General features: G+C 42.1%; 2 protein-coding genes across 2 annotated transcripts; one reads left to right on the forward strand and one right to left on the reverse strand.

Annotated features, from left to right (window-relative positions):
- Positions 1 to 17241: 17241 nt before the first annotated feature.
- Positions 17242 to 26002, forward strand: LOC307139719 (putative nuclease HARBI1; the record flags this gene model as incomplete). The annotated part of the gene is made up of 5 exons (XM_079838799.1): positions 17242 to 17419; positions 24607 to 25035; positions 25209 to 25324; positions 25437 to 25548; positions 25629 to 26002. The coding sequence occupies 5 exons, from the start codon at positions 17242 to 17244 to the stop codon at positions 26000 to 26002; spliced, it is 1209 nt and encodes a 402-aa protein (XP_079694925.1).
- Positions 26003 to 36299: 10297 nt separating this feature from the next.
- On the reverse strand, positions 36300 to 55838 carry crispld2 (cysteine-rich secretory protein LCCL domain containing 2). Its single transcript, XM_079843596.1, has 15 exons — positions 55710 to 55838; positions 52624 to 52970; positions 49308 to 49426; positions 48733 to 48865; positions 45687 to 45802; positions 45224 to 45324; positions 44308 to 44475; positions 44092 to 44152; positions 43936 to 44002; positions 43706 to 43836; positions 43553 to 43596; positions 42747 to 42819; positions 42564 to 42639; positions 39654 to 39784; positions 36300 to 38206 (listed from the first exon to the last, which is right to left on the reverse strand). The coding sequence occupies exons 2-15, from the start codon at positions 52876 to 52878 to the stop codon at positions 38155 to 38157; spliced, it is 1527 nt and encodes a 508-aa protein (XP_079699722.1). The 5' UTR covers positions 52879 to 52970; positions 55710 to 55838; the 3' UTR covers positions 36300 to 38154.
- Positions 55839 to 61682: the final 5844 nt, after the last annotated feature.

Consider the following 61682-nt stretch of genomic DNA (forward strand, 5'->3'; position numbering starts at 1 on the left):
TGGCTCCATAAAGGAGATGGAAGATAGCGCAGCAAAAAGAGAATCTGTTATGTGTGTGATTTGAAAGTAACACCGATTCAGTTACCCGGACGAGCTGACTTATATTTGGCACGATTTACCAATAAGAATCAAGTATTTCAGAGAGCCGAGATCAGTGGTAATAAATGATGTAAACGTATCCACCTTATTTTTCACATGATGAAGTTTATTTACCAAAGTTCGGGAGGAGCACGTTCAGGTAATCCAACCAATCAGCGCAAAAGGAAGCCGGTATACATAGCCGTCCCTCACCACTGTCCCGCAACAGTTTCACAGCATCCCTCCACCACCCCATCGCCTCTCTCTTGGCTGGTTCCTATCCCAGTTGAGGGGGAGTAGTCTGGGTTCAGAGCCCTCCCCCAGACAGCATGTGCCAAGTGTGCGACCGCACAAGGCCTCGCACCTCACCAGGGCTTCCCGCAAAAGTAAAGTGACAGCTGGCTTGATGATGTAAAGCCAATAGTTAAAGTTCATGTTTTTGTCCTTCAAAATACTATAATAGCTAAAAATGTGTATTGTGATGCTGTATTATTCTGCTTGTTAAAAATGTATTATAAAGTAACTTACAATATTTCTCTGTGCGTGTGACAGATTCATGCGCATGCATGTCAGTCAGCGGGCATCGCACGTCAGGCTTGTAGAGCTTTACTCACCGTTCATTCAAATTCTGATTTTGGCCGCCTCTGAAATGGGTCAAACCATAGATGTTACCTAAGAAGTTCAAGTAGCCTAAATAGGCTACGCTAGAAATCCGAGCTCATTCAAGGAAGTGCATTTATGCATGGATGTAGAAAGCATGGATGCCTGCATTTCATCTGAAGGTATGCACAAAAGTTTTTTTATTTAACACTATTAAAGTTAAATAAGCATAGCCTAAGGCCGCGTGTCCACCAAAGCGTTTTTTTTCACGCGGATGGCTGGCGTATTCAATTGTTTTCAATGGGAGCACCGCGTTTTAAGAACGCCATGAGTGTAACGAGGCGCTGAGCGAGTATTTCACGCTCAATCATTGTCACCCTTTTCACCCAGCCGTCCAATCACAGTGGAGGAGGGGCGAGACAAATACAACTACGACCAACTGCCCCATTCTGCGTGTACAACGTCAACAGATGAAAACAAGCAGTATAATAACGGAACAAAATAATTTAAAACAAGAGCCAGAGCAAATATTTTTTTATAGAATCAATACAGAAACAAACTCTGTCAAATGAGATACTAGTAACACTTCCGCGGATATTCCGTATCATAACAAGCAAAGAGTCTCAACTGAAAAAAACGCTGCGCTACCAAAACCCTCTCAAGCGCCCACAGCGAGACATTTTCAGCAGAGTGCTGAAATAGCAAAGCTAAAAATGCTTTGGTGGACACGCTATTACTCCCAAACTATTAACCCAAACTATTACTCACCTTTCAGAGCATCAGTGAGAGCAATGGCACCGCAGAACGAGTAAAGCCTATTCTATCTCTAGACGTTTTACATGTTTTTAAATCTGAAAACTGCAAGAAGCAACGAAATTGTCAGACATCCATTTAGCGCATGTTCACAGAGGAAAACAACTAAAAAACAGCGCTGTTGTTCTCTCAATACTGTCTGGTTATTTTACTGACTGAAAAATCACTTCTGATGATTCAGTGAGAGAGCAGTCCAAACTCATTCAAGTTGATTCAGGCTGTTCTGCAAACGCGTTTGACCCATTCTTAATTTAGAACATAATTTAAGTGTCAAAATGTGCGCACAGCGCAGAACTTACTGCTGTTAAACTGAATATACGATTATTTTTCTTAAATATCCACGTAAACAACAAATTGTTAGTCACTATAGCAACAGTAGACCCCCGTTAATAGGCTATACCCCGGGCCTCGCACATCGACTTCGCACAGAGCCTCGCAACCCCCTTGCGACGGGCCCGTTTCTTACCATATTATTTGAATGTATTGTCTTAAATATAAATACACTGGCTTGTAGCGCACACAGTTTTACCGTTTACTGCACTTTGTTATTCTTCTCGTTATTTCCATATAGTGGCTAATGAATCAGGGGTCACAAATATTCACAGAAAACAGCTTGAAAAATAAGTTGAATAATAAGGTGGATAGAACTTTAATATAATTGTATGTATTTATTACATATACATATATACATATTTATTTATTTGTTTGTCTGTTAGAAGAACATACATTTCTTGAAACTTTGTAATCACAAAATTGATCATATTTATTATTATTATATATTATTTATTATATAAAAACTCCTGTTACTGTTAACCCTCATCTGTCCCTCACACTCTGTAACAAATCAGTCTCTCACGGGTCAAAATGAACCCAAACCCTACAATTCTACTCAAAATCCTTTTTCTATATATTTTTTTGGGGGTCCAGAAAGTCAGTCAATAAATAATATAATATACGCAAATTCAACTTAAATTCAAAATAACTCAAAATTTCATGCATAACCCTGTTAATTCAGCTCAGAATATCTCACATTGGGTGTCTCTGCCAAAAAATATATATATAAAATGATATTTCATTGACATATAGCTGGCCTTGCTACTCTATATGGAGCAAATGAGCTGTTCCGCTGGGCCCTAAAGTTAGTTATCACGTTTGTCTCTTCAGTATACATTCATGTACACATGTAGACATTATAAAATAATTTTTTGGTAAAGTTTAGTTTTAATTTTGAACATTTTGTAGGTTTTTTTATGAATACTGAAGCATTCCTCCCATTCCATTCATTCCTAAGGGGGTCAAATTGACCCATGAGGGTCAACTTTGTTACTTTTTTATTTATTTCAACCACATAAACTCCTCGGATACAGTCCAAAAAGTTGTTTGTGTATTCGTAGTTCCAGTGTGACAAAAGTCCTAAGGTCTTGGACCACTCCGATGGACCCCATTTTTTCCCAAAAAATTAATTTTGGGTCAAAATGACCCAAGGGACGGATGAGAGTTCATAAGACATTTTAAAGCAGCTACAGCAAAAACACACGAGGAATTATGGATTGATTTCAAATATTCTGTTGGACATTAAGGGCCTTCAAGTCATAAAAGTATAGAACCACTGGTTTAGAGGAAGAAATTCTCCAGTGTAGCCGTGTGGTTAAAACTCAATTTGTATGTAACTTTCTAAAGTACAGTTAATGGAAAGGAACCAATTTGTTCTTTATAAGTACCCTAATGTTTTGTAGCCTATACCCGAGTTGTGTACCATCATGAGTGTGTTGGTACTCATTCAAGGTTCAGACAAATACTTGCTGTTGTTGAGCAAGAAGAAAAATCTCACAGCACATTCTGAGACTAAACAAGAGTGACATCATCTGTCATCTAGCACAGCAGCTCTGTGTGTAGCTGTCAATATGAGTACAGAAGCTGTCGACCGATGATCCCTGTTCTGTAAATAACCATTAACAAATATACAACTCACAGCAGCCAACATTTAGTTATGTCTTCAATACAGTGCTGTGGTATTTATAAGCCAGAACCTAAAGTGACTAACAGTCAATGAGTGAGGCTTTCTGTAGCAATATGAGTCAATAGCTGTATGGTTCATTGTGTCTCAGTTAAGGGATTGCAAAAATGTGGCAGTATTTTTTGGAACTTGCCAAGAATGATTTTGATTTAAAAGAGGAAAAACGTGTCTTGTCTCTCCACAAGTGTACTTCTCTCTTAGAGAACGTGTTTACAACAGAACCTTGCCAGATGAGTCTGTACACACTGATGTGAAACCCAAAGTCCTTGAGACTTTTCTGAACAGGTACTGGCTCTTTTACCAATGGAGAAAAATGTACAGTATGTGAGAAGTATTTTATGTGTACTTGTGAAAAGTATCTCTTTTGCTTTTGTCAGACCACGCAATACAATTTTTAACTCCAAACATTCAGAATGTGAGAAATTACTCAAAGATTTCTAAATTACTCAAATATGTTTAAAACAAACAAACTGACGCTCAGTATACTGCATGGAAAAAAAGTAAAAGACAGTCAGGATGCTATAAGATGCTCTGTACAAGAGCCAGGAAAGAGGCTTGCAGGATTCTTCCAAGTAAAAGCCTCTCTTTAGAGGTCCAGAGGAGATAACCATGACTTACTGTTGGGGGAAAACAAGGCAGTCAGGGGAAATGTGTAAATCAAAACAATTCTGAGAAAACAAAATGGACAGGGTGATACAGATTTTCCCCTGTACTGTATCCTGAGCCATTGCTAACAGACGAAAGGTGGTGACGTTTCTGGGGGCCCCTGGCCCCACAATTTCAACGGGCTCACAGCAACAACCTGCTCCGGGCCCCAGATACCCCAGCTACGGCCCTGACTGTGGGTGAGAGCTTTCTTACCCCTTTCAAGCTAAAATCTTTATGGACGCACAAAACATGCCCCTGCTTTATTTGCTAATGCAGACAGAAGATCATTTTTATAGATATTATTCAAGTTATTGGTTAATGTCCACTGGCATTGGTTCTGAAATATAGTATCATCCAAATAATTATACATTTAAAAAAAGACAATTTCAATAAATTATGAATGAATACAAAATAATTAGAAAATCTGGTTGTGAATCATTTTTGTAAAAAAAAACAATTTATTTTAAATATGAAATATTTATAAATTAATAGCTGGACTTTAATTAAATTTTGTAATGGAATTAATGATTTTATAAATGTTTTTCGTATTTTTTTCTTGGAAATTAAATATGATGGTTCTCTGGGTTTAAATTAGTATTTCAGAGAGGCGATGTTAAATTCATTTTAAATACATGTGTGTATCGCCACGATTGGTTAAATAAGTAGCCAATTTAATTTGTCATTACAGCAAATAGGTAATTCTGATACATGCAATGACTATCCATTATGACATGTAGGCATTTTTATCTTTATATGCACAATAATAATCTTTTACAATGTAATCCTTTTATTTCTTAATATTTAAAAATGTTTGTGTGCTGCTGTGCATCCCTGTGTGTAATAAGTAGAGTGCATTTTGTGCACCTGCCTATATGGCGCATATTACTAACTCACCCTTTAAAAAACACAAAAATATACTGTGGTATGCAGTCGTTTGCAGTTGCCTCAAAATAGCAACATGCCAACAATGCACCTGAACACACCTGGTTTTCAGACCAGCACGCCCATGGGCGCACAAATGGGCGCAAATGCATTTGCTATTTAAACAACGTGGCGCTGGACGTGAAAATGATAACTGCGTCAGGATGAAACTAGCAAAAACACTTGCACTTGGTGTATGATAGGGCCCTATAAGTAAGAAGTAAAACTCTATTTTACTTATAATCTTTATAATCAGTGTAATCAGTTTATTTTCATCAAAATGAATGTCAACACATTAACACTGCTGGAATAATAGAATAGAATAGAATAGAATAGAATAGAATAGAATAGAATAGAATAGAATAGAATAGAATAGAATAGAATAGAATAGAATAGAATAGAATAGAATAGAATAGAATAGAATAGAAGCTTTTTTGGTCAAAAAGCAACAATATGTGATGGCACTCATAGACTGACTCATAATGTAGATGGCAGCATTCAGTATTTACATTTTGGGTGACAAACACTAAAGAAACCTCAGAGAAAAGTGACATCTATTGGAATGGATGCTGTGTCTGAACGAGTTAGAGAGGCGTGAGACTTCTGGAGAACTGTTTCTCTGTAAGTCGCTTCTTTGCAGCTGAAAATGTCTGTTCCAAGAATGGGGATTTTGGCTGGAACTGGAGATGCTGCCCCCTCCTCTTTCAGCATACGTCAGTGGCCGGCCTCAATGACTCGCTGCCCATGTCAGACTGGTGTTTTTCCTCCTGGGAAATAAAAATATGAATCAACAAAGTTAGGCCACTTGAACTCTTTAAAGAACCAGACCCCGCGACGACCAACATGTGTACACAGACGTCACGACAAACCAACTATATAGTTAATTTATAGTTCAGTGGAACAACAAACAGCTCAAGTTTTACCTCTTATAGTCATCTGTTTCTTGTAGTCTTCTAACTATAGGCTGTTGAACAAATAAAGCCATTCACATCCTACATGGTTAGAATAAGTAAATTACAGCTTAAGGGAATATAAAACCCTTTGACTACATTTGATTAAAAACATTCCACATATGGAGTTGAGTTAAACTGACACCGGGAGACAACTTCTTATTATAGTTTTTGTAAAAGCGTTGATGTTTTAGTCTCAGTTGGGGGAAAGCAAAGTGGAAACAAGCGGGTATCATGTCTTGGGCTCGTCTTTGATCCTTAATGCCAGCGCAGGCCTGTAGAGACTGAGCCTCTTGCGGGGCAAGTAAACTTGCCTCACTACCAGTCATGTCTTTTCAGTCTGGGAGAGAAACCTTTCCCAGAACCTTTCCCATCAGACTCAGAGGACACTGTATTACGCATGTGCTGAAGTACAACTCAACCGTACATTGCAAGCTTATCAAAAATATAACAGGGACTCATTATCTAAACCGACTGGCATTTGTGTTGGCAAGATCGGCCACCCTACAAAGGCTACGTCACAACTGCACAACTGTTGTGATATGAGAACATTTTCCCTATGATTCCAGTTTAATGACGATCATAACCGTTCTTGGAATACAGTCCCTCTAATGATAAGAGGGTATTTCCAATGAGTCACATATTGACGTGTACATGGAAGTGTTGTTGTAATGTTGTATATTAAGAGTGAGAAATATTACACAGTAGACATATTGTGGTTTCTGTGTCTGGGTTATGTATTAATCAAGTGTCTTACAATTTTTTGTTATGAAGAAAATGGGTTTTAATGTACTGTGCTGTGATAATGAGATGTTTAATCATTGGGAGGCTATCAAATAGGTAAATTCTATCATTGTTGTTAGTTGCCAGCTGCTGCTTGTGTTTTGTATAACCTTACCTGACATGACTTAGGGTAAGGTAAATTCTGTAAATACTATAAATACTTAAAATAAATTATAATTTTCAAAATATTGTGGCAAACATGTGCCTTGACCTTTCAATAAAGACTTCAAAAAGTCACAAAACTCCAGGTAAAGCATCAGTGTAAGTGTCAAGTACAAGTGTCAATTATCAATCAATCAATTGACCGTCTGGCCAATCAATCGACCAACCAATCAATCAATCGACTAACCAACCAACCAACCAACCAAGTTATCAAGCATCAGTGCAAGTGTGTAATCAATTGACCAATTAATCAACCAACCAATCGACCAAGCATCGACCAAGCATCAGTGCAATCAATCAATTAATCAATCAAATGATTGACCAACCAACCAATCAACCAACCAAGCATCAGTGCAAGTGTGCAATCAATCAATTGGCCAATCAATCAATCAATTAGCCAACCAATCGACCAAGCATCAGTGCAAGTGGGCAATCAATCAATCAAATTATCGACTGACCGACCAACCAACCAATCGACCGACCAACCAACTAATCAATCAGCCAACCAATTGACCAAGCATTAGGGCAAGCGTGCAATCAATCAATCAATCAATCAATTGACCAACTGACCAATCAATCGACCAAACATCAGTGCAAGTGTGCAATCAATCAATCAAATGATTGACTGACCGACCGACCAATCAATCAACTGATCAACCAATCAATCGACCAACCAACCAACCAATTGACCGGCCGGCCGACCAACCAATCAATCAGCCAACCAATCGACCAAGCATCAGTGCAAGTGTACAATTAATCAATCAATTGACCAACCAACCGACCAATCAATCGACCAAACATCAGTAAAAGTGTGCAAACAATCAATCAATTGACCAAACGACCAATCAATCGACCAAGTCAAGTCACTTTTATTTTTATAGCGCTCTTTACAATGCAGATTGTTTCAAAGCAGCTTCACAGTGATAAGTGGAAAATAATGCAACAGAGTTTGATTTGGCTGTACAAATGTATAGTGTATAGTGTCAATGCGGGTAGATCAGTAATATAGTTGAATATTTAGTGTCCCTAACTAAGCAAGCCAAAAACCAAAGTCAAAAGAGACGACGGTGGCAAGGAACTGAAACCAGGCTCAGTCGGGGTCCCAGTTCTCCTCTGGCCAATGAACAAACAGTGTATGATTTTGATTCAGGCAAACATTACAAGTCAGAAGTCAAATTAAACCGGAACATTCAGAATAGCTGTCCAGTTCTATCTGGTTGAAGATCAGAGTCATCACACTGGAGACGGGTTTGTTGAGGATCAGTGCCACTGGATGTCGATGTCAATGAAGCCTCCACAGGGGAGAGTCTAGTTGACATGGTCTCTGCAGACACTTCAGGGATGCGTTGTAGTTGTGTCTATGTGCAGGTCCACCATCTCATCTAGATATGGCCCGTATCAGGCTGACTACAGTAAACCTCGGGATAAACAGAGAGACTAACATTGGCGTAGATGCCATTCTTTTTATGATGTAACGAGTACATCAGGAGTTATGGGAAGTGTTCCCGGTTCTGGCTGACCTAGTTAATGCAGCCTAAAAAAATAATTCAATTGATTTGAATAATATGAATAAAAAAAAAATGTATGTGTATGCCATAGTAAAGAGATTGTCTGCTTCCCGAACAATGCTAGGAAGACTGTTCCAAAGATTATGTGCTAAATAGGAGAAGGATCTACCGTCTGCAGTGGTACATAACATCATTGTATGCTGTAAATAAAATGTCATATGCTTGGTATGATAAGAATAAATGCTGCTATAAATAACGGCCCAATTCAAATGTTTAAGTGCTTTTCTTCTTTTCATTTTTTGAGCGGGGATGAAATATATTGCTCTTGTAAATACTTGCCAGCGTTTAAAGAAATACAAGTCTAGAAATGCATCCAAATTACAGCGAAACCGCACGGTGCTCTGCAGTGATCAAAAAGGATATAATATAAATTAACAGTGAATTTTGAAGTGATACATTCTTGAAAACTCAGAGATGTGGATTCGGACAGCAATTCAATTACCACACAACCTTGGTGTTTGTCTAAAACAGTAGGTAATTCGGCCTGGGATTTTTATGCGGGTGGTGGGAGACGGACGGCAATAAAAGCACTGACTAGCCCCTGTAAATGATGACAATACCTTCCAACCCCACGAGAAACAATTACCGTCCGAATAGGGCTTTAGCCAACTCCTTCACCACTAACGGAGCAAGCTGGAAAGGCTTTAACTTCTGGATATTCAGCAGCGGTGCCACAACGGAATGAATGGTTTCGCTCGCATCTTTCTGTGCCGCCATTACTGAACTACAACTCAAACTAGCGCACGATATCAACGTTCTCCGTCACTCCCTCTGTTCGCTGATTGGACCGGTAAAAATTTGTTCGGAGAAAACCTAAGAATATACCGCAGTCCCAGGCGTATACTGACGGAGTACTGAAGGAATATGAAAATTGAGCGGAAGTACGTAGGAGGGCGGAGCCAGGCTATTATCAAGTGGCCAGAATTTTGAGACCGCAAAAGACGTGATAGAGTATAATGAGTTAAGAGCTCACTCAAGTACTGGGGAGCTAAACCATTTAGTGCTTTGTAAGTAATTAGCAAGATTTTAAAACGTTTACAATGTTTAATATGGAGCCAGTGCAGTGTTGACTGAACCAACAACCAACTATTCAATCAACCAAACAATCGAACAACCAACCAACCTACCAATCAATCAATCGATCAATCGGCAGACGGACCAATCAATCAATCAATCAATCAACCAACCAAACGATCAATCAATCAATCAAGCAATCAATCAATCAACCAACCAATCAATCAATCAATCAATCAATCAATCAATCAATCAATCAATCAATCAATCAATCAATCAATCAATCAATCAGTAAATGAATAAATGAATGAATTTTGATTAAACAATAAAAATAAAATAATTATAATAATAATGTTTGTCCCTTTATTTCATTAACTAATATTTTATCAAAAACTATTACTTTGAAAAAACAAAACGTGTTGAGACATTTTTCTCACCAGTTATTTTATCTTTAAATTTATATTTATCTGTCAGTTAAAATGTTTAAAAGACAATTATTTTATGGTATAATGCATTTGATTTTTTTAAATCAATTTAGTGGTGTGTGTTTTGAGATGTGTGTTCAATTTAGCTCAAACCAGGCTGTCTTTTACAACATTTTAACAGAAAACATAACACAAAACACAAAGTTAAAAACAAGTCCTGTTGGTACTAAGAAGCATCTCCATCAAACAGTTCCGTGTTATCTCATCTCAGGGACTTTCTGCAGAGTCATTCTGGGTTATGCAATATCCATTAAATTAAATTTGTAAGTATGTGATGCTCTCTGGAAGGACATTTATATTGTTTTCTCTGTTTGAACTTTAATGGATGAACTTCATTTTGTACACTGACAGCAACAGTACAAACACTGCAGTGGGCCTGAAAAGAGGCCATGCACTGGACAAAAGAGGTATCAGAGCCTTTCAGAGCCCATCCTGCAAATGCCAACATAATCTTCTGAGAATCTCATGAGCATATGGTGGCAATAAAAGACTTGACATCCATCAAACAGCACCTCACAATAAGCCACCACACCATCAATGGTCCAAAACATTGCTGAGATTCAGCTTGTTGTTTTAAAAAATCTCAGTAGTGTGTTTGGGACTCTGTGCATTAGCAACGTGGTAAAATGCTATACAGGAATAGAAATCTTAAACTGTAACATATGTCTTGTCTTCCCACCATGAATGTGTCATTTTGGGAAAAAATGAGCACATTAAACTGTAAACCAAAAAATAGCATTGTGGTTAAATTGGTCCTGAACCATGATTTGACTCACACTCCACATATCCATCAGTCTTTGCATCACAAACGGTGAATTCAGCATTAAATACTCCCTTGCACCTAACCCTGCCCTTAAACTTACCCATAACACCACACCTGTCCCTAACTTTACCTTTATCCCACCTCAATATCAGCAAAAGTGTTTTGCAATACAATATGAACACAATCAGTACATTGTACTTATTTTTTGATGTAAGTACATAGTAGTTAAGGCCACCTAATATAAAGTGGGACCAAGAAATTAGTTCAGAACATTGAATGTTGTGCCATTAAAACTATTACATGCCATTCTAAAGATTCCTCATTCTGTTTTGGAGGCTCCGTTGGGCTGTGATTATGGGGCGTGTTTCAACCGAAACAGGAAAAGACCTCAATTGGAAAGACCAAAAACCAATCAGAGCAAAGGAGCGACGCATAATAGGCTTGTTTGAGATGCGCCTCGCCTTGCCTGAAATTCAGCCGAGACTAGGCGGCTGCTGTGAGGGGAGGAGTGAAAAAAGTGCAGACAAGACGGACAATTCTCTCTTCTCGTAGTAGTTCAGATACCTGTGCTTTGTTGCTGATAAACTGGATGTAATTTAAGTTCTTTTGCTTTTATATGAAAATAAATATGATGAACAAGACACCCAAAGTTTGTTATTTATTTCCATTCGAAAGACGTGTTTATCGATCATTTTTACTTTAATTACATACTAGTTTTTATATATTTTTATATATATATATGACAACAATCACATAACCCACATAGAGATCGCACTGTCCGAGAGTTTGGGAATATTCAAACATCAAAACATGATATCAGAGTTTTAAAATCAAACATTTAAAAAAGAACCATACATCACGGTTTTTTAAACCAATAAGCATTAAGCTGTGTCGTCAGCAAGTCACATCCGCCTTTCGCTCGCGAGAGTTTTTTGACATACGTCAGCATGACATCAGAGCAAGGCGGACCGCCCTCGGACACATTTCTAACTGGCATCCATGTTTTTCCATGTCCGTGATTGGTTGATTGAAGCGACCCTTATGTGATATTTAGACCCAGGAACCCAGGCAACCCTGCCAAAAAAACACATATTTCACCCCCAAACGCCATTTTTTGCCCACGGAAAGCTATTGGGCTTGTTTTGGGCTTGTTTTGGGCTAGTTTTGAGTAGCAATTGGGCGGGTTTTGTTGTGAAAACTTTCGTGAATACATTTACGAAACAAGTTCTCCGTTTAGGATTAGAACAAATTCAACCCAAGCGCTCTTTGGTGACGTGGATGCTTACGTTACTGTTGATCATCTGTACATCATCATCTAAAGCCCGCCCTGACAATTTGATTGGTCCGAACAGCTTCTGTTCGGGCATAGTTGCTCCACAACGGATCAAGTCCAGACCGAACTTCCCAAACTAAAATGTTGTGGGCGGGGCTAAATTCGGCTGGCATCCAGGCTAGTGTTACTAACTAGATTTAGCAACTTTTCAGACTACCCTAGCAACTTTTTCTTTTCAAAGAGCACCTTGCTGTCAGAGATCAGCCAGGCTCAACTATCACCCAATCACAGTGTTCGATGTCACCGGAGTTCTAATCACACGCACTTGCACCTTATTACCTCATCAGCACAGACTCATATAAGCACACAACTCACACAATCACTTTTTCTGGTCCGGTTTTTGAGTAAGGACTCACTTAATCTCAACTCAACTTTTAGCAACTTTTGGAAAGTGACTCTAAACCAAACAACACAACAACAAGCTAGCTCTATAGATAAATTAGCATTTCAAAAAATATCTACATATTACATAATGCCGTAGTTTTGCTTTGCGATTACGTTATTATTATTTGTTGCTAAATGAGGTTGTGATGTCATTGCACATTGTCACAACGTCATTTAGCAACTTTTAGCAAATCGATCCGCCTTTAGCAACTGCCCCTGAAAATTTGTTGGCAACAGTGCTCCGGAGGCATCCTCTGTTGTTGATACACAATGATACAACTGTAACAATGGAGTTAGATTTACCATATCAATTCAAACCTGAGTCCTTTTGAAGTGCCTCCTAGGTGAATTTGCTCAGAAAAGCGCCGAAAACTGGGTCTTCTGGACATGTTGACAACACAAACCAAACTCTTCCAATCTCAGCACTAGTACAGCGTTTGGGGGTCAAAGTAGACATTGTTAGCAGGCGATTAAAAAAAGAAGACCATAGGCTGGCATTTTGGAAATGTGTTACAAACCTATAGGTTTGTGCAGAAAGTAAGACTGGACATACTGATGACTCATTTCAGGCAGTTCAGAATCGGTTAATTCTTTTGGGAGACAATAATTCCATTTATCATGCACTTTGATCTTTGAAACTTTGCAGACCGTTTACATTCACAAACAGCTACACACTACATGAAAGGTAATATCTGATAAAGCATTATAGGGACACTTTAAGAGGTCTGGTCTACTTGCCCACAAAATGCAGACATGTTTATATACTGATTATATAATGTGTCTGGAACATGTGGGCTTTTGTTTTGTTTGGGTTTTTTTTTTTGTTCAAATATGTGTATATTAGTGATGGTGTTCCCAGATCTCAGGTGATTTACTGCAGCTCTTCTACACCCCAGATACACACCATTTCCTTTGCTTCTGTTATAGGAGGGCCCTATGTGTCTAAGGCCCCTCACCTTTGACCGCTGTTATAGCATGATCCTTAAACAGATGTCTGTAAGACATGCAGAAACACAAGGATGTACCTTAACCTTACTGTCCTTTAGAAGTGGCATCTGGATATCATGATGGTTAAAAGACTGTTAATGAACACCAGGCCTAGGTAGTTTGTCTGCATCTACTTTTAAAGAAAAATGAGTGCAATTCTGTTAAACGCATTATGAAGAGCTGAAGGTACCACACATTTCCCTGTGGAAATCTGCTAGGCAGAGACAGAAATGTGTAAGACATTTTAAGGGGTTATTAACTGATTATATATATAACTGGCAAAAATTAGAAATAAATGCCATTTTCCTTATCTGGATTTTGGCCAAGACTTTAATGTAAATACCCACTGCTATGACTGGGTAACATATTTGCATATGAAATAAGTATTATATGTGGAACTCTTTTGAAAACATTTATGTTTTTACTATTACAACAGCCAAGATTCACTAAAACTGCTGGAAAAAAAAAAAAACTGAAAACTGTTGCCTATAGCATTATATTTTGATCTAATCCCCTTTCCATAAAAGTATAGGGCTGTAACGACTCATTTTCTCAATGCATTGATTACAAATCTTGACTATCATCACATGAGCAGATGACAGCTTTCACAATAGAGTCTCACTCTCAAGTTAAATGCTCACAAACCATATATTAAAGCTGCCAACTCATTGTGAGGCTACTACTACAAAGCTTTCATTGTTGGAAAAACGCACTGCTATATTTTCTATAAGATAAAATACCGGGTCCGTATTCACACAACATTTTATCTTACCACTAAGAGTTCTCCTAAATAACAGTAAAATTTCTCAGTTAAGAGTTTTCTCTTAACATATTCACAAAGCTGCTGAGATCAACTTTTACTGAGGATTAGAGAGAAGTCTTAAGTTAAGCATAAGGGTGGGGTTGACCTCGTTGCTATAGATGATGTAGTCACGCTTACTAACTCTACACAAAGTGATTGGCTGATGGGGGAGGAGTTTCTGTCAGTCAGTGATAGAAATATTGGCATATCTAAATAAAGATTTTAAAATAAAATGTTGCCATATTAAAATAAAGATTTTTTTTAAAAGTAAGCTAAGACAAGACCCACCCACTTAAGACCAACGATATTGGACCCACTCACTTTTACCGTCTATAATACTATTTACCTACCCCTAACCAATTAACACTTTATTATTAAACACACGTTAGACGCTTTAATTCCCCATTTCAAATATAAAATTTTTATTGGAAATAAATACCTTTCCGATCTGATCTGATATGTGATGGGAAAAGGAAGTAGAGCGAGTTCGACAAAAGGAGGGTTCAAACCTCAAGTCGATTTGCATCAACAGCTTCTGCCATGTGCCTTACCCCTACACTATTGCCATTGCAAATAATCTGGTGTCTTCTGTCATTTTGTCTGGCCACAACCAGACGTTTAGTAAACAATGTGGACTATCCATCCATCCATCTTCTTCCGCTTTATCCAGGGCCGGGTCGCGGGGGCAGCAGTCTAAGCAGAGATGCCCAGACTTCCCTCTCCCTAGACACTTCCTCTAGCTCTTCCGGGGGTACACCGAGGCGTTCCCAGGCCAGCCGGAAGACATAGTCCCTCCAGCGTGTCCTAGGTCTTCCCCGGGGCCTCCTCCCGGTTGGACATGCCCGAAACACCTTCCCGGGAAGGCGTTCAGGAGGCATCCGGAACATATGCCCGAGCCACCTCAGCTGACCCCTCTCGATGTGGAGGAGCAGCGGCTCTACTCCGAGTTCCTCCCGAGTGACTGAGCTCCTCACCCTATCTCTAAGGGAGCGCCCAGCCACCCTGCGGAGAAAACTCATTTCGGCCGCCTGTATCCGGGATCTTGTCCTTTCGGTCATGACCCAAAGCTCATGACCATAGGTGAGAGTAGGAACGTAGATTGACCGGTAAATCGAGAGCTTCGCCTTACGGCTTAGCTCTTTCTTCACCACAACAGACCGGTACATCGACCGCATTACTGCAGAAGCTGCACCGATCCGTCTGTCAATCTCCCGTTCCATCCTCCCCTCACTCGTGAACAAGACCCCTAGATACTTGAACTCCTCCACTTGAGGCAGGAACTCTCCACCAACCTGAAGAGGGCAAACCACCCTTTTCCGACTGAGGACCATGGCCTCGGATTTGGAGGTGCTGATCCCCATCCCAGCCGCTTCACACTCGGCTGCAAACCGTCCCAGTGCATGCTGAAGGTCCTGGTTAGAAGGGGCCAACACAACAACGTCATCCGCAAAGAGCAGAGACGAAACCGCGTGGTCCCCAATGTGGACTATTTGCACATAATGTAAATGGCATCTACTCCAGTAAAAAAAAATTAGCCCGTGAGGCTAAGTGTCACTAATTAAACAACAAGTATATGTTCAGCTTATTGTCAGAGAGAGATTGCTGAATTAAAGCGACAAATTACTTTTTATGAACAAAGTTCAGAAGGAGCACTATCTAATCAGTTCGAGAGGAGGCATATGTACAGCATACACAGCCGACTCACCTAGTTACCTCAACAGTTTTCTGCATCCCTCCGCCACCTTGACTCCTTACTCTCGGCCAAACCGGGGATAGGGGGAGAACTCTGGGTTTGGGATAACTTCAGAGCTCGGAGCCCTCGATCACCCCAGACAGCACGACAAATAGGCTTATTTTACTCTTTTGTCTGATCATTTGTAAGTGTGAGCTCGTGAAAACAACTATTATTTTTGCCTTTTTGTTATGAAAGGACAGTGAGTAGACAGGAAGCGAAGTGGAAGAGAGAAAGGGGAGAAAGGTCCGCAACAGCCATTTGGATAGATTGTGATTTGGTCTTAGTGACTTAGGAGTCCTCTTGACTACTCCTAACTTCTCACAGATTTAGCTACCCGACAGATTCCTCAGCCCTCAAGGACACCATACCAGTAACTACAAAATCCATTTCAAGGTGTTTTGGTCTGGCATCCAAGGTTTCGTACCTGCAGATTATGTCAGTACAATGTCCACGATTTCCAATGGTCCCTGCACTCTCAAGTCCGGTGGTCTCAGAGCTTCCAAGTCCTGTGGTCTCGCCACTTCAAGTAAGGTGATCTCAGAGCTTCCAAATCCAGTGGTTTTGCCACTTCAAGTCCGGTGGTCCAAAGTCTTGTTGTCCCAGGGCCTCCAAGTCCGGTGGTCCCAGTGCCTCTAAGTTCAGTGGTCCCAAGTCCTTTGGTCTCAGGGCCTCCAAGTATTTGGTCTCAGTGCCTCCAAGTCTGGTTGTCCCAGCGCTTCCAAGTGTGGTGGTCCCACGTCCAGTGGTCTCAGCGCCTCCAAATCTGGTGGCCACAATGCATCCATGTCCGATGGTCCCAGCACCTCCAAGTCCGGTGTTCCCAGCACCTCCAAGTCCGGTGATCCTAGCACCTTCAAGTCTGGTTGTCCCAAGTCTGGTGGTACCAGCACTTCCAAGTCCAGCTCCTCCAAGTCTGATTGTCTCAGCGCCTCCAAGTCTGGCGCTCCCACATTAAATGGTCCCAGCGCCTTCATGTCCAGTGGTCCCAGCAATTCCAAGTCCCGTGGTCCCAGCGCCTCAATGTCTGGTGGTCCCAAGTCCAGTGTTCTCAGTGCCTCCAAGTCCAGTGGTCCCAAATCTGGTGGTCCTGGAGGTCCTTCCACTGTCATCAGTGCTGCCTATGATGGCAACCACCACCTTGTGTGTTTGGGCCGCACACATGTCTGCAGCTCTCTCTGAACTCTCTGTCTGCCTAGTCATGGCCAAGGAGGCCATCTCTGAACCCTCTGCCTGTCCTATCATGGCTAAGGAGGCAGTTTCTCGAGCCTCTGTCTGCCTAGTCACAGCCAAGGAGACCATCTCTGAACCCTCTGTCTGCCCTGTCACTGCCAAGGAGGCCATCTTTAAACTCTCTGTGGTCCAGTTTTTAGTTCTTTGTATTTTTGTATTGTTCTAATAAGCCTTCTGCACTTTCCCTCACCTTTGAGTTCCCCATGTTACACTAGGGTATAGCTGATTTTTTTTTCTTTTCTTTATATAGACCTTGAGGAAACTGAATGTATCAGATAATATTTTTATATTAGTTTACTGACTCAGTGGTCCCATGAAAACCTGGAAATAAATTAAATCTTTTTTTAAAAGTTTGCTCAGCTCTAAAATATTTTATCAGCACATTGTACTCTTTGTTATTGTCACAATCAGAAAGAGCAGACAAAGTAAGTCAAAATAACAAGTCTTTATCGCAGAATGAAATTAAGCAGAGCGGGGATTCAAACAGGTGAGCCTTCATGCAGATGATAATTCACAGAAGGCTTATCCGGTCATAATATGATCTCCCTAGCTTACAGGAGATGATACAGGACTGAAGGCCAATTAATCCAATTTAATTCGCATTTATTTGTATGTCGCTTTCAAAGCAGCTTTACAGAAAATGCGTGCATCTACATTACAATTTCTAGTGTGATTTGTTATCAGAGGAGACTGTGTCCGAGTTATGGATTTCAAAAGTGTACATATACAAATCACACAGTTAGCTAACAATGTATTAATAAACAATATATTAATTTAAGGCAGAAACAATGAGCTCACTAAAATACAGAATACATGTTGTTAACAAATATATATATATATATGATATAGGTGTATAGGTCATCTGATATAGGGTCATCTGAAGGCTTCATAAGAGGCTAGATCCAGACTGATACACTCTCTAGTTACCTCAGGATGGGCATCCTGAGTTAAATTAATCATAAAAATAATAAGGAAAATAATTAGCGTAGCTGCTGTTCATAACATTAAGCAAAGATAATCATGTGCACTGGTATAACTGGAGTACAAGGTTATGAGATGCATCATGGGAATGATTGGCTAAAGAGATGCGTCTTTAATCTAGATTTAAACTGGGAGAGCAAGGCTGAGCCCCGAACTTTATCATGAAGGCTATTCCAGAGTTTATGAGCTAAATGTGAAAATTCTCTCCCTCTTTTAGTGGACTTACTACCAGAAGCCCAGAGTTTTGTGATCTTAAAGAGCATGATGGATTGTAGGGCAATAGAAAATCAGTTAAATATGCAGGAGCTAAACCATTTAGGCCCTTATAGCCTATTTTAGGTAGCCTGGCGTGGCCATACTCAATTCTAGTCAGAATTTGAGTCTGGTACCGCTCCATTGAGCTTTGATTATGGGGCGTGTTTCAACCGAGCCAGGAAAGACCTCAATTGGATAGACCCACAACCAATCAGAGCAACGGAGCGACGCGTAACGTTAGTTGTCAAATGTCAACAGAACTCAACTGCACTGTTACCAAGTCCGTGTTTTTCTCCATGTCCGCGGGTTGAAGCGACCCCAATTATGTGATTATATAAACCCAGGAATGCGAATTTTAGCAGGCAACCTTGCCAAAATAACATATTTTGCCAACCAAACGTTTTGAGTAGCAATTGTGCGCGACATTGCAAAAACACTTGGAAACCCTGTCTGCACGCACGCATGATTAAGTAACGTTACAAGAAAAACATGAGTGTAAACGATCTTTGGCAGTAATAAAATAATTTAAGGATACACAGAGTACTTACCAACACGATCATCGTTTCTGAGAGAAATAGTAAAGGTGAACGCATATACGAACAAGTTCTCCGTTTAGGATAAGAGCAAATTCAACCCAAGAGCCTTCGAGGACGTGGATGATTACGTTACTGTTGATCATCTGTCCATCATCGTCTAAAGCCCGCCCTGACAATTTCATTGGTCCGAACAGTTTCTGTTCGGGCATAATTCCTCCTCTATGGAGCGAGTCCAGCCCGAATTGCCCGAGCAAAACATTTTGTGGGCGGGGCTAAATTCGGTTGGCATCCAGGCTATATTTTAGGCCCTTTACCCAAACACTCGATTTCATGTATGCTTTCATCATGACTAACACTGTTACAAACTTAGTATTGATCAAGATTCACGTAGGCGAAGGAGAACTTGGAACTTTAATGACAAAGACACTCAGGAAACACTCAAACACCAGTATACATAGACATCTACCGACAAACACTGAGGGAGAACTAAAGACTAATACACAGGGCTAACAAGGTGATTGACTAGACACAGGTGAATGACATTACTAATCAACAAGACACCGCTGGGACAAATTAACTAATGAGGGTAACCATGGGAACACAGGAGTGGCGGGAAAATGAACATGTGACAGAATCAAAAACACAACTGAAGCCAGACAGACATGTAACAAACACGATGTAAATAAGAGATCTATTGTGGAGTGTAGACAGCATTGTTGATTACTTCCTTAGTTCAAGTAATTTTTTGTGACTTTCCGAATAGCATATTCAGTATTGAGCAATAATGACATGGCCTAATTTTACTAGAAGAATGATTCAGAAAGGAGGAAAGATTCTCAGTTTCCAGAAACGCTCCTCCAGTTGACTGGTCTCCAGCATCACCAGACCTTCTCCCCTCCTTTCTCTTATTCTTCAGAGTTCATTGTGTTCTAGTTAAATCTAGTGTCCTCCTCCATGACAGTCCTGTGCTATCCCACTTCTGCCAAATAAATAATCCATCGTATATTCGGTTTTGAAATTGAGGGAAGATTTTCATAATTTACACAAACCAAAACAAAGTCCAGACTTCTGAGATAAATGAATATGGGAAAGATATACTGCAGTTCCCTTCATAGTTTTGTAAGTATGCATTGACTTTGCTTATCCAATTCTCCCTTTCCAAGAATCCTCACAAATACCAATGCAAATCCTGCAATAATTCAATCTCTCTTGCATGCAGAACAACAAACCTCCATGGAGATTTTGAGGTGTATATTCTCTTCATGTCAAATGTCTGTCCTGAAATTAGTGACCCTATTTTATAGTGGCTGAGCTAAAAAATTAGAAGTTGAAAACGGTTTGTTCTATGATTCAGTCTGCCGTTTATACAGAAGATTGCAGACTGCTGCCTTTGGCTAGATTGTTTCCATCATACCCAGCAGTGGGTTTATAACCAAAACATGAAATAATGTCTCTGAGTCATCCCAAATGACATTTTCCAATGCTGAAGTGTCAAAAATTCAAGTCGCAAACTCAATCAAATAATCATATAAGTAGGGCATTGCAGCTGCAGGAAAACATTTGGAAAAATAAAGTGGGACTGTTAATATGATAACCTAACATGATCCTAAATATATGGATGTTGCATTCACCATTAAAGATGACGTGCATCACATGAATCACCATTTTTACATTAATTTTGAGGAAACAATACATTTCACCTACATATCAAAATCTGTCCTGTTTGGAATGACACGCCGCCCCGGACCCGACTTGTATAGTTACCAAATGTCATGTCCTAGATACGTTTTCTTGTGCTAAAACGCATGTTGAAGCACAAGCAACCATGAAATGCCAGGGTAAGAACAGCTCTCTTTAATCACAGCTGAAAGATTTATATGTTGTCCAAAGTGAAACATTCATATTCAGCTGAGGAATTTCAGACACTGATTAGGGCAGGTAATCATTAAAGTCATTCAAAACAACAATCCACAAGACATTACAGTAGATTAGCCCTGTAGACTCTGACAGAGCTTCATTTAGGACAAAGCTTTAAAATAAAGATAATATTTGTTGGAACAAAATAGAGAAGAAAAATGTAGCAAAAGTCTCAAATTGCTGTCTAGAAGGAGTTAAGCTTAGTAAGTAAGTAAGAGATCTCTTTTTTCTTTCCTATTAATGTCTTCCATTGCACATAAAATCATCACCACAACAGATATGAGGTTTCTACGCACAACAAGAAAAACGCTGTTCTTGCGCTTGCCGGTTATGTTCGAGAGAGTTTTACTTTACTTTCCACAACAGCTGTTCAATAAACACAGGTCTGAAGTGTCAGCATGTTTCAAACATTCAGAGATGCCATTATGGTAAACCTGGCAAATTCCTTTTTGTCTCCGTCATGACTCGTGAGGAAGACCAGATTAAAGGGCTGAACAGAAGGACAGGATACAAATACTGTATATTCAACATCATGTCGTAACTAATGAAAAACGCCTGTCTACCACAGTAAAAAGCAAATAAACATGTCCTAAAAACAATATTGCAGTTTAGTTTTTTTACAGATGAGGGCATTTTATGAGATTTTGATTCTCCTCCTTTTAAAAAGTTGCTAAGCCAGTTTATTTTTGCTAACTACCCTTGTGGAAAAAGAACTGTTCTTACTTGTATTGAGTGTGCCCTTTAATTCTAAGTAGACCTATGTTTGTTTGTTTGTTTTTTACTGTAACTGCAGCCACTGTTTCTTAACATAGTTAAGTACTCCTTTTAAGACGTATCAAATGGTTTGCTTTAAAGTACATCTTAAATCCTTATGTTTTAATAATCAAGAAAACCTTGTTTGGCTATCACCAGAACAAGCTCAATCTTTTATGATTGAACATTGGTATGGGGAGTCTGCTCTGTATTTTCTACCTCACAAGAGGCATGATCAACAGGCATAGTTTAAATGATTCTGTACGCGATTGGATAGTCCTTCAACCAATTAGACCAACGATCCATTGTTTACATATTTGAAAATTTGAGGAAAAAAAATAGTAACACAGTAGTTACTTTCCCTGGTAATTAGTTACTTTTATAATGATGTAACTCAGTTACTAACTCAGTTACTATTTGTAAGAAGTAACTAGTAACTACACTGTAAAAAAAAAATCAGGGCCCGTATTCATAAAGATTCTAAGAGTCCTCTCAGAAAACTCCTAATTTAGCTTAAAAACTTTTACGTAGGAGTCTTAGCTTAAGAGCTATTCGGGAACGATCTGAGAGCAACTCTGAGCAAGGAAAATACAAAAGCTTTTATCTTAGGGAAGAGGAGGGGCTGACCCCGTTGCTACGTATGACACAGTCTTTTGAAGACTGTGATTGGTTGGTTGTCCAAAAAGGGGGAAAAAGGAGCGCTTTTAAGTATAGGGTCTATTCTAAGCCTTCACTTTGAAATTACAAGCGCAAATTGTCCTATTTTACCGTTCTCTCTCACTCACACACACATTATATATTTGTATATAAATCCTTTTATTATTTACCATGCTGTTAATTTCCTATAAGGTATTTGATTGGCTTAGAATTATAAACATTGTTCCACTCTTTCCAATTGCTGGCATGTCTATTTAATTGGTGGTTTGAAAGTTGGGTTTAATGCAACAAACATGATCCCTGCACGATCTAATCTATAGTGTCTTATTAAGTCACTGTCATCCATTGTCTGCATCACATTTCTTCTCCCTCTTCGTCTTTCTGCCATTTTCTCCACTGCTAAAGAAACTCTTAAGCCTCTTAAAAGTCCTCGTCCGTGCTCCTAACAAATTTGACCTTAAGACCTCTTTTAAGGGTTAAGATGCTTTCCGAATTACTTTTTTCTTTACTAGGATTTTTTAGTTAATTTTAAGAGTAAACGCCCACATTTCAAAGAATTTTCTTAGAATTTTGTCACTAGGAGCTACTCTTTGCATTAAGATTCTTTTTGAATACGGGCCCTGGTCTCCAATTGAAAATTTTCTAGTGACCGATCACATCTAAATTTTTTATTTGGCCAAATTGAATTTCTTGAATTTTAATTGAATTAAATTGAATCAATTCACAGAAATTCAATTTGGCCAACTGAAAAATTTAGATGTGATCGGTCACTAGAAAATTTTCAATTGGAGACCTGAATATTTTTTATTCAGTGTATAACTAATTACTTTTTTAAAGTAACGTGCCCAACACTGGTCATGTTGGAACAGGAAGGGGCCATCGCCAAACTGTTCCCACAAAGTTGGGAGCATGAAATTGTCCAAAATGTCTTTGTATGCTGAAGCATTAAGAGTTCCTTTCACTGGAACTAAGGGGCCAAGCCCAACCCCTGAAAAACAGTTGTTGTTCCTAATTGCTTCCACATTGTTATAATACCACAACTGTGCGTTCACACCGCCACCGGCGAGAGCATCAAAGTGGCCGGAAGTCATTCATTTTCAATGGAAGCCCGGCAGCGAGCTCCGGCGAGAGCGTCAAAGTGGCCGGAATTCATTCATTCTCAATGGGAGCCCGGCGGCGAGCTCCGGCGAGAGCGGCGCGACGCGTCTTGGACGATTTGGGCGTCGAGGAGAGTTGAAATCAGGTCAACTTTATGGTAATGAGCTACGACGCGCTTCGGGAATGTAGAAGTGCTCCGCTTGAGATGATTCTAAAGAACGCAGTGCTGTAAACTTTGGTTCCGACCACATTAGTTCCCAAGCAAAATAGAGGAGAGGTTGATCACTGCTGGTGCGGCGGGTTTGATAAGAAGACGCGCAACATTATTTATACACCACACAAATGGCTTTTAATGGGTTTATTTCGTTAGCAAACATGTAACTATAGTTGTTAAGTTCTTTCCATCGATCTGCTTTTTTTAACTTTCACATTTAAATGATTTCATGAGGTTATCTTATACGGTTATACCCTACTTGTGGTCAGTCAGCACAAACGCCGATCAACATGAATGTTTGCTTTGCAGCCCCTTTAAATGCCGTTTCACAAAAGACCAAGCATTCGATCTACGTCAGAGCGGCAGCGCGTCCACGAATCTTCTACAGCGTCGATGGCAGGGCGGCCAGAGCGAAGTTTGACGCTCTCGCCGGCGGCGGTGTGAACACACAGTTGGACGTTTTGGGCGTCGAGGAGAGTTGAAATCAGGTCAACTTTATGGTAATGAGCTACAACGCGGTTCGGCGGCAGCCGGCGGCAACCAATGGGAATGTAGAAGTGCTCCGCTTGAGATGATTCTAAAGAGCGCAGTGCTGTAAACTTTGGTTCCGACCACATTAGTTCCAAAGCAAAATAGAGGAGAGGTTGATCACTGCTGGGGCCTATACCATGAAGCTGGTTTAGCTGGCTAGCCAGATATGTTTAAGCTTAGTTTGTGCCAATCCTGGGTTTTAGGTACTATGAAAGTAGCTCGGCTTTAATCGGTGTTAGTTGCCATGGTATCTTACGCTGCACGGCTAACCTGCTCCGGGGCAGGTTCTGTTCTGGATTCGAGATCTGAGATTTAAGTTTGACCAATCAGCTGTGAGCAAAAAAATATATATATAGATGACGTAACTAATTCCCAGCGTCTTTTGCAATAGCTTCACCTTTTCTACCAAATCCAGTGGACATCTCCGCGCAAATTGTTAGAAGAGCACTTCGTAGAGAAAGAGTTTTTAGGGACAGACAAAATCCCCTTGACTTTCCTGATACGTACTTGTATGAAAGGTACAGATTTTCCGTAGAAGGAATCGGTTATATTTGCGAACTTCTTGAGCCGCACATAACAAATGTGACTCGTCGAAGCCATGCCCTTACTGTACCGCAAATGGTATGCATTGCGTTGCGTTTTTTTGCAAGTGGTACATACTTGTACGCGGTCGGTGATGCAGAGAACCTTGGGAAAAACACGGTTTGTCGAACCATTCGCAAGGTGGTCCTTGCACTGCAGGGGTACATAAATGGCTTCATTGTGTTCCCAGGACATTTATCGACCATGTCCATAAAAGAGGGCTTTTATAAAATTGCCGGTAAGATATATTGATAGGGTGACGTGACGTATGAACAATTTAACCGTTCACATTCAGGTTCTTTTTTTCTTTCCAAAAGGCAGATTTTACTTAGAGCACATATATATTATAGGCTACATTAGCTACATATTAAGAATGATTTTAAATCTTTTTATTTTTAAATCCTATGATAGGATTCCCTAGAGTCATAGGAGCAATAGACTGCACACATGTTGCAATCTCCACAGCTCTAGGAGAACATGAGGCTGATTATGTGAACAGAAAGTCCTTTCACAGCCTCAATGTTCAGGTAGGGCTACTATACACATGAGATGATTTTTCATTTGCATTGAGATAAACCTTTTAAATGAATAATAACTTTAACAGATAGGACAATGATTTACTGTACATTTAATCTGCAGATGACTTGTGATCATGAATGCATGATCACAAGTTTGGATGCCAAATGGCCTGGCTCAGTTCATGATTCCAGAATTTTCCGTGAGTCTGTGTTGTGTCAGCGCTTCGAGGAAGGTAAATTTGGTACAGTACAAAACATAGTTTTAATTGTGACAAACATTTTCACAATTTTCCCCTTTTCTGTTCCATGACAGGGCTTTTTGATGGCCTGTTGGTAGGAGACAGGGGTTATGCATGCCAGAGGTTTTTGCTAACTTCCTATCCTGACCCTCAGACAGGGCCACAAAACCGCTTCAATGTGGCCCTCAGTAAAACCAGGGTTAAGATCGAGATGACCTTTGGCATCCTAAAGGCGCGTTTCAACTGCCTTCGGCGCTTAAGAGTGTCACCACAGCGGGCATCACAGATAGTGGCTGCATGTGCAATTCTGCACAATATAGCCACTATCAGAAAGGAGCGAGTACCACCACAAAACCAGCTTCTCCCCGATGAAATTGACCCCATCACACTTGACCACCCAGCTGGGGCAGCTGTCAGAGATGCAATCACAACACAATATTTTACTTAATAAAAGCACATTGACACTGCAGACTGGTCTCAAACGGTTTTATTGGTCATGTGGCTAGGGAGGAAGAAAGAGCAAGAGAAAGTTAAATTAATAAATATACAATGTTCATATTAAAGTGTTACTTGGTTAAATAAGTTCACATACTGAGATCTGTTTTTCCAGCTGTTTGATCTCCAATTTAATTTTTTTTATTTGGAGCCTCCTCAGCTCACAGTCCAGCTCCTTTAGGGAACAGTCTAGTTCTAGACTCCTTTTGTAAAGGACCCTGACAGAGTCTGTTTCCACCTGATACATAATTCCACCACAAACAATCATTTAAAGTATTCTGGAGGTTAAATAATTTTTATTTTTTATTAAAGTGGCATAACTAGGACTGACTAATTTAGGTCAAGGGTTTTAAGAATTACCTTGTTCACATTCCTCCTATAGCCCATTGAAGCAGAGGCCTCAGTTTCTGGGGCAGGTTGTGAAAAATCCTACAATTAAAAAAAGATAAGTGTAAGGGCCAGTGACTTTATGATGCATTCAAATGTGTGCCATAATAAAAAGCCCAGTGCATTCACCTCAGCAGCTGTATCAGAACACACAGACAGAGTGTCTTCATCATTTGCGTCACCCTAATAAATAAAAGTAGGCCAATGTAAAGCATAACTGTTATAAAGCAGGTTATGTTCATGGTGTTCTGTCTGCTGCATACTGACATCTGTGTGGGAGACTGTGCGTATGTGTGCTGGCTTCAACAGGGACACTGCATTTCCCTCTACTGCAGAACATAGAGGCAGAAAAATTAGAAGTTAGAGTAATAAATTAAAAAATAGTAATGCATTGCACACATACCCAGTGTCACTTGCTTAGAGGAGCCAGCACCAGGGTCAGATTGCTCAGCATCTGTAATGCCATCCATAATCGGCCTCCCCTTATTGTTACTCAGAGCCAACTCCTCCGCCACAGTGTATTCAGGAGGAGGTGGCCCTCCCCCAGTTTTACGGAGGTCACACTTTTTCCGGTTTGCTGCAAACAAGTTATTATGATAAAATGTTCACAAAAATAATAAAAGGTTGTGGTAAATACTCACCACTTTGAATTATATTTTTATATTTTGTCTTGATCTGCTGCCAAGAACGTTTGGAGTTGGGGTTGCATCTAAAAGTCAATGAATATAATTTTTTTAGGATGTGATAGCCTATACATTCACACGTACGTACGTATGTATGCATGTATGTATGTATGTATGTATACTCATTTCATTTTAGCATTTAAAACATTTTTTAAATCAAAAGTTGTAACGTCTCGGTTACGTATGGTAACCCTCGTTCCCTGAAGGAGGGAACGGAGACGTACGTCGGACGTACCGACGAATTGGGATCACTTCTGGGAGCCCCTATCAGCTTCGAGCTATCTAGAACCGGCCAATGAACAATTGGCGTGCGAGATTTGCATCTCGCGCCCCGCCCCGCGGGTATAAACAGGAAGCGAGAGCGAATGCACGATGTTTTTCACTGAGGAGCCACACGTAGTGGCTCGACCTGCAGTGATGGTACAGCAACTGTGGCGACGGGACGTACGTCTCCGTTCCCTCCTTCAGGGAACGAGGGTTACCATACGTAACCGAGACGTTCCCATTCAGTCGGTCACGTTCGACGTACGTCGGACGTACCGACGAATTGGGATCCCCTATGGAAAACGCCATAGTTACTACCACTTCCAGCGCCCAGCGAGAGCCCCACAGACCCCGATCTGATGCGGGCGGGTAGGTTCACGCAGGGAGAGCCAAAGCTGCTGTTCCGCAAGACCCATTCAGCTGACTGTATTGGATAACGCTGGAAAGCGTGCCTGTGAAGGCAGCTGCGGAAGCCACATCTTGCCCAGAGGGAGTTAACATGTGGAGAATACACGTATGGGCTGGCCGTGGGCAGCACAACATACGGAAGTCCCAGGGGTGGCCCCGGCCAATTAGGAGGGAGACAACACGTACCTGGGACGGCAGAGGAACCCTGCCGAGGGAAAGACACGGGCTCGCCGTAGGGAGCCGTACCGTGGAAGAATACACATATGGGACCGCCGTGGGGGTCACTACATACGGAACCCAGCCTAACACAAGTTCCACCAATGCATACGAGTGTTAGACCTGGCGTCGAACGCTCCGCCACGTCCGACTGCCGCGGGTTGCGGAGGACTCAACAGGGTTCGCCGTTCCGGGGAACTCGACTGGAGCAGAATAAGCGCACGCATCCGTCTACCATAGGGGAGAGAATGGCGCAGCAAGCCGACACTAGAACGGGTACTTCGGTGTTACTGACTATGGGAAGTGAGCACACAGGAAGAAACCGGCTCTACACGGAGGCTATAGAATCTAGCGAACGTGTTAGGTGTCGCCCAGCCCGCAGCTCTACAAATATCTGTCAGCGAGGCGCCACGAGCCAGTGCCCAGGAAGAGGCAACACCCCTAGTGGAGTGGGCTCTTAACCCGAGCGGGCAGGGCACGTCTTGGGACTGATAAGCCAAGACGATGGCATCCACTATCCAGTGGGCCATCCTCTGCTTGGAGACAGCCTTTCCCTTCTGCTGTCCTCCGTAACAGACGAAGAGCTGCTCTGAGGTCCTGAAGCTTTGCGTTCTGTCCACGTAAGTCCGGAGAGCACGGACGGGACAGAGAAAAGCTAGGGCTGGGTCTGCCTCCTCCGAAGGCAGCGCTTGCAGGCTCACCACTTGGTCCCGGAAGGGAGTAGTGGGAACCTTGGGCACGTATCCAGGCCGGGGTCTCATGATCACATGAGAGTTACCGGGCCCGAATTCCAGGCACGATTCGTCGACCGAAAATGCCTGCAGGTCCCCTACCCTCTTGATGGAGGCCAACGCAATCAGGAGTATAGTCTTTAACGACAGGATTTTCAACTCAGCTGACTGCAGAGGCTCAAAGGGTTCTCTCTGTAGTGCAGTTAGCACCAGAGCTAAGTCCCAAGAGGGTATAGAGGGAGGACGAGGAGGATTTAATCTCCTCGCTCCCCTAAGGAACCTGACGATCAGATCGTGCTTACCTAGAGATTTTCCATCTACGAGTTCATGATTAGCGGCGATAGCGGCGACATAGACCTTGAGGGTGGAGGGAGACAGCCTTCGCTCCAACCCATCCTGTAGAAAGGTAAGCACAGAAGCGATCGAACATCTTCGGGGGTCTTCTCGGCGAGAAGAGCACCAGTCGACGAACAGGTTCCACTTCAACGCATAGAGGCGCCTCGTAGAGGGGGCTCTAGCGGAAGTGATGGTGTCAACTACCGCTTGCGGTAGGTCACCTAGAACCTCCGCGTCCCGTCCAGGGACCAAACATGGAGTTTCCAGAGGTCCGGACGCGGGTGCCATAGGGTGCCCCGTCTCTGAGTCAGGAGGTCCTGCCTCAGAGGAATGGGCCAGGGAGGTGCTGTCGCAAGGAGCACTAGTTCCGGGAACCAAGTCCGGTTGGGCCAATACGGAGCGACCAACAGGACCTGCTCCTCGTCCTCCCTGACTTTGCACAGAGTCTGCGCAAGAAGGCTCACTGGGGGAAACGCATACTTGCGTTCTTCCCGGGGCCAGCTGTGGGCCAGGGCATCCGACCCGAGGGTCCCCTCGGTCAAGGAATAAAACCACTGACAGTGGGTCGTCTCTGGGGAGGCAAACAGGTCTACCTGTGCGGCCCCGAAACGACTCCAGATTAGCTGGACCGCCTGGGGATGGAGTCGCCATTCTCCCGGAAGTACCTGCTGACGTGACAGCTCGTCGGCCGCACGATTGAGCAGGCCCGGAATGTGAACGGCACGAAGCGACCTCAGATGCTTCTGACTCCATAAGAGGAGATGGCGGGCGAGTTGCGACATGCGACGGGAGCGTAGACCACCCTGTTTGTTGATGTACGCCACGGCCGCAGTGTTGTCCGTCCGGACCAGAACGTGCTTGCCTCTGAGCGGCACTTTGAAGCGGCTGAGTGCAAGACGAACTGCTAACAACTCGAGGCAATTGATATGCCATTGCAGTTGAGGCCCCGTCCACAGACCCGAAACTGCAAGCCCGTTGTACGTGGCACCCCAACCCGTGGATGAGGCATCCGTGGAGACAACGGAGTGCCTGGACACTTGTTCTAGGGGAACTCCCGCCCGGAGAAACAGAGGGTCCGACCACGGGCCGAAGGTTTGGCGGCACCTCGGAGTCACTTGGACGCGGAGGGAACCGCTGTGCCACGCCCATCTCGGGACTCGATCGTGTAGCCAGCGTTGAAGCGGTCTCATATGAAGCAACCCGAGCGGCGTTACTGCGGCTGCGGATGCCATATGCCCCAGGAGCCTCTGAAAATGTTTCAGTGGAACCGCTGTCCTGCCTCTGAACGAATTCAGGCAGTTCAACACCGACTGGACGCGCTCCTCGGTGAGGCGCGCAGTCATGGCGACCGAGTCCATCTCCATACCGAGAAAAGAGATCCTCTGCGTGGGGCAGAGTTTGCTCTTCTCCCAGTTGACCCGAAGTCCCAACTGGCTGAGGTGACTGAGCACCTTGTCCCTGTGTTCGCACAACTGCTCTCGCGACTGGGCAAGAATCAGCCAGTCGTCGAGGTAGTTGAGGATGCGAACGCCATGCTCTCTCATGGGAGCAATGGCCGCCTCCGCAACCTTCGTAAAGACGCGGGGCGACAGGGACAGGCCGAAGGGTAAGGCGCGGTACTGATATGCCCGTCCCTCGAACGCGAAGCGCAGAAAGGGCCGGTGTCGAGGGAGAATCGAGACATGAAAGTACGCGTCCTTCAGGTCGATCGCTGCAAACCAATCTCGGGGACGGATGCACCTGAAGATGCGCTTCTGCGTTAACATCGTGAACGGCAGCCTGTGAAGGGACCGGTTCAGGAATCGCAGGTCCAAGATCGGTCGTAACCCGCCGCCTTTCTTGGGTACAATGAAGTACGGGCTGTAGAACCCGGACCTCATATCGGCTTGAGGGACCGGCTCTATCGCGTCCTTCGCCAGTAGGACAGCGATCTCCGCCCTGAGCACGGGGGCGTTCGCCTCCACTACAGTCGTGAAGTGAACGCCCCTGAACTTGGGGGGACGCCGGGCAAACTGAATCGCATAGCCGAGTCTGATGGTACGGATGAGCCATCGAGACGGGCTGGGAAGCGCTAGCCAGGCTCCCAGACTCCGAGCAAGGGGGACCATCGGCACCACAGACGTACCCGCAGCGGGGCAGCAAGGCGGAACGCAGGGATCCGGCTCGGACGGCATGGGAGCGGCCCGCAGCGGGATCTGAGTGTGCTGTGCAACACTTACCTGCATCCGCGGAGGGGACGTGCGAGTGTGGGGAGGCCGCTTGTGTGCGTCCCGACAGCCGGCGTCCCCTGCTGGCGAAGGGAGAGGTACCTGAGGGTGGCGAGGCATGGGAGCGTCGACCACCGCCAAGCGCGCTCTCTTGGCACCCAGAGATATTGGAAACTGCTCTTTTATTGATGTTTTGGGTGCCGCTGACACTGGGGCCAGCGGCGGAACAGAAAAACAAAAGATTTTCCCCCGGCCCTCCTCCGGGGGAAGGAGTGGTGCTGCAGCCATCTCCCTCAGAGCAGTTTCCTCCATCTCTGGGCGGCCCGTCTCAGGGTCGCTTGCGACGACGCTTGCCACCTGGCTTGGCAGCGGCCTGAGCGGGCTGGACATCCTTCCCACGGCCGGCCCCACGCCGTCGGCTGGTGGAAGGCTGCTGCGGTGCCTTGGCGGGGGCGGAGGCGGCGGCGGGTGGACGTCCTCGGCGACGAGTAGTCGGAGGCGCTGCCGCCGGCGGCGGGGTGGAGGCAGCAGCGGGCCGCCGGGGCAGGATGTGCTTGATCGCCTCCGTCTGCTTCTGGGCGGCCGAGAACTGTTGGGCGAAGCTCTCGACCGCGTCGCCGAATAACCCAGCTGACGAGATGGGGGAGTCCAGGAACCGATATTTATCGGTCTCCCTCATGTCAGCCAGGTTAAGCCAGAGATGACGCTCCTGGACCACAAGCGTGGACATCGCCTGACCGATGGAACGGGCGGTGACTTTCGTCGCCCGGAGGGCGAGGTCCGTCGCCGTCCGGAGCTCCCGGAGGAGCTCTGGGTCAGGCCTACCCTCGTGCATGTCAAGGAGCGCTTGGGCCTGGTGGACCTGAAGCAGCGCCATGCCATGCAAGGCGGACGCAGCCTGCCCGCAGGCCTTGTAAGCCTTCCCAGTCAGACTGGAAGAGAACTTACAGGCCCGGGACGGGAGACGTGGGTCACCGCGCCAGTTAGAGGCGGTCGCCGGACACAGTTGCATCGCGACGGCGCGCTCCACTGGCGGGATCCCCACGTAACCCTTGGCTGGCCCGCCGTCGAGAGTAGTGAGGGGGGCGGAGTCACTCGGCCGGTTTCTGGCAGAAAAAGGTGCCGTCCACGACCTCGTGAGCTCCTCATGCACCTCCGGGAAGAAAGGTGTCGGGGCGGGACGCTGAGAACCAGCACGACCCACCCCGAGGAACCAATCGTCCAACCTAGAGGGTTCGGGACACGGTGGAGGGTTCCACTCGAGCCCAACCCTTTCGGCGGCCCGGGCAAGCATAGCAGCCATCTCAGGGTCCGGGGCAGCCGTTGCCACTCTCCCAGAGGGAGGCAGTACAACTGACCCTTCATCCTCCGAGGACTGAAACTCCCCCTCCGATGCAGCGATCGACATCTGCTCGTCTGCTGGAGCTCCAAAAGTCACCACTGGTCTCCCGTGGGAGGGTCCAGCGGGTTCTCTCGGAGGCTCTACCGGCTGCGGAGCTGAGGGATTAGGGGCCTGCGGAGGGTCACTCGGCGGGTTTGCCCTAAACGTAATCCTCAGATCACCCTGGCCATCCAAAGAAGCAGGTCCGCCCGGGTTAGGGGCAGCCCTGGTTCGTGGGATGGGTAAGGGGACTCCCCCAGCCCGGAGGTAGGAGAGTCTCGATCTTAGCTCCGAGATAGTCATGTTCCCGCAGTGGGAACATGAACTATCCACAAACGCCGCCTCAGCGTGCTGTGTGCCCAAACACGTGAGACAGCGATTGTGACCGTCAGCAGGGGACAGGGAACGACCGCATCCAGAAACGCACGGGTGGTAAGACATCCTGAAAAGGACGGCACGTCACCCGTGAACTCTTTTGTGAGGAAACGCTCTGTGCTGAAGCACTCAGGGGGAAACGCGACAGCACACGGGATTGTTGTGCAGCCCGTGCCTGTACTCAAAACAGGAAAAACGCCCAACCAGACCAAAAGTGCTCGTTGCTGTGAAAACAGCAGTTTTTCTCTGTTTGCAGAGGCAGCCGAAGAGTCAGCGCGGATCCCGCTGAAATGTGCCGTTCCTCCAACACTCGTTTCCTGGAATCTCCGGTCTTCTTAGAAGTACTCTTGCTGATAGCAGCGATAAACTCAAGCGAATGCGTGAGAGTCGTCTTCATGCCGTGTGGCTCCGAAGTGAATGACAGCGTGCATTCGCTCTCGCTTCCTGTTTATACCCGCGGCGCGGGGCGCGAGATGCAAATCTCGCATGCCAATTGTTCATTGGCCGGTTCTAGATAGCTCGAAGCTGATAGGGGCTCCCAGAAGTGATCCCAATTCGTCGGTACGTCCGACGTACGTCGAACGTGACCGACTGAATGGGAACTGTTAACATTAGTGAGGCCTAATGCACAGTGAAGTAACATGAACAATGGTTTTGCCATTACCATTAACAAAGAATAATAAATGCAAAACTATTGTTCATTGTTAGTTCATGTTAACTTATGCATTAACTTATTTTAACAAATACAACCTTATTGTAAAGTGTTACAAGCGAACACATACATATAGGCTGCATTACACTGCAAAAAAATGGTCTTATTTAGTATTTTTTCTTGTTTCCAAAATTATTAAATCAAGATGCATTTACTAGTTAATTAAGTGACAGGATTTATATGTTTTATTAAAAATAAAATCAAAATAAAGTGAGTTTTTGCTTAAAACAAGCAAAATTATCTGCCAATGGGGTGAGGAAAATAATCTTATTTCTGTTTGGGACAAAACAGAAATTTTCTAGAAAACATCTTATGTCATGTAATTATCTAGTAAATGCATCTTGATTTAAGAATTTTTAGATATTTAGACTAGAAACAAGACAAAATTACTAAGTAAGAAGAGCATTTTTTTGCAGTGTATAAACACATAATTGTACATGAATGACCTAAAGCCTAGAATGTTTTTTTTTTTATATAATTTTTTTTTTTACTTACGCATTAATGCAATCAGCAATTTTCCTCCAACATTCTTCTCTTGCTTTGGCAGCAGAGGCCGTGTTACTGCGTGCTTGAAATACACTTTTATATTCTTCATATTTGTGAAGTATTAGCTCTTGCTCCTCCGCGGAAAAATATATGGCTCTCGCTCTATCCATATCGAACGCGATTGGTTGTTTAGTGCCGACGTCACTCTTTTATGTGCACGCGCGCGTGAAGTAATCATAGCTTAAGGATCAAAGCCTGAGTTGACAGAGAAAGTTGATGAGCTGCATCATGGTACCAATAAAGCCTGATTGCATCGGTTTGGTTTTGTCAACTCAAAACCAATCCTGTAACCCTGAATTTGTTCAACTACCTTCATGGTATAGGCCCCTGGTGCGGCTGGTTTGATAAGAAGACGCGCAACATTATTTATACACCACACAAATGGCTTTTAATTGGTTTATTTCGTTAGCTAACATGTAACAATAATTGTTAAGTTCTTTCCATCGATCTGCTGTTTTTTAACTTTCACATTTAAATGATTTCATGAGGTTATCTTATACGGTTATACCCTACCTGTGCTCAGTTTGCATAAACGCCGATCAACATGATTGTTTGCTTTGCAGCCCCTTTAAATGCCGTTTCAAAAAAGACCAAGCATTCGATCTACGTCAGAGAGGCAGTGCGTCCACGAATCTTTCTACAGCGTCGATGGTAGGGCGGCCAGAGCGAAGTTTGACGCTCTCGCCAGCGGCGGTGTGAACGCACAGTAACAGTTGACTGTAGAATATTTAGTAGTGAGGGAATTTCATGAATGGACTTATTGCAGGTGGCAACCTATCACAGTACCACACTTGAATTCACTGAGCTCCTGAGAGCGACCCATTCTTTCACAAGCGTCTGCATGTCTAGGTGCTTGATTTTATACACCTGTGGCCATGGAAGTGATTGGTACACCTGAATTCAATGATTTGGAGGTGTGTCCCAATACTTTTGGCAATATAGTGTATCTTAAATTAAGTCAGTGCCATTGTTTTGTCTCAAGATGCACACCAGTGATGTTTTTTTCTAAGGCATATTTATAAATGTCCTAATCGAACTAAGGCCTAAACCTGGCTTAATCTAAGCCCTGTCTGTGAAACCGGACCATTATCTGTGTTTGTTTTAGTTTTGGATGGCTTATTATGTCTTTGTTCTGTGACCTAGTTTTCAGTTACTCATTGAGTGATTATCTGTAGCACATGATGTTCCTTTCGTTAATTAGTTTGTTCTTGTATTTAAGCCCTGCGTTTCTTTCAGTTCATTGTCTGTCATCTGTCATTGCCATTGTCAGCATTGTTTTTGCCTGCTGTGTCTCCATCATCGCACGTCCTGGGTGATTTAGTCAACATATTTTGTTGATCCTGGAACAAAATTTCTGTCCAAAAATGTAATCCTAACTATCCCTACCCCTAAACCCAACCCTACCCATAACTTATCCCTAAAATCAGAGGGAGATGATAAATGACCACCTAACCCTAGTTGTAAGCCTATAAACTTGATACAAACTTTAAACTTGTCCCTCAAATCTGATTGGTTGATGTTGATCTAGGAACATGTTGCACTACCTGCACCTGGCCAGAGTGTGACATAAAACATGCATCTCCATGTGCTTAGACAACCTGTTTTATAAACTGTTCAGTAAGAATGTGTTCTGGCAAAGAACCTAACTACCATTCTCGCGGAGAACTGTTTGTCTCAGATGATTATGACAGGCCTCGTTTAGTGTAGCTCTCTTCCAACAAAGTACTTGCTTTCAGGTATTCGTACCAAGAAATTAACTTCTTGTGCATCCACTGATCACCCTGACTGAAGTCTAATTCATTTATATCGCAATATCTGTTATTTATACACTAAAAAAAGAGATAGTGAAGTGTCAATGGTGTGTGAAGAGCTGACCAGTGCTTGTGTGGTCTAAGGGAGTTTTTGATATGGTTCTCAACACATCCTGTTTATTGGACAGTATTAAAAAAAAAATCCAGTGGCCTAAATACATTTTTTTCTGAAGCAAAACACAGACACCATCTTAGTATCATCAATTTTATAGTCTTATTTTCAATTTGTGCAAAAAACAATGATCTTCTGGCTTTAGAAAGAAACATAGGACATACACTTTCATCTTTTTAAAATACTGAAAACAAAGCACAAATCTGAATATTTACACAAACCATTTATGACTGTACAAACATCATACTCAAATATATTGCTGCACTGAGGTAACCAATTCAAGAAAGTGAAAATAAAAGTAGAAAGTAAAAAGCAGCAAACCGGAAGCCTTCAACGGGATTATCATGCCCTTATTCCACATAAGAACATCTATATTTAGCCTAAATCCTGGACTCTGAACACTATACATCTAGGAAATATGCATTAAGATAAGATATAGACATACTGTAGACAGCAGTCTCTTTCCTCTCAGAGGCATTACATGCTTTCAGGGTGAGTAACTTTTTATTATGTCGCAGCATAAAAGTGGTTTAAACAAATCGATGTTCAGCCGCCACTGTGCACTTGCGAAATAAAGTTAAACTTCTAATGAAATTGCGTTTGGCAGTAATGTCAGACTCTGGGTTGTATATAGCATTTAACCAGACAGATTACACATTTGATTCTCAAGTGAGCACATATCATGTGTTACATTTATAAATATTTGGTTCTGTTCCACGGAATTTGCAGTTCTGAGCAGGGGTTGAAGGAGGCGTAATAATAAATAACAAAAATTAAGGTGCCATAATGAAAGATGAGCCTAAACATGCACTCAGTGGCGTTGAATTCTCCTGGGATTGCGCATTGTTTCAATGTTTTTGCACCTTTACCATAATGACCGAGTAGTGTTGACTCTGGAAGGCTCACACACATTATGAAGGGAAGGTCTCTTTTGCTTGGAGGTCTGCCTCCTTTTCTTTCCCATTTCTCTGCATATCATCTGTTTGCCCAGTCCAGGTCCAACAGATCCTCACTACTGTACTGTACATACTAAACTACTTTTGCTATAGAGTGCAATGGTTGGGTTATAGAAGTAAATATCTCATTATTTTCCTTCACAGGGAAATTGATTTGGTTACACTGTATTTGAAGGTGTCTGCGTAACAGTGTAATTATACATTTAAGTACTGAGTAATAATAATAATTAACTACATGTACTTACTATAGTGTTAGGGTTTGGTTTAGGGTTTGCTGCATGTAATTATGCATCATTTATAGTTATTACTACAGTAACAGACACTGTAAAATAAAGTGTTACCATTGGTTTTAACAATAAGCCTTTGAGATAGACATATTATTAGCTTTTATATTTACATATTAGTAATGTTGTGATTCATCTTGGAAGTTGTTGGTTTGGTTCATGACTGAGGAACCCAATCCTCCCCCCACCGACGTATTGAATGTGAACAATAATTCTTGAAGCAAAACCGCAAAATAAAAAAGCGACCGTTGCACTCTATTCCTGCTCTGGCTTCCAAAAAACTGATTTGAAATAAAGCAAAACAATTACAAACAGACAACAAAAAACTGTACAGATTAAATACAGTGTAATCAATATGCATTTGGTATGGAAATTAGAGATTTTTCATGTATTCAAAACTAATAGAATATTATCCAAAATTTGATTAAAAACAACAACGATTAAAACCAGCACCGCTGTTAAAAATACCATTTCTACCGCACTGCATTTTGTTAAGAGTTGCAAGTGTGGTCAAAATATTATTCACAATTGCATATAAAACCTTTGGAAGCCCATCGATTGAACTAGCAGTGAGTTGGAGAAGACATTGGTCTTCTTTAAATGTCTCTTTCCTCTAAAAATCAGAGAAAGATGGAAGGGTTTGCATTCCACTTCTTTCTTTCAAGAGCAGACCTTTTGTGTCCCATCAGTGGCGTCTCACTCTCTAACAGTGAAGACACGGAACGAACCACCTTCTGTATTGGTTTTACTGCAAGAAAGAGACAGAAAAAAACAATTAACAAACTATTTAAAAAAACAATACTTGTTACTTTATGAACAGGCACTTCCCGCCTCCTTCTTCCCATATCAACGAACTCTATTACAAGTACATCTTTATCTGTAAATTCATAATTACCTCTATTGTCTTTGAAATATGATAGATGTTAAAGTTGCAATTTAGTAAACTTAAAAATGTTTACTTTAAATGTAATGTCTAATATACATTATTAACACTACTATATTAAAACTTTTTAAAAGTGTTTTAAGAAACAGTCATATTTAAGTACACTTAGGTGGCCTTTTATAAAAAATATAGTTACACTTTATTTTAAGGTGTCTTTGTTACATTGTTATTGTACATTTAAGTATTGAGTAATATGTATTAACTACATGTACTTATTAGGGTTAGGATTCAGGTTTGGTTTGATTTAGGGTTAGTTGCATGTAATAATGCACAATTTATAGTTGTGTAACTATAGTAACTACATGTAATATATGTAACAATGACACTTTAAAATAAAATGTTACCAAATATACTTTTAAGATTTGAAGTACACTACAAGTGCACATTCAATGAAACTTCTTTTTCACAAGGAAGGACATTCAGAAAGGAAACGATAGGGAGCTTTGGGTGGGCCCGGTCTGATTATCTCCTTAGATGTTCAATTCAAGAGTGTCAATGCCCTGTAATCGACTACAATGATTTGTGTACCCGCTAGATTTAAATCCGCTCTGGAAACCATGACATTAACACTGGCTCAGTGCTCGTCTCGTGCTGTGGTTCCATTCAGGTTTCTTCCAGCAGCCATTATTGACTACTGTTCTTGGCCTGGCCTTGGCCTTTTCATTTATTCATAAATGGATTGGGCTTCAGGTGCTGGTGTATTGAACATGTTGCTTCGTTGGCATCAGATGTGCTGTAATTATCCTTGACCGGGACCACTGAGTCAGACACCAACAACTTTTCCATCCAATGGTAATATGGAGAGCATGTGAATACTTCCCTGTTAATAAAGTTCTCACGACTGGCTGCCCCCAATTTCCCCTAGATTGCATCATATTAATAGCGTGCGGTGAGGAGAAAATCTATCCAAGCTGTCAGTGAATGGCTTTACTATGCTCAGTCTATAGGCTGGTCAAGGCCGGCAACCGGCGAGGATCGATTCCTTCGATGATGGTGTTTGATTCAAGTGTTAGATTTCATTACACTGGAGCCGATTCTGTCGATTTAAGCACTTTGCGCGCAGCATTGGAGAATAAGCAAAGAGCCCCTGTGTGGTCCAACCTCGACGAAAAACCACACCATTACTCTTTAACCACTAACGTGCCACAGGCAGATTTGGCTCATCATGGCTTCTGACCGCTGAATTGAGTTACTGAGAGAAAGCAAAGGGAAGAAACGAGAGCAGAGGTGAAGCAAGATGCAGGACATGTACCTCTCGGACTGGATGCCATTCTTCATGGTCCCGGTGTAACTTTTCCTCTTATCCAGAGCCAGAAGGTCCACATATCCCCCGCTGGCTTTGATCACTCCAGCGTGGATAGCTGCTCGGCAGATACTAGAGCCCTGGACATGAAGAGACAAAAGAGTATTCTTTTAGTCGGCATGCTTTCCTGTGCCATTCTCTCATAGAGAGGCTTCATAAGTAGTTCCGTTGATGGATATCATGCTTCCTCAAAGCACACACTTGCACATGTTTTTCAAGTCGAACAACGTGTGTTCTAAAACCAGCTTCGATATCAGGATTTTACATAGAATCATCTGAAGTCTGTGCCCATCATACCCTACGCAACTTCTGTGAAATCTGTCAACACAAACTGCCAACATCTTCAGATTGGCGTCAATACCTCTGTAAATCAAAGCAAAAAACTGGACCAGAGTTTTAAGTACGAGCAGCAGCAATAGTGATACTTGCCGTAGCGCTATGCGACTATGTTTTCCACTCTCAATTCCACAGTCCTCGAGATGTAAACAGTCTAAAGGAGCCTAGACAAATGACATCACTTCGGTGTCTACAGTACGCACAAGAGCGAGGCCAGAGCTCAAGAGCTCCAGAAAAGGCAAGTTAGCCAGACGCCTGGCAGCTTAAGTGTGTGCATGATCTCTCTGGGACTTCATGTACCTACGGTTTTTATTCTTTTAACCTGGAACGAAGGTTCAGCTCTGTCTACCAAACAATTCAGTATGACCCTAGAGGTTACTCGCAGGCCTTCACTGTCTAAAGTAAAGAATGTGCACAGCTCATCACACATGTCTGGGTGGCATTATCTTATAATACTCATCCAATTGCTCATGCATTATAAGTGCACTTTCAATCAAAGGCTACCTTTACAAATTACCAAGTCCAAAGCACTGTATGATGAGGGTTAATTAGTGCTTGACGGAGAGCGTGCTCTGATCTGAGGCCAGCTCTACAGATGCTCAGCTTTTACAGAGGAATGTTGTCGCAACAAGCCAAAAAGGCCAAAAGGCAACAAGTTCATTTGAGGTCACACGCCATTAAATAGCCAGGCGATTCCATACTAGGTCTCTTCTCCGGTGAGAAAAAGACTTGTGAGAGAAGCTAATTATACTGATTGTAGATAATCTTAAGTTTAAGTAAGTAATTGTCGATGGCTAACCATTGAATAGTTGTAAATTTAATATACAGTGCGAGTCAATGAATTTAGCTGATCCATTTCACTGATTCATTCACAAATTGGACTAATTCGTTTTTCAAGTTCATCCCACAGATTCAATGATCCACTCCCAGTGTCTGACGGCTCGCTAGAGAGATCGCTGATTAGTTGAAATTTAGAGAGCTTTTTGACCAACTTAAGTCGGACTTAAGTACATTTTTGTATGTAATTTCATAATTATTTCTATTGTCTTTGCAATGTGGTTAGTGTATTCCCAAATGCACTGACAAGCATATATGGTAAACTAAAATATACTTTAATGAAATGTCTATTGAAACTTGTATATGATGTACAATATTTAACCTTCTGGTGCTGATCGCGTGTTTATTTCAATGAAATTATTTTTTAGTCCAATATTGTTTTTTTATTTAATATTTTTTATTGGATTTGATTGTACTAAATTATATTTATGCAGGAGTTCATTTATACACTTTTTGAGCAAAGACCTGAAAATGAAATTGAAACTGTCATAAATCTTGAATGTTTGTAGCTCAGACTTAAGTTTGGTCTCTTTTTAATGACAGCACTTGGCATATTGTTATGAAAAATAACATTTTAAATTTGTATATGAAATATGCATTTTCCAAAATACGTTTTACTCTAAAACTGCCATCCAATAAATCTAAACAAGCTATGTTCCAAATTTGAGGTTCATAGCTCAAAAAATGAGCCTTCAGTAAGATTTTGTTTGAGCGCAGAATCAAACGTTTCCACTAGATGAAATTTGTCTCCCATTCGTTTCCAGTGCGGTAATTTTGTGACATTTAACCTTTTTGAATTATGTCCATGATTTTTGGTGTGATTTCAGTTGTGTTCACACAGCAAGTGCAAGTTTTGTATTTAAAAAATTCTATAAAAACAAAAAGTGACATTTTTGGTTAAAAATGACCCAACAGCACCCGAGGGTTAAATATATTTGTAATTACACATTTGTAATGATGGAATATATTTAAAATATATTACACTTAAATGTAATATCAAATAACACACAACAGTTCAAATTATAATTAAGTAATTTACATGCTTTAGTTACACATCTAAGTGTACTTTTATAAAGCACAACAAAAGATTTTTTAAAACATAATTAATTAAAATGTACATTATCACAGTGCACTTTTGTGCACACAGTGCACAGTGGGACTTTAATTTCATTAATATATTATCTGCAAGTAAAGTTTTTTTTTTTTAAATAAACTTTTAGGATTTGAAGTTCACTAAAAGTGCACATTGACAATAATTAAGCAAACTTTTCACATCAGCTATCAAACGAATTTGTGCCATAATGTTGATTAATGAGTTAATAAAGACCCTATAGGATGAACTTACAGTGTCTAAGCTGTTCCCTAAACAGTTAAGTGGTCCATAAGGCCAAGACCTGACCTCAGGCATGCATGAGTCAGTGTAAGAGTGCTGCTCTCCAGCTCCACTCACACAGCTGCTGCTCTGTGGTCAGTCTACACTCTAGGAGAGAAATTAGTGGCGACAATGGAGCCCACCTCCACCAACAACTCCCTTAAGACTCACACAGACAATTCCCGCGGTCCACCCTCGCCACAAGAGTAGCACGCTCACTTTAGCACACATAAGTGCTTGACTACGAACGCCTGTTCTCCCTCATTTCCCATCTCTCAGCCCTGTAATGCTCACGGACAGAAGCAGGTACTCACATCAGCGTAGATGTTGCTGCCGACCACTGGAGCCCAATATGAAGGTTCGTTTATGCAGTTAGCTGGGCAGAACACTCTGATGAGATAGAGGTGAAACTGGTAAGGAGCCTTAGAAAGTACTTCCAGATGACCTATTATAGAGTGTAATCTATATGGTGAGCATCACAATACTTTAAACTGTACCTTGGACAATGAGAGGTGGACGTCTTGAATGGACAAATCTCTGCCACTGTCGTGTAGCAGTCTATTGTTTGCTCTAAAAGGAAAAAAATACATTATTGGTCAACCATAACTTGTGTCAAATTTATATTTATACAAATTTATATGTGTCATATTAATATATAAATTACAATATATGGAATGTTGTAAATATAATAACTACATTAATATAATATATTAATAATATGAATAACTAATTAATATGCTGTTAGTGTTGTGTTAAGACAGTTCAGTGTTGATTAATTTCCGTTGTAAAGATAATAAAGATCTATATACCAGTTTTGCAAAAAATGATCCAGCTCAGTTCGGTTCTCATACAACGGCATCAGTACAGTCAGATCAATAAAATGAGTACTTATTGTGGAAATGAATATAAAACTTAAGTGTGATCTGATTGTAATGTTTTCTGATCTATATTAAAATATGTGTTAAATCTATATTAAATGCAATTATTTTAAGTTAAGAGTGTTTTTGACCTACTTAAGTAGTACATAATTCATATTTACTGCTATTGTCTTTGAAATATGGTCTACTGCTGAATGTACTGACAAGTATTTATGGCAACCTAAACTATACTTTAATGTAATTTGTAACTTGTGTCATGTGTTTAAATTTACTTGCAGTTACACATTTGTAGTGATGCAATTCAGTATGTTTTAAATATAATAACTTGAAATGCAATATCCAATAACACACAACTTTTGATTGCATTCTGAAACAATTTATCAATGAGAATTTGCATTTGCATGAGAACTATTAAAAATACTCACCTTCCACTTTTGACACCATAAATGCATTGCCAGGTTTGTATTTACTACAAAAATAAATCACAGAACACAGATTAGATTGAATAACTATTAATGTGGATAGTTAATTGTGAACTTAAATTAAACGATTATATATCGTCATAATATTCAGACTACCTGAATGACTCTACACCATTCTTGGTTGCCTTTACAAAGAACGGGAAGCTGTCTTTTCTCGTGACGTCAACAAGGCCTCCATTGTTGTCAATTATTCCATAGTGGATAGCAGCACGACAAATACTTGATTGCTACAATGACATGAACAAACAAATGGAATTAATCTAATGAAATAAATCTAACATCATCTAATTAAACAGGAACATGTGAAATCTCAAAGTAGCACTTACAACATCATAGTACAGCGTTCCCCACACTTTCCCCTTCTTATTTACGCAGTTGGCTGGGCAGTTGTACCTACGAAAGAAGAAAAGATCACCAGTAAATTTTCAGTACTTGTCATCTATTAAAATCTTCAAAGAAACATCTACTGCATTCAGACTGACCTATTGCAGGTTGCTCCTTTACATTTGTCCCTCATTTTTGTTTCGCACTTTATATTTTGAGCTGAAAGGCAAAAGAAAGACATTAACATGAGTACATTATTACTAAAGTTATATTATTTGAAAAGTTTTAAAATATTATTTATGCTATTAATTGAACAATTATTATTAATAATAATTCAGTAGGGTTTTTTTTCAAGTAATATTATTCACACTAACCTAGATGGGTAGTTCTTGTAGTCTTGGTTGAGGAAGGTCTGGCATTTGCAGTTTTTTTAGGGGAGAAAGGCTTGGGCTGAGGCTTCGTTGGGATAGTTTGAGGCTGTACAGGCTCTTGGGGCTTCTCCACCTCATTCATATCTGGAGACTCATGACGTTCAGGCTCTCCTAAAAATAAAAAACAAAAAAAGAAATGTGTTATACCGCAGCTTGTCTGTGAGGGCAGGTGGGGCAGAAAATGAGGCCAAAATATTCATTCAAAACTTAGGCCCTGTTTACATCTGGTATTAAGATGCGTTTTGGTCGATCGGATCAAAAGTGGACGGCGCTCAATACAGGTTTAAATGGGTCTACAACGTTTTGAGCTTCCAGAGGTAGTCAAAAACGCATCCGACCGGATTGCTTTCGCAGTGTAAACACTCATGTAATCAAATGTGTTTGAACAGCCCCAAAAGATGGCTACTAATTAATATCAGGTGTAAACAGGGCCATATACCTCTATATAAACTGAATCAATAATAATTGTGTAAACACATTTTATTGTATAGACTATTTTAAGTCGTAACGTGAGCAGGATATATTAAAAATTAGCATACGGCTACGGCAGGCATGTATTATGATATTAAGCGGGGCAGAGGGTGCCTGAGTCCTCCCTTAGCTCTACAGCCCCGCTTCATGTGTATATTAGTCTGCCTCAGGTCAATAACTTGTTGGTATGTCTGTTCTTCCTATGTGGAGTAGCGTATCAAATAATGAAAGCATAATATGCTCATGTGAATATATAGTTCTGTTGTGTTTGTTTCATGTGGAGACTGAATAACGCAACCTCTGCCAAAAGTGTTCTGCACGTGTTCAGCGATTACAATATAAAGCTTACAAAACAATTATCATAAACTGGCACTATGGTCACCCTCACCTTTGTAACAGAGGTTGTCTCTGCAGCCTCCTCCGTAGCTTGGTGGACATTGGGAGCAGGGGCGGCCATGTTGGTACGGGGCTTCCCCTATCCAGTTTCCCCTAGAAGAGGGCACAGGTTCAGCATGAGTTTGGAAATCTGCACATTTGACTGAGCACTCAAAACACATTAGCACACACTCTCACGGATCTCAGGACTGATTTGGGAAAACAATCCCCAGCTGCCAAATTAAATTATTACCTCGGAAAAGAATAGCATAACCTCTCAGTGTTTTCCTTTCCTAAAATCCTTCATTTACTTTTCCATTTTCCTAAGGATGAAACTTTGTTTATAGCCTCTGTTTTGAAGGATGGAATCTTTGCTTTTAAAAAGTTCCATATAGCCTAATCATCAGGAAGAGTAATTAGCCATCTGGTGTTAAGTGAATAAACGTCAGCAGAAACAGCACAGTTACTGGTCTTACTTTGGTGAGTAGTTGCAGACGAGATAGATAGCGTTCTCCCAGACATCTCCCCACACGTTCATACGTGGACACGTGTGTACAGCACAGCCAACACGATTGGTTGTGGCCCAGACCAGCTGCAAACAAAGAAAAATACAATATTATTAGTGGCGTTTCCTCATACTCATGGTTAGGGTTTTGTTCATAAATATTGAACCTTGACAAGTAACTTGAAGGAATGATGACCTCAAATCATCTGGCTTGTTAAAGAGAAATGCAATAAGTCTTTTGTAAGCGATCTTGTAATTGCAATTTTCATCAGCATAATGATCAAATGGGTAAAAATTCCAATAGACTTACATTAAAGATGGACCCAAGCCAAATCTAGAGCTCTTTTGAGCTCAACCATAGTACTTATGATTAAAAACACCTGCATGTAATTACATCTGTAATTCATTTTACACGGTTGAGCCTACCCTTACCCATTAACCCACCCTTAAACCTACCCATCCCACCAAACCGGTCCCTAACCTTATCCATATCCCACCTCAATAGCAGAAAATGTGGTTTTCAATAAAACAAGAACACAATAAGTACATTGTACCTAACAATTATCATTACTACTATTGTAATTACATACTTTTTATTAGACACCTAATAAAAAGTGGGACCAAAAATGCAGATCTCTTTGCTGCTGTTGGTATTTAAAGCATAAAAAAGACATCCATATCAGCTCCCCCCGGACCGGAGGAGGAAGTGTTCCCCAGCAGGAAGTGGTCGCCGTTCTGGGGCAGCAGCAGTAGATTGATGGGGCCACAGGGGCCGTGAATAGAGACTGCCCTCTTTCATTCTGCCCTGAAGGGCGGAAGGAGAAGCACCTCAAGTGTGACTGGGCCAGTTTCCTGAAAAACGTGTGTGATCCTTCCCTTCATCCACTCTTATCCACACAAACAAAGTAATGCCTGCGTGCAGCCCATTGAGTTGTGGTCAAGGCCCTCGCTGATTCGCTTAAACACAATAGGGTTCAACGGGTGCAGCCCTGCAGCACGAGCCAAACCATTTGGCTGTGAAATGAAAGGGAAGTGCTTAGTCAGGCCTTTTCTTCATACATACAGTTAAACCATAGTGGGGTTTGCATCCAGCCCCATAGAGCACAAGCCGAGGGAACACGTCTCAATACTCCCTTGGGAATGCACTTCCTGCAGGGAGGCAAAAAAGTGGCCACAGGCGGTGTCGGCCATGGGAAAATGATACAGCAAACTAATCAGTCTCAAAAAACACAAACTCAGGTTTATCCCTGATGGATCGTTTGGCACAGAGAAGATTGCGGGGCCCTTGCACAGTAAGTGAGAGAGGAGCAGAAAACAAGGAGAATTGCTGCATGGATTTGGCGCGGATCCCCTACGACTCTGCATCTTCAAAAGAATTCGGGTCAAACAGGAAAATGATTCAGGAGTCAAGGAACTCTTTCCAGATGCTTGTGACCTGCTTTTAGAGGGCCAGCAAGCTGAGAGAATGTGGGACAAACTCATCCCAGTGAAAAAGTAAAGTCTGAGAGGACATGAGGCCATTGCCCATACTTCTCTCTCTCTCTCTCTCTCTCTCTCTCTCTCTCTCTCTCTCTCTCTCTCTCTCTCCTTCTCAATTTTCTCTGTTATTGTCTGTCTAAGGACTTTGGTTAGCCTCTTTTCTTTGTGCATTACATCTGTTTGATCTGGCGTGTTCAATATGTTTTGACAGTATCAATATACTTTTCCAAATATCATCATTTTTTTAAAACAAATTGGGAAAAGGAGCTGTTAGTGTATAATGAAACAAAATGAGGGCTGTAGCAAACCACTGGTTACTTATAATTACCTACGGTTGTTCTAAATAGTATTTGGACATAATTCATGTAAAAATTAAACATATATCAACTGCCCTCATGGCATCCAAACCCAGACTTTCATGCATCTTTGAAATGCAAATGAAAATATTTTTAATGAAACCTGAGAGATTTCCCTCTATTGACAAATCCAAAATTTGACTTTAAGAAAAAAGTAATCTATATGAATAAAAATAATCTATATGAATCAAGCAGTTTAATCAAAAACAATTTGTCCCAGGAACTTTTTCCCCCAGACCTGATGCTGTCTGCATTTCCATCACGGTCTAAAGTACTGTGAAGATTAGTCCGGTTACGTAGGACGTAGCGACTTTCCAGTTTCCACTGGATTTTGTCCTCCGCATATGAGCTTAATAAAGCCTGAACCTTGTCGTCGTCCATCTGTCATATTTTTTCAACTCAATTGTTGATTAGAATAGCAAACAACTCTTGCTGCGAGCACCACAACAGACTTTTAAAACTGTGGTTGAAATTAAATGCTGTGTGGTGTCAACAAATCAAAATGCTGCGTGAACTCAACCAATCAGCAGGTTCAGTGCCCATGTCCCACCCCAAAAGTTCCTGAAATTTGAAAAAGTTTTTTTGAGGGGAAAATTTTTACACAGTCGAAAAACACAGAGTACCACCCTAAAGTCCCTTGTTCCTGGGGAAAGTACCTGCGGTAGAAACGCGGCTCAAGTTTTCAGAAGAGATAAGTTCATCACTTTATATGATGAACAGATTTAATTTACATAGAAGAATTGATCAACGAATATAAATAGAGAAGCAGAATCTCATCCATTACATGCTTGGTGCTTGAGAACAAACCTCAATGCAATGTCAATGAATGGACAAAAATGAGAGTATTAAACATATAAAAGTAATTTCCTTAAAGCATTTTCATTTTTAAGCTTGATTTACAATATGCATTTTTAGGTCTAGCTTAGGACAACAAATACATTTTGGGTGTTACAAGACACTGTTCTGTGGGAGGTTAATGAACACCAGTGGTCACGGCTACACTCTACATGCTGTTTTTAAAGGCACTTCTATTTTAATGCAGGTCACACATGCTACATATTAAACACCGCTGGTGCGCACACCTTTGCAAGCGACTTTTAAAATCATAAACAAGGTTATGTTGTTTAGTCCCACTGGGATAATTGTTTGCAAACTGTTAGCAAACTGATCTTTCTCACTCACTTGTGTGTAGTGGGTGCACATGGGTCCAGAGCAGCGCTCAGGGCACCAGGGGTTGCACTCATGCGGGTAAGGGTAGGTGTAGTCCTTCACCTCATCGTACCAGGCCTGCACATGGTAGGCAGGAGAGCGGTATCTATAAGGAAAGAGACACAATTATTTAATATGATTATGAGAATACACTTTTTATACAAGGGCCAGTCGTGGTCACCAGAAGGTTGTGAGTTTTACTGTTTAACTGTTGTTTGGGGAAATTTCACATTCAAAATCAGGTCATTTCAATAGGATTTGCATGAGGGTGAAACATTTTTTCACATAGATTTCGCATTGGACTCGAGTCGAATTTACTGTGTTGCCAAACAGAAAGTTGCTTGGATGGTAAGTGACCTCTGTGGCTTTATGCATCACTATACTACAACATAATCTCATGGCAATTCATAACTATTTTATGTTTTGGTAAATTGCTGACTAATGACATCTCATTCAAATATTTTTCATCTTTATGAATCACCTTGCATGATCGGTTATGACACAGGAACAGACTGATATGGTCTTTGTAAATGAGTGTGTACTCATACCTTCCCCAGTGCACTGCCAGGTTCTGTCCGATGGACATCAGAAGGTCTTGAGGTCCATGTTCCCACTGGCATTGTTCCGCCCAATATGTTGCTGACTTCTCCAATTCATCATCCCACACCTGGTCATACACACACAAGCTAAATAAAACTCCCAGCAGAACACACCAGATTCATAATTCTCATATATTTGCACTGAGGCTTTAACTAAATACTGAACATGCTGAGTTTTATTCCCAGATAATTCCCTTTGCCTTCCTCTCACTCTTCATCTTCACTATAGGACTAGGAATCAGGCCCAATACAACTGAAATATTGGCTACATGCACACACTTCAGAGCTTGGCTCACATCCATTGTAAATCCCCAGTAATTAGGGTTAAATGAGACAAATTTCCCCATTTTATTTCTCCACCTGTAGAGAGAGAGGACTCACTTCGCTCCACAGAACAGGGTTCTTCACCTCTGAGGAACTCTCAGTAAATTTCCAACTGCATTATGGGGACAAACAGTCACACATTCTGTAACCTCCGTTCTAAAGGTGCTGTTTTGGGACTAAGCCACGTTTCTGAAACCCTTACTTGTTCGCTGTGGCCTGGCAGCAGTTCTGAAACCCCTGCTTGTGGTAGACTCCTGTCTTTCTCAAAGGCATCAACCCAACTACATTAACCATAAGGCCTTGCTCTGTATCTTTCCCTTAAAACTCACTACATCAACATTACATTCACTTTCAATGTACCATACTTAAAGGTACACAGGGAATGGAAATAAAGCAAGGCTGTGCTCTCAGTAGGTCCCCAGGACACCTATGATTAAAGTTTCTTATGAAAAACGTTTTTAAAACTCAATTTCCCACAATGCATTGCAATGGCATACAATTAATGCTGCCTTCTTGTGCTATCGGAAATTATCGTAAATACGAGTTTCCTAGTTAAAAAATTGGACATGCCCTCTGAAGTCATATTTACCACTGGGAAGCTCTGGGATAATTTTGACACCCAAGTTCCCAAGTTGGGCGGGCCATAACCTTTGAACATGGCGGAGGGGAGAACAATTGCTGCTGTGACTTCTATTCTTTATTAGTTTTTTCCACAACAGCTGCATCGCATTGTCTTGTCGTTAAGTAGTGCATATTTACATATATGATGATGAGCTTGAGAAAATCATGACAGCAAAAGAAGTGCACTTAAATAAATTGAACGTGCACTTGTAACTTACTTAAAATCTTAAAAGTGTATTTTTAATAATAAAAAATAATATTAATAATAAATAAAAGTGTACTTAGAGTACATTTTCATGACCAGAGTTTCTTAACACACTTATTTTGATGTGTTGAAGATACTAAAGCACATGTAAATTACTTGATTATAATTTTAGTCAAGTGTGCTAATAAATAAATATATTTAAAGTTAATATATTTTAAATATACTAAATTTTACCATCATTACAGATGTGTAATTGCAAATATATATTTAAATACATCACATACATTCAATTAAATGACATTCAAATATATTTTCGTGTTCCATAAATTCTTGTCAGTTCATTCGGCAGTGCATTTCAAAGACAATAGAAATAATTATGAAATTGCAAATAATGTTGTACTTAAGTCCTACTTAAGTGGGTCAAAAACACTGAAGTACAACTAACTGCACTATAATACATTTTCATTTAATTGCGCTTAACATGTAGTTAAGTTTCCAAAAACATTACATGCAGTTTGCACTTAAGTATATTATTTCCGCAATAAGTAAAAGTGCTTAAGTGTACTTCTTTTTCACAACGGAATCCCTTTAACACGTGCAATTGAAGGCAGCAAACAGTACCTGCCATTTTTGTCACATAACTGAAGCCTCATATCTGGTCCAGTAATGTCACTAATCTTTGGCTCTGTTTTCTAGTCTCAGCCGATGGCTAAACTGCACTGCAATTGTCTCCACAGTAAAAAGGCACCTCACCACGCTGGATTCTCAGCCTCACAGTGAGTTCATCTTTTCCAAACAAGATTACACTTGTAAAATCCACATGTCTCTTCCCCTGTATTTGCCACCTAAGCAAACCTTAAGATATTTACTGAACCAGAAAAAAAAAGATGAATGATGCTTGCAATTAGTATAAATCTGGGTCATTAACGCAGAACCAAGTGTTGGATTGGTAGAGCTCTCAACATGTGTGGTCGACATAAAATGCCTTTGCTGCAGACTAAACTCATAGCCTCTCTGTTCTTAAACCAACTGAACTGTCTTGCTGTCTACATTGACAGTTACATTCTAAAGAAGTATACTAACTGAAATAAAACCTCATAAGTGACTGATTTGATATTCCCTTAATTGGCATAGAAAGCAATTGGAAACTTGTGCTGTGTTCTAGTTCGTTTTTATTATGCCCTTCACTCGCTAACACCCTCCGTCTCATTCACTCGGATGTGCGTCATTTCTTACGTTGCATGAGTGCCCACTACGTCCTAAGCCCCTGATCACTTGGAATCCACAATGGCGTTGATGTTTTATCTATTTTTAGATAAATTTTCCCATGCGAAATTGTTTAATGCAGCATTCTATTTGTATATAGGTGTGTTTGGGTTGTTTTAAATATTTAAAAAAAGAATAAAAATATCATAGAGTTGTTTGTGGTGGAGTAATAAAACGTGATAAGTGGTGACGTCACAATCGTGTTGCACTGTGGTATATGAAGCTGCCTGGAGTGTACATATGAAGTAGACTCGCTCCCTCGGTCAAAATCGAAGGAGCGAGGGTCTGTTCATATAAACTTCCCTCGTCCACTTCACGAAGGGGAATGCACTCCAAAATGGCCGCAGGGATTCCCCCGAGGGGAAGTGCTTAGGGAAAATCGCCAGTTCGTGCCTAAAAGTGGAGAGGAACGCAGCCTAGATAATCTATCTATAGCTAACCCTTCTGAAAAAATCCAGCATTGCAGTATGCTTTGCATGAGAATGTTGGGCAAAATAATGCATCTTTAAATAGATTACACTTTTTTTTATTGATACTATTTGTTAATAAATGAATATCAAGAATTCAGCTTGTCACATTCTGAGGTTGTCTTCTCAAGTGTCTCTTTAGCCAAAATAAGGTACTTAGATGTCAGCATAATGTCATTGCCTACATTTTGAAACAATCTTAGTGCCTGCTGCACACTTATAATGGCTTAAAATGCTTTCTAGATAGGCAACTCCCTAGGTTTTGGAATAGAACCTTCTGAGTTTTCAGCTCAGGGTCTCTGTACAGACCCTCGTTATTACAGTAAATCATAAAAAAGTTGGTTGTGAATGTAAAATGACTTGAACTATGTTCCATTCTCACCATGTACTCCATGTTGGAGGCAGTCGGGTACACCTCTCCTCTCAGCTTGTTGTGCAGTTGCAGGATCTCCTCCCTGTCCGTCCACCCGATGGCTCTGCGAGTGCGTGAAGGCACATCAGCTTTTGTGCTGTTGGGATCCAGCTCGTCCTGGTAGCGCTGCAATAACTGCCTCAGCTCCAGGGAGTCAGGAAGGAAGAGGGAAGCAGACAAGCTGGCACCCAGGAATAGCAGGGCGATGGAAACGAACCTGTTCATGGCAGCGGCAAGAGCAACGTTGATGCTTTCAGGGTCAGACCACAGTAGACTGCCTTGTGTGAGCGTGTCTTCAGTGCTCTGTTCTGGAAAATCTGGAAGGAAATATGGTTTCCATGAGGATAAGTGTTGGGAAAGTTGTTGGAGAAATCGATGGATAGTAAACACATGTCCATGTGTTTACACAAAAAGAGAAATACGTGCTTCAAAGAGGAATTTGCAAAATGGTTTCATTAGTCACTCTTATTGCATCCTGACTAAACATACACCACAAAGAGATGAATCCAAGAGCAACAGAATCTGAGAGTCGCTATTCTGGAACTACATAAGATTCATCCATCCATGTTCTGCAGTAACTGCGGTTTTGTTTAAACTCTTGCTTGTCCATTAGCTGAATCTAACAAATACATGTCTAGGTTACATTTCATCAAGTAATTTTGCATAAAGCAAGCACAATTCTAAGACAGATAAAATTGTAATATTACTTTTAGCAGTCAAATTTATTACTAGTTAAATGTATGCATTTATTATTCTCAATGGTGAATTTCTTTACTGTAATGCCTAATAAATGTTAACTGTATCACTATTTTAAAGTAAAAATATTGAAATACAATGTTTTTTTTCTCCTTTAAATCAGCATAAATTGAACTGGTTATTATCTTTACTGTAACACCTAAACAAATTAAACGTGTCATGAGGTTAAAGTAAAAATATTGAAATGCGTTTTTTTTTTTTTTTTTCATTTAAATCAGCATAAATAAAGGTGATTATCTTTACTGTAATACCTAAAAAAATACTGTATCACTATATTACAGTAAAAATACTGAAATGCAATGTTTTATCATTTAATTCAGCATACATTAAAATGGTGATTTTCTTTAATATAATTCCAAATAATGTGAACTGTATCACTATATTAAAGTAAAAATATTGAAATGAAATGTTTTTTTTTTTCATTTAAATCAGCATAAATCAAATTGGTGAGTATCTTTCATGTAATACCTAAAAAATGAACTGTATCACTACATTACAGTAAAAATCCTGAAATGCAATGTTTTTAATTTAAATCAGCATAAATTCAACTGGTGATTATCTTTACTGTAATTTCAAATCATGTTAACTATCACTAATATTACAGCAAAAATATAAAAAATGTTTTTATATTTAAATCTGCAAACATTTTAAAAGTACAACAAATACTATTACCACACTGTAAAAATACTTAATTTAGATATTAATAATATAATATATTAATATTATACATTTTAATTTATTACATTTTTATATTATAATTTTTTTAAGTAATATTTACACTTAATTGTCATTAAAAATGAAAAAAAAATCAAAATGCAACACTTAATGGTTCTAAAAAAAAACTTAATTCCTTGTTATTTTTCTTATGATGGCAGTGAAATATGACAGACAGGAGTTTTTTTATAAACAGAATTCACCCTTTTTCTCTCTGCAAAATAACTTGCTCAGATGAAATTTGCCATCTATCCTCGCTGGAGCAGCACGTGAGAAAAATAATTGGCCCACATCGATCCACATTAAATGTATAGTTTGTACTCTAATTTGAAGAATGTTTATTGTTTGTCATAATCAGCTAGGACATGTCAAGCCAAAGGCCTCATCATTACAGTGAAAACTATCAAAGCCCCTCATAACAAAAACCCATTGTAATCTTCATTTCTACTCAAAAGATCAAGCTACCAAGCCTGATCTCCTTCGATTAGATTGTTAGTTTGATGGACCAGCAGGTTTGTTTGATCTCTGCATGTCCAGCATCCATCCATAAGCTGAACTTTGTTTATCAAACTCATTCATATCCTGAGGAGACAGTGGGACAAAGGAAAATTCATTAGCAATAAGGAGAGAGCGGAATAGATCCACACTCAGCAGCTGTTTCACTCGCACATCTATCAAAGCAGACCCTTCTATGTCCTAGACTGACTTTCTCTGGGAATGGAATTGTCCAGGATTGGACAGCGACTGGAGGGGGTGTGAGAATGGGAGAGAAGAGCAAGTGAATTTGGGTTATTTAGTGGGGGAAGGAGATGGAAGAGAAAAGTGGCCACCTCCAGCCCACACATCTAAATGCAAATAATGAGCCAAACACGTGAAACAACAAGCCCCAGAAACATCATGCTTATCAGGATCTATAGAACGATCCAAATCCCTCTCGTGGCTCCCTAATTTACTTGTCGCACTCTCTCACTCTTTCTCTCTGCAGAGCCTTGACATCCAAAGTCTGAGTAAACACAGGCAGGCACTGCTTCAGTTCCAGCTGCCTCTCTTTCTTTAGTTCACATTCAGTGCTGCTCATCCCTCTCCTGAATTATTATACTACCATGACAGACAGAGCAGCCAGGAAAATGCCAACCGGGCACCTGGTCCACGTAAGCACGAGCCAAAACATTGGCAGGTGGTCCATCTGCACTTTATAAGGCAAAATGCCTTTCGGTTTGTGCACATTGTGCACTTTGCACAAATATTGAATTTTAAAATGGCAAGAGATTGTTAGCATGAAAGTCGGACCACATGCACATTTTCCAGTTTGACAACGAGTGCAACTAATGACCAAAAGCATGCTCATCACCTGAGCTCTCGAATCTATATGCTGATATTAAACACTGAATATCAATGGTTCATTACCAAAAAAGGAGAAAAAAAGCTCCTCTCTTGGTACTGAACTTTCTAACAGACTACATGCATCAAAATGCAATTAATCAAGAATGCCTATGTAAAGGTATAATCCTTTAGATAGGCATTACCAATATAAGTCCCTTGGTAATCTATCTTCTATATAATAAAAAGTCAAAAACATAGTTTACCTAGTCTGAATCTTCTCCACGGGCTATTCCAGAGGTTGCTGCAGCTCGGTGTCTTGCGGCTGGTGTATTTTCCTTGAAAGTCAAACAAGTGTGAGTAGTTGAGGCCGTTTGGCAGCTGTGGACTCGGACTGACTCTGTGGAATCAGCTCAGCTCCTTTTATAGAGAAGGAGAGGAGGAGGGGGAGGCTGAAGAAGGCTGTGTTCTTGGCGAAACTCTGTCGCTCTGACGAACGATGTTAGGATGAAAACGCAAAGAACGTAAATCTTCTCAAACCACCTCCAGAGACTCAGAGGATTACTCAACATTACACGACAGCAGGATGTTTGTCGATGAGTTATGGTTTTGTAATATTTCATTAGGTGGTTCAATACATTAATGGTTATATAAAGACTTATATAGTTATTAAATAGTTATAACACATTTTACTTTGCAGTATTATATATATATATATATATATATATATATATATATATATATATATATATATATATATATATATATATATATATATTAGAAATTAATACTTTTATTGAACTAGGCTGTATTAAATTGATCAAAAGTGACAGTAAAGGCATTTTTAATGTTAAGATTTCTATTTTAAATAAATGCTATTGTTTTTAACTTTCTATTCATCAAAGAACCATGATAAAAAAATATATATCACGGTTTTCCACAAATATATTAAGCAGCGCTACTGTTTTCTACATTGATAATAATAAGAAAGGTTTCTTGAGCAGCAAATCAGAATTATGATTTCTGAAGGATCATGTGAGGCAAAGCTGAATTTTCAGCATCATTACTCCAGTCTTCAGTATCACAGGAAGAAATTAAATTTTAAATTAAAGTTTAAGAAAGCAGCGATGAAGGGGCCCTCGCTCCCATGCCACCGCCACCTGGTGGCTTTAGGAAAACAGAGCATGATGGGCAATTGTCTGCTGTTTTTGTGTTTCTTAGGCCACATCCACACGCAGCCAAAGCTTTCCCTGTCTAATCTTTTTTTTTCCCCTCATCTCAAGAAATATCTGCGTACACACGAAACCACTGAAACCGACTCAAAACGATGTAGTATACATGCCAGACCAGTATGTGGCGCTGTCATTCTGCCACAGAGATGCACTAAAAAGGAGAAGAAGAGTTGTGGCTAGAAGGGGGACAGCAACGGTTGGAAGTGAAGCAAAATCTCCCGATAACCTACTGCTACTTACCAGATTGTGTTTTATTAATGCCTACACCTACCCCAACCCTAAACCTACCCTTACAATAATGCAAATACAGTAATTAAATGACGCAATATTGATGTGCGCCTGCCCAGTGGCCGTACCTGTATCCCTTCTAGTCTTTACCGTGCGAGACGTGGTGTGATGACATCACAGTTTCACAAAATATACGGATTGGCTGTACACACGAAAACGCAAGGGTGTCGGTTTTACGTATACAGCTAAACGCATTTCCGTGTGGATGGGGCCTTAGTGTGACCTAGTTTTCCCCTGTCTATCTAATTAGTCATGTTTTTCACCTATGCCCTGTTAATCACTTATCTCATATAGTTCCCTCTTTTGTTCTAGTATATTTACTCTGTGACAAGCAGGGCGGGCGTGAGCCGCGAGAGAGCGGAGCGAGGCCAGTGGCGTGATTGCAGATGAGCGCCAGCTGCGCGTCACACCGGTCTCTCACGGAGGAGCTCGGAAGCACAAAAGGAGGTGCGACGACAGTGAAGGATGAGAGAGGACCAGGCCTGGACTTTGTGTTGTGTTTTTTTTACATTTTATTATGTGTGTGCGGCAGTCGTCTGTGAGGACGTTGCCGTTTTTTGTTTAGTTTATTTTAAGAATTAAGGTGGGGTAAGTGCTTTCTGGAAACCAATGTTGATTTCAATTCACCAAAACAAACACGCCCTACTTTGATAGCTCCGCCCCACACATACGTAACCCAGGCAACGAGTATCGCAGAATCTGCTGTGCCAGCCGGCCGAGGGTATGATGTCATCAATAAGGGAAAGCAATGTGTGTTACTATGGTGTTGTAATGTTCGTGGGGAGGGAAGGAAGAAGACACAGGGGTCGGCTGGCTGGAACTCGTAAGTACTCTTTATTCTCTTAAGGCTTTAGCCAAAACAGTGTGCACATCGCACAAAGCAACATAAACAAATAACTCTCTTAAATCGTCGGTTTGGGCAGTTCCTCTCTGCGTCTACGGGTGTCTCGAGTCCCAGCTCCGTCTGTTCCTTTCCAGCCTCTCTCTCTCTCTCTCTCTCTCATTTCCTCCCGGCCTATATCCTCTCTCCACGCCAATTACTGCAACAAGAGACAGGTGTTCATCATTTGTGTCTGATCCACTTACGTGCCGCTCGTCCTCTGACTCTCTCTCCCGTCACAGATTTCGCTAAACCACGCCCCCCTCGCCACATACCCCCACCGCTCGTCTCAGGCCGGGGAACCATCCGGTCTGCAGCCCCCCCCCCCATTTCTGGAGAGGAAGTCGGCCACAGCCATCTGCGCCCCCGGCTTGTGGACCACCTTGAACTTAAATGGCTGTAATGCTAGATACCAACGGGTGATCCGCGCGTTGGTGTCCTTCATGCGGTGGAGCCACTGCAGAGGCGCGTGGTCCGAACAGAGGGTGAACTCCCTCCCCAGGAGATAATAGCGGAGGGTGAGCACGGCCCACCTGATCGCCAGGCACTCCTTTTCTATGGTGCTGTACATCATCTCCCTCTTCGAGAGCTTGCGACTGATGTACAGCACCGGCCGCTCCTCACCCTCCCTCTCCTGGGTTAGGACTGCCCCCAGCCCCCAGTCCGACGCGTCTGTCTGTAACACAAAAGGGAGAGAAAAATCAGGTGACTGTAAGAGCGGCCCGCCACATAGAGCAGCCTTCACCTGGGTAAAAGCCTGCTGGCACAGCTCTGACCACTGGACCGGGTCCGGCGCTTCCTTTTTCGTGAGGTCAGTCAGCGGGCTGGTGAGGTCTGAATAATTAGGAACAAATCTCCTATAGTATCCTGCCAGCCCCAAGAACTGCCTCACTTCCTTTTTGGTCTTGGGTCTCGGACAGGTCGCAACTGCAGCTGTCTTGTCAATTTGCGGACGCACCTGTCCATGGCCCAAGTGGAAACCCAGATACCTCACTTCCACGCGCCCAATCACACACTTCTTCGGGTTGGCCGTCAGCCTGGCCACCCTCAGCGACCTCAGGACCGCGCGCACATGCTCCATATGCCGCTGCCAATCGTTACTATAGATGATGATATCATCCAAGTAGGCAGCGGCATATGTTGCGTGCGGGCGAAGAATTTTATCCATGAGGCGCTGAAATGTGGCCGGAGCCCCGAACAACCCGAACGGAAGTGTAACAAATTGGTGTAACCCAAACGGCGTCGTGAAGGCTGTTTTTTCTTTAGATAGAGGCGTTAAGGGGATCTGCCAATATCCCTTCGTCAAATCCAGCATCGAATAAAAGCGAGCTGCGCCCAGCCGATCGAGCAACTCGTCAACCCTTGGCATTGGATACGCGTCGAACTTCGACACTGCGTTCACCTTGCGATAGTCCACACAGAACCGAACCGAGCCGTCCGTTTTCGGTACTAAAACAATCGGGCTGGCCCAGTCGCTGTATGACTCTTCTATTACTCCCATATCTAGCATTGCCTTTAATTCGTCCTGAACCACCTTTTTTTTGTGTTCCGGCAAACGATAGGGCCGACTGCGAACTACCACGCCCGGCTCTGTCTCGATATGGTGCTGAATGAGATCGGTTCGGCTGGGTAGGGGCGAGAACACATCGGAAAAACTTCTCTGCAACTGGGCTATATCAGTGAGCTGCACGGGCGAGAGGTGATCTCCCCCGGGGCCAGAGCGATAGATGTGATTTTTATGTTCGCCTCCGGCCCGAGATCATCCTCTCCACTCACCGCCGTGGCCAGCATCACTGACTCCGCCTCGCTCCATTTTTTTAGGAGGTTAAGGTGGTATATTTGATGTGCTCCGCTCCTATCCGACCGAATCACCTCATAATCGAGATCCCCCACTCGCCGTGTGACCACAAACGGTCCTTGCCACTTGGCGAGTAACTTTGAGCTAGAAGTTGGGAGTAATATAAGCACTTTATCTCCCGGTGTAAATTTGCGCAGTTTAGTTCCCCTGTCGTACAGCCGGCTTTGTCTGTCCTGAGCCTGTAGCAAATTCTCCATAGACAGCCGCCCCAATGTGTGGAGTTTTGCTCTCAGGTCCATGACATACTGAATTTCGTTCTTCGCTGGCGACGGTCCGTCCTCCCAAGCCTCTCTGAGAACGTCTAGGACCCCGCGGGGCTGACGTCCGTACAGAAGCTCGAAAGGGGAAAACCCCGTGGAGGCTTGCGGGACCTCGCGCACGGCAAACAACAGGGGATCCAACCATCTGTCCCAATTTTTGGCGTCTTCCTGAACGAACTTGCGAATCATTGTTTTCAAAGTGCGGTTAAATCGTTCCACCAAGCCGTCCGATTGTGGGTGATAGACGCTGGTGCGAATCGATTTAACACCCAATAATTCATAAAGCTCGCGTAGTGTACGTGACACAAACGCCGTGCCTTGATCAGTGAGGATCTCTTTCGGGATCCCCACTCGGGAGATTACGCGAAACAACGCCTCCGCAACACTTTTCGCCGAAATGCTGCGGAGGGCAATTGCTTCGGGATATCGTGTTGCATAATCCACCAGGACTAATGCAAAACGATGCCCTCGTGCGGATCGCTCTAATGGTCCGATGAGGTCCATCCCAATTCTCTCGAAGGGGACCTGCATCAACGGAAGAGGGCGCAATGGCGCTTTTGGAACGGCCGGCGGATTTACCAGCTGACATTCACGACATGACGCGCACCACCTGCGCACATTCTCATGAATGCCCGGCCAAAAAAACCGGACCATTAAGCGATTCAGTGTCGCCGCCTGACCTAAATGTCCTGCCATCGGATTAGAATGAGCCGCCTGGAAAAGCATTTCCCGACGGCTCCTCGGAACTAACAACTGAGTTGTATCCTGTTTTGTTTGAGTGTCTTGGACCACCCGATACAACCTGTCCTTTATTATAGCAAAATAAGGATAAGAGACCGACTGTGCAGGGTGGAGGAACTGACCGTCAATAGCACGGACCTGGGCAAACGCATTTTTCAAGGTCTCATCCCGGGATTGTTCCAGAGGGAAGTCATCACGTTCAGTGAGGGTTAGCCTCTCCATGGAGGTTTGGTTACATCCTGAATCCATCAAAGCCGGATAGGTACCCCCCTGGATACTCACTGGTATCCGGTACAGCCCGTCTCGATCGAGGGCAGCCTGTGGCGCGTCGGGGACCCGGATCACCGTCCCCACCTCCATCACTGGACAACGATCTATAAAGTGTCCGGGATCCCCGCAGCGCCAACAGGCCGGCCCAGGCTTCCCCGCCGCCCCGGTGGCCGTAAGCGGATCCAGCCACTGGCGTGGAGAGAGGGAGGAAACCGGAGCCGCCGACGAGAGCCGCTCCATCGGCTCCCCGCCCCTGGGTGGCGGTCGCGTTCCCAGATACCGCTCTGGGAAACCTCCAGCCCTTCCCCGAGCTGCACCACGGTTCTGGAAGCTCCCCCTCGTCCGGGGAGCCGGAACCGGCCTAAAGGAAAAAGAAGGAGAAACAGAAGGGGTAGGGGAAGAGAGAGAAGCCGCCGGAAGGGGTTCGCCGACCCCCGGGCACGCCACCAGCTGATCCTCCGCCAGTTCGATGGCCTTACTCAGCGACGCCGGCCGGTGGCACTGGACCCACTGCGCGGTCTTCCTGGGCAGCCGCGCAATGAACTGCTCCAGCACCACACGATCCACGATCTGGTCGACGTCGCCCTGGTCGGCCATCAGCCATCTGCGGCAAGCAACCCGGAGCTGCTGGGCCATCACGAATGGACGGTCGCTCTCCCCCAAGGTCAGCGACCGGAACCGCTGACGATGTTGTTCGGGGGAGAGGCCGA

This window comes from Gobio gobio (assembly GCF_949357685.1).
Source record: "Gobio gobio genome assembly, chromosome: 2".
NCBI classification, from domain to species: Eukaryota; Metazoa; Chordata; class Actinopteri; order Cypriniformes; family Gobionidae; genus Gobio; species Gobio gobio.

Coding starts and splice junctions, on each gene's coding strand:
- crispld2 (XM_079843596.1), bottom strand. CDS start 52,878: ATGAACAGGTTCGTTTCCATCGCCCTGCTATTCCTGGGTGCCAGCTTG. Junction 49,427..52,623: donor CCTCCAACATGGAGTACATG/GTGAGAATGGAA, acceptor GTGTATGACCAG/GTGTGGGATGATGAATTGGA. Junction 38,207..39,653: donor AATGGCATCCAGTCCGAGAG/GTACATGTCCTG, acceptor TCTTTCTTGCAG/TAAAACCAATACAGAAGGTG.